Source organism: Xyrauchen texanus, chromosome 3 (genome assembly GCF_025860055.1).
Source record: "Xyrauchen texanus isolate HMW12.3.18 chromosome 3, RBS_HiC_50CHRs, whole genome shotgun sequence".
Classification (NCBI taxonomy): domain Eukaryota; kingdom Metazoa; phylum Chordata; class Actinopteri; order Cypriniformes; family Catostomidae; genus Xyrauchen; species Xyrauchen texanus.
In genome coordinates, this window is record NC_068278.1 from 27,417,513 (window position 1) to 27,489,601 (window position 72,089).

Below are 72,089 nucleotides of genomic sequence, written 5' to 3' on the forward strand. Positions count from 1 at the left end.
TTTGTTTGGAAAAGGTTAATAAAACATTAAATTACTACATATTGCTTTGTTTTCTTTCCTAAAATGGAAATAAATGAATTTTGACAAGAAAAGAAGTATAAAGCATATATTGTCAATTTTCAGCACTTTTAAAATCTGCGATTAATCGTGATTAACTACAATAAATGATCAGATTAATCAAGATTTAAAAATTATCAACTGGCAGCACTTATTTATAGAAAACTTTATTACAGGTATGTTATTAAATCTTGTAATAATTGTATAGCTTTTTTTTTACAGAGTGGTGGTGGTGTAGTGGTCTAAGCACATAACTGGTAATCTGGTAATCAGAAGGTCGCTGGTTCGAGCCCCACAGCCACCACCATTGTGTCCTTGAGCAAGGCACTTAACTCCAGGTTGTTCCGGGGGGATTGTCCCTGTAATAATTGCACTGTAAGTTGCTTTGGATAAAAGCGTCTGCCAAATGCATAAATGTAAATGTATAGCTAAGAATATTTCTGATGCTTTTGTGTCATACTTTTTAGTTTGCTGGCTTTCTGTCACCATTTACTGCGCATTTGCTGAAATTGTGTTATCAGTGGGAAATGTATTGACAAGCAGCTCCACAAATAGTTAGATATTAAAGGTGCACTCAGAAACTTTAGTTTTTGTTTCATCTTGGACTTAAATAATACCTAGCGGCTTGGATGCAGCATAATTTAAAAAGTTTCAGATGCCATTGTAGAAATGTAGTAGTCACTGTCAGCCATGATTACTTTATCAATGATTGAAAGTGTCAAATATCAGGATGGTTACTGAGATTAAGCGAGTATTTGGCTGGTCATGTGATTCTAACATGGCAGCCCCCATGTGTGGACCCTTTTCATGTAGAATAAAACAGCTTTCATAAGAATATGGATATGACTGGATCCTTCATTCTAATGTGAGTGGTCTTGATTTCTAACATATTTTGCTAAATTACAATTCACATCTTTTGGAGTTAAACTTTTTAATGAGGGACAAATTACTGAGTGCACTTTTAATGACATATCCTGTATTATGTTCTCATTTAATTGGTCGTAAGCACTAAACACTGTAATGTTAAGTGAGACCGATTAGGAAAATGTCTAAATCGTTTAGATAACTTTTGAACAAGCTGAACTTGTGGGCTGTAATGAATGGCGACACTGTAGCTTTAAGGACGGGGCGGGCTGCGCAGGGATGACGCAGAAATAATAATGAGGGGATGCTTCAAAATTCCTTCTAAACTGCAGCGTGTGTGGTGAGTGACCAGCCGCGCACTTCACACATCCTAACAAGAGTCATTACACAGGGAACCGGAGAGTTTAGACAGAAACCCAGAGAAGACTTCAAACAGGGGATTTACCGGAGCACACACGACACAACTCAGTCATTAAAAGAAATTGTGGGATTTTAACATATACTAAGTTAAATTAAGGATACGTCTTAATTTACATGACCATTTAACGTGGGGGAACAAAAATAACTCAAAAAGTTTAGGACTCAGTGCAAAAAAACCAAAACAATCAACAGTTACTGCGTTTATTGATTTAAGAACATTTTAAACATGTCATGTTTCATGTCACTCTGCCTGTGCATTTGGGGAGCACTCGTGATTCCTGGCAGCACAAGTGCACTGAATGAGAACATCGACGTGCTGGTCCTGTTGCCTCTCAATAACACATACCTCTTTTCATATGCGAGAGTTTTTCCAGCCATTAAGTACGCGATAGATACCCTTGGCAAAGAAGATGAGTTTGCGGGATTGACATTCACTGTGACCTATAATAACTCGGCGTGCGGGATGGATGCTCTGTACGCGCTGGTGGACATGCAGAGAGAGGAGCGTCCCGACCTGGTCCTCGGTCCGGTGTGCGAGTACGCTGCCGCGTCGGTGGCGCGAGTGGCGTCGCATTGGAACATCCCATTAATCTCAGCAGGTGCTCTGGCCACCGGCTTCAGCACTAAAAGCGGCGAGTACTCGCATCTCACGAGGACCGCTCCAATTTACCTGAAAATGGCGGAGACGATCCAGACGATGTTCGGACATTTCGGCTGGAGAACGGCACATTTGATTTACGACGATGATAAAGAGGAGAGAAACTGTTACTTTACCTCGGAGGGCGTTTATACCGTCCTAAAAGAGTACCACATCTCCACAGATTTCCTTGTGTTCAACTCTCAGGAAGAGAGTGTGGACGCCGACGAGATCGTAAAGTCCGTCTATGGGAGTGAAGGTATATTAATTTTCTAATGTATTGTGATTCAGCAGATGCGTTTTAGGACACTAATTACAGGGAGCAATCTGAGTTTCGGTGCCTTGCTTGAGGTGATGGCTTGCACTAGTGGAATTGAGAGTATTCCACTGCTGAGTTCGAGCCTTTCATTCACCAGACTATATATATTTTTACAATTACACAAATAAATATGTTGAGTTAAAAATGTGCTTCATATGGTAACATGTCAATTATCTGGTCAAAAATAGTATTAGGCTACACATGAGTGAATCCGCCTGAATGATTTAGGTAACACCAACAATTTTTGTTTAAGGGTTTGTTCCGGTGGAAATAGCTCCTTACAGGAATAATCCGGGTTCAAACATGTTAAACTCAATCGACGGCGTTTGTAGTATAGCCTAATCTTGATTATAACAAAAACTAATTTCAACGAGTAGCCTACCTCCTTTTCTTAAAAAAATAAATAAAAATAGGTTACAGTGAGACACTTACAATGGAAGTGAATGGGGCCAATTTTTGGAGGGTTTAAAGGCATTTACATAAATGTCTGTTTAAAGTCATGTATTATTTGAGCTGTAAAATTGCTTAAAATCATAATTTTTATCGTCATTTTAGGGTTTGTTGACATTACATCGTCATGCCAATGAAGTTGTAAAATTGGCTATATCTTTACACAGAAAAGGTTAGTAAGTGATTTTATCACACTAAAATCATGTTGATACACATATCGTTTACATCTTGTGGCTATACCTTTAAAACTTTGAGTGCGTTAATGTTGACGGATTGGCCCTATTCACTTCCATTGTTAGTGCCTTACTGGAACCCAGATTTTTGCTTTTTTAAAAGGAAAAAGGTGCCAGCCAAAAATATTTTTGGCTATCAATATTATGCCTCAAATGCTGTCGATAGAGCTTAACCGAGATCTCATGTAAACAATGGAGAATATATCAATATTTCTCACACCCGGAATATTTCTTTTAAGGTAGCAATTGCAGGTTACCACTTTTTATATTGTAGATCACAGCAAGTTACTGTAATTCATGTTTATAAGCTACAAAATAGCTCAGGTTGCATGCTTCCTAATAAAGTCACAACAAGCAATAAAGTCACTTGGAGAAGGTGCGCAATGGCGTAACCCGTCCATGGTCCATAACAACGTTCTGCCCCTAGATTTTTTCTTGATTTGATTTATTTTTTATACTTTTTGTTGCCATTTTATTGTAGAGAATATTTGCTTTTTAAAAAAAGCTTTAAAAGTAAAATAAATAGATAAAGATTTTTATTTATGAAAATTCAATGTAGTCAGATTTTTTGTTTTGTTTTCTGCCAACTTTACAGGTCAAGAGCATGGATTTGCAAAGAAAATGTTAACGTTTTGTAGATTCAAAGAATCGACTTTGAAAAGATGGAAGACCTCTCCAAACCAAATGTCATGTCTCTGGATATGGCGTTTGACACCAAATGATAATAGATAAAAGGGAACACATACCCTATTCAAGAACATGCTGCCAGGGATGGTGTAACAAAGAAGAGCAATATAGAAAATATACGAAAAATGCAACATGCTGATATTTTCATAGCTCCTCTCCGTATCAGCGTGGGCTACAGTACAGTAGACATTGCAGCTGGTTTTTAAAGGTAGGTAAGAGGTCAGATGCGCTCCATAAGAAAACATGTGGAAAAAATTATCAGAATTTGACAGACGGTCACCACTGAGCAAGAGCTGTTGAAATTTTTGGGGAGCAGTTGTGGGACTTAGCGCTTCTCTAGACATCCTCGAGCACTTTTTAACAGCTTCTCTCGTGGCGAGTAAAATCATGTGCTGTCTGCCTGGCTGAATCTCAATAAGAGAGAGGAGCTCCCTGGAGCTCACTGCTACTATTGGTGTTGGACACATTATGGCACTAAAAGATATGCCTGCTGTCAAAACTATTAACTGTCTGCTGTTTAAGTCTGGTTTCAAACATCATATCCGTCTAAATGCTGTTTCACAGAAAGTCTGACTTTGCACCTCCTTACTTATCCTGTTTCATAAACAGTGCATTTCTCACATTCCTACCAAGGATGTTGTCGATTTTCGAAAATATACATATATCCCTCAATACAGAGGACCTTTACAAGGCCTAGCCCCCTGTATCATTTTTCTAAGTCAGTTCCATGCATTGAAATTAACATCTTAGGTTTCTTGAGCTAAAGCATATTGCATGAACTCTGGTCATTAAAGGAATGTTCCACCAATTCTGAAAATGTCAAATTGGCAGACTGAAACAGGGTAGGAGGTTAATGCTGTCTTGGGGCTGTTTTGACACTAACAGTGTCGGGGTTAAAACTTTCAAGGCATTTTATAATTATTTTCCTTTTTCTACCAATATACAACAGCTTATTATCCTTCAGTTAAGAGCTCCTTGAAATCCTCAGAACACCTAAATAGTTAAAATATGGAATACATAAGATAATACTAACAATTTGTCCTTCACAGGTCATGTAGATATTTGAACATGGAATCTCAGTGATGGGATGCATTTTTTGGCCACCACCCAAACACTCAAGGCAAAATTTGACCTCTGTGTTAAAGGAAGAGTTTACTCAAAAATTCAAATTCTTTGAAAATGTATTTACCCTCATGTTTAATTTTTTTCTGTGGAACACAAAAGGAGAGCTCTTGCCATACAGTGACATTTCGAAGGCTGTCAAGTTCCAAAAACGACAATAAAGATGGCAGAAAAAGAAAGAAAGAAGAAAAACACCATAAAAGTATCATAAAAGTAGTTGTGTTTATTCAAAGTCTACTGCAGCCATTCAACAATTTAGTGTAGGATTTTACCCATTCATTTGTATGGTATACCCAAATGGTGCAACATGATCACACAGGAAGTCGGCATGTTGTTTCTGAATCTTGCAGTACCCTAGGATCAGCCACTGACTCACTGACAAGTGTCATCTCCTATCAGTAATTTTTTAATTGGCTCATCAGGGTGTTGTGTCAGCAGTGTGGACGATCCGAATGCGGATCCCTCATTGAAACCAGGAAGGAATCGTGTTTGCATAATCATTGACGAGTGCGATACAAGTTTTTAATTTTTCCCTCTAACATATCATTTTTACTCCACTGATGATTAGGTTTAGGCTTGGGATTTTGGTTGGGGGGGTTCAATTTTAAAAATATGCATTCCTTTTCACTATATTACAGCATGTATAGCTGAAAACAACTCTCTTCATAACTCGCTTTTGGTGCCCCTCCATGGACATTTCACCCGGAAAATGGAGCACGTACTGCTTTGGCCACTGGGGACAGTATTTTGAATTTTACTAAGCACAGGTCGATTTTAGCTAAAGAAAAGTCACCTACTGTCTGTCGGTCTGAAAGGTGACTGCTGTCATAAAACACGTTTGACTGTTACACTTTCTCCAATGGTAGAACCAAGGAGGTTATCTCCTTATTTATAAGACAATCTCTGCCGTTGTGTTCGGTTACACATGTGAGCGGTCCAAAGACATAGACACATTTTCATCATGAAAAAACGCAACAATCTTATTTTTGCGGAATGAGAAACGTAGACAAGCATCCATACTAAAAGACAAACATGGCTGAAATGTAATATTCTTTGATTAAGTTGCAAAGACAACAGTGACGTGAAAAAAAAATTATTTTACCATGGCAAGCCTTGGACCCATAGCATGTCTGTGTGTTGTGTGGCTTGGAGAATACAGCCATAGAGCAGCATCGTGTCAATATACACACTTTGTTATTTGAGGAGCTGGTGGTGTGTTTATTCTGTGTTATTGCTGTGCTTATCAAATCAAATCACTTTATTGTCACACTTTATTGTCACAAACTTATGAACAGTTTTCCATTTTTCTACCAGAATTTGTCTGCTTTTAAGGAGGTAAAAATAATTGTATTTTTTTTACATAAAATTAACTTTCTTGAACGCTTTTACAGATTGTGACGGGTGACCAGATAGTTGGCTCTGGCACTATGGTCATAAAAGTTTGCGTTTATATTACTATAAATTATAGACATAGACACTGTATAAATTACCATATATTTTGAATGCTAAATGGTGCGGCGTGTTCCATGAGGTATATTGCTGGCATTAGAATTAGTATTCCAGGCATGTAGGCACCTCATTGTTTTGTTTTCAGGGGCTAATGAAGGTGGTTGAAGTATCGTAGTAGCGAGTATTTATACAGTACAAATGTTGAAGATGCAGATGCATCTGGTTATCTTGGGTAAGTTTATTTGCATGTCATTTAAAATTCAAAAAATTAAGTTTACAATGATGTTCAATATTTCAGTGACTAGGAATGGGAATCATAAGGGGTTCCAATTCTGATTACACTTCCGAGACAACTCTGGTAAGTAAGCCATTTGTTGGCTGATTTTCCTGAAAAGTGTAAACACTGTGGCTCTGTGGCACAATCAAACAAAACATTTCTCTGTTTGTTTGAGCATCCCAACCAACCAAGCGCAGCATTATTGGCTCAACCAATGGAATGAACTTGGGGATGGGCTAATTGGTAGTCTGACAAATGGAAGTTTTCAGGAAAGCTGTTTAAAAACCATTATTTTTCCTTTAATGCTTTTGAGGAATCACGGTTGCATATTTTTGTAGCGGCATGTAACTTGCAAAAAACAAAACATGCAACAGAAATCCACTGCTGAATAGCAGCAGAAGAAACACTGGTAAAGTATTATTCAGTGTTCCGTCCACATCGCCGAAAGAATGCAGAATATCAAGAAAGTCATTAATGGAACCAAACATCATGAAAATTATTGTGTTCCAGTATGATTTTTTTAAACAATCAATGATATAAATCGATACAAATAAATTTTATTTTGCTGCTTTTTATAATAGCATTCTTCACTATCTACTCTCTCACACAGTTTCTCGTAATGACAAGCCAGAGCAGATTGCCAAATAGTTCTTGTTTGCCTGCAGTCATCTTTAGAATTGAGGTAGAGGATGCCAATGGGACATTCTGCAGCACCCATGATGCCTGATTTGACTCATAGAGCATTGCAATGCCCTTATTTTTGATGTTGTCAGTCTTCGTTATGCAGCTTTAAACCTGTTATGTGATGCAGTAGCACATCAATTGGCACAGCTCACAGCTTTGGCAAATGTAATAAAATACAGATATTTTGAAAGACTGATTAAAATCACGGTTTAGCACCTGTTTCAAGAGAGACAGTGGAGTGGCAATGTTTGTGCTCAGTATCAACTTCAAAAGCTGGGATTGTGTTGGGCAAGTTTAAATAGTGCAAGCCCATGCAAAACACTTAGTAAATCCAAATTGTGGCTGAGCCAATCCGCACAAGCATATATGATAGCATTTGGCATTAGTTTTAACAGATCAGACAGAAAAACTGCGTAACGCATGAAATTGTTTATAAGTAATGATTGTTTGTATGATATCCAATATACACAATTTTGCCCATGATGTGCACAAACTCTCACATTCACATTATTTTGATTGCATATAGGGATGTCAGGAGAATGGTCACATCCCCTCTCTGTTTGTCTTTATATGATAGTACATAATTATATTGTCTTTTACGTCCATGCTAAACATGTATGTAAACATCTGTTTTGTCAGAACTCCACATTGAGACTAAATGTCAGAAGATGGCACACTTTAATGAAGATGGCGTACAGTGTTGTAATGTTTTGACAGTGAATGACATGAGCACAAAACCACAAACTGGCTCGTTGGAAGCCTGCAGATATGTCCTCGGGGACACACACAAGTGATTTTACTAAGCCAGAGATATGTCATTATAGCCCTGCTTATTTTGCATTCTGTGCCATGCTGCCAAAACTGGACAGAAGGCAAAGACAGTAAACCCTTATACTCAGTAGCGATATAGCACTAGTTTGCACAGCGATATTATTTCCATGTGCATGTTCACACTATGCTTTTATATAGACCCCCAGGTGCCTTAAATGCGGCACAACGACGCTGTAAGTGTGCCATGTGTTGCCCCTTCACATTCCTCAGCTCATTTGTAACTAGTGTCAGTGGGAAAATCCAGATTTTTGAAATATTGCTGGCTGGAGCCATACCCCATGGAATCACTGGAGAGTCAACACAGGGCCTGTAGTGTGCTGTGCGCTCTGTAATTAAAGGCTGCTATAGTGCAGGAATACTGAGGTGAAGTTTGTCCCACTCAGCTGAGGATATTTCAAGCAGTACATTACACTGACTGGGCTGTGGGGAAAGTTCCAATCCTCTGAATCTTCCTATTTATGGGCCACTTTGTGACTTTTTTTAAAAACCTCTGTTTGCTGGCTTGTTTGTTTATTTATTTTTTACCTCCTCACTCCATGGGAAAATATTTCGTACCGCAGACTGTTTGACTGGGTCAAAGAGAAGTTATTCTATGGTTCTTGCGTGCTTACGCTTACATAATTTAATAAATGCCAGATTCAGTGTCTCATGTTCTGGTAAAGCTGGCCAATGTCATAAAGGTCATAACTAATCCTAAAAGAACCGCTCTGAGCACTTTCTCAGATTGAGAATATAATACCTTAATTGCCGTGTTTGATTCACGGCCTGTAAAACTCTTATGAGAATACAGTGCACAGAACGAGTCGTTGTTGGTGGAAACTTTGCTTGCAGAGGTCTCTCGCCTGCAACGGACCCTTTTTACATTTCAGGGTTTGGAACGCAGACGTAAACTATAGCATAGTAAACTACTATACAGGTACATGGGAAGACATAGCAAATATTATTTTTGCATTCCCATTTGCTCCAACAGCAAAAGAAAAATTCTACTTTTACGTTTACACAACTTTCAAAACAGGAACAAAATACAGATAGCTGGATTATGACAATCAAAAGAGACAGATGCCAAATGTACTGTCACTCCCTCAGCAGCTTTATTTGAAACCCCACTGCAACAGTGGTGACTAGTTTTTTTTAATTACTATTATTAATTAATGCCAAATATAGTGTTATAAATGTACATTAATTGGTGTAAAAATTTAAAACGTAAAGTTATTTAATAAAAGTTCATACAAGTTAAGCTCAATCGACAGCATAAAGGCATAAAGTTGATTACCACCAAAAATTAAGTTGACCCTCCTTTTCTTAAAAAAAAAAAAGCAAAAATTTGAGTTAATTTGAGGCACTTGCAATGGAAGTGTATGGGGCAAATTTTTGGAGGGTTCAGAGGCTGAAAAGTACTTGCATGAACTCTTTTGTTAAAACTCATGTATTGTTTGAGCTGTAAAGTTGTTTAAATTGTTGTTCTTACAGTCATTTTAGGGTTTTGTAAAATTGTAAATAACTTCACACAGAAAAGTTTAGTAAGTGATTTTATCACTCTAAAATCACGTTAACTCATGTTGTTTATGTTTTGTGGCTATACTTTTGAAACAGTATGTTAACATTTATGGATTGGCCCCATTCACTTCCATTGTAAGTGCCTCACTGGAACCCAGATTTTTTGCATTTTATTAAAGCAAAGGAGGGACAACTCGAGATATATTTTGTGGTAATCATAACTATGGCACATATGCTGTCGATTGAACTTAACTTGCATTGAACCCGGAATATTCCTTTAAGGCTGAAACGTGTCATCACAGTCTGTTCTATGTTCCCAATGTTCTATTATTGTGTTGTGTTTTGAATGACAAGCCACTCTGTTCCTTTTCGTTCCTTTTGCAGTGGTCATCATGTGTGCTAAGGCAGACACCGTGCGAGAGATCATGCTGGCTGCTCATCGACACAAATTAACCAGTGGCAGCCACATCTTCTTCAACATCGAGCTCTTTAACTCCTCTTCTTATGGTAAAGTGCAGTGCTCACACTTCTTCACTTGTGTTTTGCACTTATTACAAAGCTTATTTCCATTCCCAAGATGTGCCATAGTCAGGCCAGATTGTCCTACTGTGACACTGGAGCACAATGAGGCTATCTACACTGTGAACTGAAAAGAGGCCCAGCTCTTCTGCCTGATAGAGATTACATTGAAGAGATGCAGTCTCTGAAACATTTGGCTCAACACAATAGTGCCTGGATAATGTCTGGCATGCAGGTCATCAGGATGTTCCAGTGCATATCTAAAAACCCCATTGTTGCAGCCAAAGTAATACAGATATTTCAGGCCAAACATAAATGTATCATTATCTTGAGAAATGTACTTTCCTATAGCAATCTTGGGGTACAGTATGTTCCAGTTTCATTTTTAAAATCAAAAGTTCACCCCAAAATGAAATGAAATCATTTACTCACAGTCATGTCATTCTAAACCTGTATGTATCCTTTGTTCTGTGAAACACAAAAGGATAACATTTTCAGAATGTCAAGCTGCTTTTTTCTCTAGACTGAAAATGGATGGCAGCTGTCAAGCTCTTAAAAAAGACAAAGTACCATAAAATGAGTCTGCTTGGCTTAAATTCCATCTCTTCTGAAGCCATATTTTTGCCACATTATAGTGTGGAATATAGTGCACAAGCATTTCTGGGTAGTAACAGAATACATGTAATCTGTATTACGGAATCAGATTGCAAAAATCGAGTACTTGTAATTTGATAAGATTACATTTTCAAATATTTATTTTATCAAATTACAGTTACTTTTTTATGGATTGCATTATTACGTATTAATCAGGCAAAAGTAGCAATTTGTTCATAATTTATTGATCCCTCTTAGTCTTCTTTTTAAATAATTAAAACATTTTATTCTAAATTGCACCCACAAACCTTATACTAGCCTCCAGCAATAATTACAATGAAGATGGATTAGTTATGGTTTCATGAATTGCTTTTGTAACAACTTTTTAGAATTTTGTTTTCTTTTTTTGTGACGATTCACATATATTATCTTTTATCACACATGGATGGCGTTTGAAATGTCAAAATTTCTGGAGCAAGAATATTTTAGTCCCTTTTTAAATTTTACTCACAAACAGACAAGTGCAGAGTTAAAAACAAAAAAATTATTTAAATTCTCATATTTTGATCCATAATGTAAGTTTTCTTTAATGCATTTAAGCAGTATTGTCCAAATGGTACAAGTTTATTCTGCTTAAATGTATGTGACATCAAATAAACAAGAGTTAGATCAGAAGTAAATCAAAGCAATCAGATTGGATTAATTTTAAGTGTAATCCAATATATTACATTATAATATATAGAGAGATTTCAATTTAGAAGTAATCTACCCAGCACTGTGCACAAGTAATATTGACTACATTTATATAATTTTATGGTGCTTTTGTTGTCCTTGTTGGAGTTTGACAGTGCCTGGTTACAATCCGCATTCATTGTACAGCAAAAAGCAGCTCAGACGTTTTGTTTTACTCCTTTTATGATCCACAGAAGAAAGACCTACATGAGGGTAAGTGGTGACAGAATTTTCATTTATGGGTGAATTACTCTATTAAATTACAAGAATTGAGTTGTTTTTATTACAATAAAAACATCATTATTTTACAGGGGACGGATCCTGGAAGAGAGGAGATAAATATGACAATGAAGCCAAAGCTGCCTACAGCTTTCTCAATACTGTAACATTACTTAGGTCTAACAAGCCAGAGTTTGAGGAGTTCTCCTTGGAAATGAAAAAGTTACTACAGCTATCAGGCATCCCTGTTTGTGAAGACTGCAGTGCTGTACGTGAGTCTTTGAAACAAAATTACTGCATACATTTTTTGAAAGTCACTTTAAAAATCAAATGGCATGTATATTGGCCTGGTCCTTGCAAATTATAAATTCCTGGCAACATTTTCTTAATCTATTTCATAATTGATAAAGCACTAATTTCTCTATGGTTGTTGAAGTTTAGAAAAAACTAACCATAGAGATTAACCATAGCATTTTAAACTGTTAAAATGCATTTTAAATACCATCCCTTTTTATCCCAAACTGGAAACATATAGGCAAATTAGTCTGTCAATCAAATGCAACAAAGCAAATTTAATGCCTGCAATTTCATAAATTTTTAATATACAGAGAGCAGCTAATGAATTTAATCACCCAGTTTAAAGTCAGAATACAGTACAGTGCTTTTGAATGCTTGATTTGGCGATCCATACAAGCCCCACATGAAAACTTGTGGAGGCACCATATTTTGGTCAGGCTCTTTGTCCTCAGCATGTCAGCTTCCTTTGAAAAGCCATCAGAGCTTTTCTAGGGAAGGCAGCGGGAGCTGTCTCTCTGAAACAAACAATTGTGGACGAATCGTAGTGCCAAGGTTAATAACCTCAGTGGGGGCCCTGCCACTTTTGACTGGCTCAATGGCTGCATCAACAGTGGCCACAAAAATGCTTGAGCTGGACCTTTATGGGGGACCATCATAATATGGAATAAACTTATTCAGACAAAGCCCATTTTCATTGCAAATACAAATGTCAAGACTTCAGTGTGCCAAGCACAATTGTTTCATGGTACAAGTACACTTCTGATAGAAGCCTTACCTGACAGAATTACAGGCGGATGTGATATTTCACAAAGGCCATACCACTTATAATCTTTTCAATCCAATACCAAGTACTATCAAGGCAAATATTGCCAGTACTGTTTAAAAGGATAATTCCCCCAAAAATGGGTAATCATTTACTCACCCTCATGTCATCCAAGATGTGTATGACTTTCTTTCATTTGCTGAACACAAATGTAGATTTTTTAGAAGAACACGTCAGCTCTGTAGGTATGACTCCAGTTGTGAAATCTATATCTTCAGAAGCTATATAAGGTGTGGAAGAGAAACTAATCAATATTTATGTCTTTATGTTTTTTATAAATCTATAGTTATAGTTAAAAAGGATTTAAATATTTATCTGTTTTTTACCCAGGGTGATTGCATCACTTGCATATTATGGACCTACAGAGCTGAAATATTCTTCTAAAAATCTTGTTTCAGCAGAAGAAAGACAGTCATACATATCTGGGATGGCATGTGGGAGAGTAAATGATGAGAGAATATTTATTTTGGGGTGAAATATTCCTTTAAATTTATGAAATGGGTAATTTTAAATACTTTCATACATTCATAGACCTAAAATGAAAAATTATTAGACTTCTGTTTTGTTTAACCTTGCGAAAAATAACCATGGTTTTACTATGGTAACCACTGATCTTTATATATCATAGATCAGTGACGTTACCATAGTTTAACCATGCTATTTGTTGAAAAACCTTAGTAACCACAAAACTATCCATGGTTATTATAGTCATGGTTACTGCAATATTACTGTAGTAAAACTAATGTTACAATATGGTTACTACAGTGTTACTATAGTAAAACCATTGTAAATGTATCAAAACCATGTTTTCCACCATTGTTAATTTTCTTAAGGGTATAATTTATTAACAACAGATTTTTTAATTTCATTAAACTTACAAACAAACCAATTATTGTCAATAATAAATGCCACATTTAAATTTGTCCTTATTTAGTGTGAATTAACACTGCTTGTTTTTCTGTCATTACCTCAGCCAAGCTCTGCTCCCTCTGTTTGAACGAGTGCTGTCTGTGACTGCTTGAGTCTTTCAGCTGTTCTCGCATTGAGATGAGCTGAAGAACAAATAGGTCCCATCCTACGCAACCATTTGCTAATATAGCCTTCTTTTTTCCCACTTTGAAGCTTTTGATATGCATACATTTTTATGGTAGCTAATAGTAATATTACATGTTAAAATGTTTTATTTAAAATCGTTATTTTTATATGAGGAAAGATATTCTCAATATAACATCAGTATCGAAAGTATCGATACTTTAGGATCAGTCCGCCCATCCCTACAAACTTGGCCTTTTCTTTGTAATGTAATTGCCGCTTGTAGCCTCTTCTCAGTTCCTCGTCTGTCACTCACTTCGACGTTGTGTCGAGTGAAGCGGCACTAGGGGACTTTCTTGAAGGACTCGGTTACCCCTGAGCTTGAGAAAAGGCCAATGAGAATTTGGCAGACGGAATTTGCATGTCCCTCACCGGACATACGGGTATAAAGGGAGGGAATCATGCCTCTGTTCATTCAGATGAACCACCCGCCCCTCGGCACTCTCGTTGACTTCCGTCCGGGCTCAAGGTGAATGCGGCTTACCTCGCGGCCAGTCTGTTTACTCCTTCTGCATCGGAGAGCGTTCCGGCGTCTGACGCGGAGACTTGACTGGACTGCCACCCTCAGGGTTGGCACGCCCAGTCTGAGGCTGACGTCCAGATGGCCGACATGCTTGCCCGGGCCACCATCAGCGTGGGTTTGGACTGGAACCCTCCGTCATCCCCACAGCCCTCACGGCCAGAAAATTGGTTCCTCGGGTCGGGGCACCGCTCACAGCCACGCCCCCCCCCCGGTCCCTTTCTTCCCGGCGGTGCATGATGAGCTGACGAGGTCATGCAGGGCACCTTTCACTGCCCGCAACCGACCTCCTCGCTCATCCGCTCTCAATACCCTCGATGGCAGAGCGGCCCACGGGTACTTTTCTCAACTCCTCATCTCCCAGCTTGGCCTATTCGGTGACACCATTGACAACTTCGCCCAACAGTTCTCATATTATGCCCTGCCTCTGATCCAGCTCCGTCTGCTCACTGAGGGCGTCCCCCTGCGGCTCCTAAACGCCAAGCAGCTCCGCCTCAACCTGGGCCCAGCTCTCAGCCCAGCGCCGAGCTCCCTGCAAGAAGCACATGCCCCCATCTCCCGAACATCCTCGAGGACCCAGAAGGCTCCCAAGCGTTCCTGAGATGGATGACCCAGGGAGCGAGACGTTTGCTCCAGAGCTGGTAAGCTGACCACTCCGTCCCCCAGTGGAGGGTCGGGAGGAGAATTTTAACCTTATTTACTTTGCCACACCTCCTTTGGGCTGCGGTACCCACATTCTCAATAAAATAGCTTTTTCCTCATTCCCTGGGTCATCTGGCCCGCGAATGCCATTCTCACGGAAAACCTGGTGCCACACTCCGGCAGTCCCGGCCCCCCCGGACGTGGACCCCTCTGCTCCGAACCCACGGCTGCTGCCCCCCAGCTTGCCGGTTCTGACGAGTCTAGAGGCCGCCTACATGGGACCTCCTCCTCAGTCACTAACCCGCCCCCTGCCGGGTGCGCGATGCAAGGTAAATGCTTCGAGCCTTCTCTCCGCACCAAAGCCTCGGGATTCACTTTTGCCTCCCGATGAGACACTACCTGCTCCGCTCCACCACGAAGCCTCGCCAGGTACACCACTTAGTGTCCCTCGCACGGAGCTTGAATGTGTGGCTTTCACTTCCCAACCTGTCGTGCTGGCTGGACAGGACCATCCGACTCGGTGCACGGCAAAGACGCCAACACCCTGTGTGCGGAGATCGCGACTCTCTTACTCAAAGACGCCTGTCCCTCCAGCCGAGATGAAGAAGGGTTTCTACAGACCTTACTTCATCATACCCAAAAAAGGCGGTGGCTTACGACCGCTCTTGGACTTGCGAGTTTTCAACCGGGACTTGCACAAACTCCAGTTCAAAATCCTCATGCAAAAACACTTTCTAACATGTGTCCGGCATTAAGATTGAATTGCAGCAGTAGTCTCTATCTTGCCTCGACACCGACTTTTCCTATGGTTTGTGTTCGATGGCCAGGCGTACCAGTACAAGGTCCTCCACTTGGCATGTCCCTGTCCCCTCGCGTCTTCATAAAGGTCGCAGAAGCAGCCCTTGCCCCGCTGTGGGAAGTGGGCATTCGCATACTCAATTACGACTGGCTCATCCTAGCCCACTCTCGAGAGTTACAGTGCACCAACAGGGACCAGGTGCTCAGGCACCTCAGCCGTCTAGGGCTTCAGGTAAAAAAAAAAGGGAAAAGAGCAAGCTCGCCCCAGTTCAAAGCATCTCTTTTCTCGGCATGGAGTTAGACTCAGGTGTCCCAATGCGTTCTGGTCACCACAGATGCCTCCAAACAGGGTTGGGGCGCTGTGTGCGGCCCCTCCTGGATGGGGCTGCAGCTGGGTTGGCACATCAACTGCCTAGAGTTGCTGGCTGTAATCCTTGCCCTGCAGAGGTTTCTCCTGCTATTTCGGGGCAAGCATGTCTTGATTTGCTCAGACAGCACCGCTACGATAGCGTACATAAATCGCCAAGGCTCTCGTCACATGTCACAACTCGCCCGCCATCTCCTCTTTTGGAGCCAGCAACGACTCAGGTCATTGCACGCCACTCATATCCCGGGCAAACTCAACACAGCAGCGGACGCGCTGTCGCGACCAGGCACACTCAGCAGAGAATGGAGGCTCCACCCCTACATGGTCCAGCTGATCTGGGAGCAGTTCAGCAAAGCACAGGTTGACCTGTTTGGTTCCCAAGAGACCTCTCACTGCCCACTCTGGTACTCCCTAGTGGAGGCTCCTCTCAGGACAGACACGCTGGCATACAGCTGGCCCCGGGGGCTGCGAAAGTACGCATTTCCCCCAGTGAGCCTACTGGCACGGGTGCTGTGTAAGGTCAGGGAGGACGAGGAACAAGTCACTCTGGTGGCCCCTATTGGCCCACTCGGACTTGGTTCTCAAATCTCACGCTCCTCGAGAGAGTCCCTCCCTGGCTTATTCCCTGACAGTCCCCCCCCCGGCTTATTCCTGGATGTTCTTCCTCCCTAGCCCTCTAGCCCTGAATTCAGAAGAGGAATTCCCTGACCAGACACACTACGGGTACTAAAGATTACTCTGCACTGGAATAAGCGCTCCACAGGATGGGCCTTTGTGGATTAATCCCCCTATGTGTATTTTCTGCGGTACGGTCCCCCTACTGGCAGACCCATGTCTCCCTTGGGCAGTCCCCGCTGCCCCTGGTCGCCGCTTTTACTCAATGCGAGAAACATAGCGAGAGAAAAGGCGCGGCTGGTGCAGCCTGCTCCCATTCTTGGCACGTCGCTTTGTTACCCCCCTCCGGGATGTCGGGAACCTATCAAGTTTATGATGATTTTTATGGGGCGTCGGGGAAGGGTACGTGCAGTCTGTCGCGGCCTGATTCTTTGTCAAGCAACTGCCTGCCCTCGACACGACGCCGAAGTGAGTGACAGACGGGGAACGTCTAGGTTCCTGATGGAGGGAACGAGACGTTGTGTCCCTCCAGCCACAATGCTGAACTGAGCCACTGCAATGGCCGAACCTTATTCTCGGCTCCTCATTGCAAAACCTGAATGAACAGAGGCATGATTCCCTCCCTTTATAACCATATGTCCAGTGAGGGACATGCAAATTCTGTCTGCCAAATTCTCGTTGGCCTTTTCTCAAGTTCAGAGGTAACCGAGGCCTTCAAGAAAGTCCCTTAGTGTCGCTTCACTCGACACAACGTCTCGTTCCCTCCATCAGGGAATGGAGGTTACAACAGTAACCTAGACGTTTTCATGCTGAATTAATGAGCTGGATGAAAAATGCTCACTTTATTCATTAAGGAAGGTGATACATTTTTGGAATTGGCATAGAGTGAGTGGCGTTCTTATGAGCATTCACACAGATTTTAGCTATTCATACTTGCTGCCAACAAATGCAGCCATATTCATATGCAAAGAGCCCCCAATATATGTAAAACTGCTGGATAAATTATAATTTCCACTGTTAAATACTAGAATGTCAAGTAGACCTTTAAAAGGACATTTTAAAATGTATTTGTTTTAGATCCAAAGACTTTAAAATATTACTGTGTGTCTGAACAAATGCAAGGTATTTTTATACACTGATGTCTAGTAGGTGGGTGTGTTTGAATACCACACAGTCATTAGACACACGTTTTATGGTTTAATGAATAACAGTACAAGTGTTTGATTAGATTACTCCAAAGTTTCTTCCATAAGTTGAAAACCCTTTGCAAAATGCCTTTAAAAATATTTTCGAGATGATCCTCAAAATAAGCAACATTCTTTAGCATCATTAGCTGTTTTCCTTATCTCTTCAAAAAAAGCACACCCTAAATTGGGTCAGACTGACATGTTATTTAATCTTCATTAGTAATAGTTGTCATCTGTTGGCCCTCAGGTTTATCTCTTACTTATTTTATTCTAATTTAGTCTCACCCCTTGCTGTGCATCACTGTGGGTGATCAAGTTCCAGCATGATATAAACATGATATAAATTATTCTCAAGAAATTCTATTCACGCAGATTTAGCATTTGTAAAATACCTACAGTTGAAGTCAGAAGTTTACATACACTTAGATTGAAGTCATTACATCTAATTTTTAACCACTCCACAGATTTCATATAAACAAACTATAGTTTCGGCAAGTTGTTTAGGACATCTACTTTGTGCTTGACATGAGTAATTTTTCCAACAATTGTTTACAGACAGATTGTTTCACTTTTAATTGACTATATCACAATTCCAGCGGGTCAGAACTTTACATACACTAATTTAACTGTGCCTTTAAGCAGCTTTATGTTAGCTAATTAAGCTTCTGATAGGCTAATTGAAGGTGTACATATGGATATATTGAAGCAACATCTCAAGACATCAGCCAGGAAGTTAAAGCTCGGTCACAAATTGGTCTTCCAAATGGATAATGACCCAAAGCATATCTCCAAAGCTGTTGCAAAATGGCTTAAGGACAATAAAGTAAAAGTCAAGCCCTGACCTCAATCCGATGAAAAAAGCATTTGCGAGCAAGGAGGCCTACAAACCTGACTCAGTTACACCAGTTCTGTCTGGAGGAATGCGCCAACATTCCAGCAACTTATTGTGAGAAGCTAGTGGAAGGCTACATAAAATGTTTGACCCAAGTTAAACAATTTAAAGATAATGCTACCAAATACTAACAAAGTGTTTGTAAACTTCTGACCCATTGAGAATGTGATTAAATAAATAAAAGATGAAATAAATCATTCTCTCTACTATAATTCTGACATTTCACATTCTTAATATAAAGTAGTGATCCTAAATTACCTAAGACAGGGAATACTTTCTATGATTAAATGTCAGAAATTGTGAAAAACTGAGTGAAATGTAGTTGGGTAAGATGAATGTAAACTTCTGACTTCAACTGAATCTGTTCATGTGTGTATAATCCAGTAACACAATCTAATCATGTGATTTAGCAATTTATGGTTTCTTACATTACTTCCTTATGGCATATTTCAGCTAATGAGATTTTAATATTTTGCAACTGACTCTAAGGTGTATAATTCTTTGTCTGGACTTGGAAAGAACTGCTTCAAAGTTCAAACAACTAATTGACTGAGAGGCAGTCATTAGGGAATATCAAACTCAATGCACTAGAACGTAAACGTAAGGCCACCCATGATTGCTTTTTTCCTTATCAACCACCATTATCTAGAACAAGATATGCAGTCAACTGCTTTGCTGACCATTAAGGAGACCTAAACCTCCTTACAGTATCTGAACAAACTGTGGCCAATTGGCTGAAGTGATACAAACAAAGGAAGTCACAAAATTATTACAGACAGTTCGTTCTGCTTCAGTCATCTCTGTTTGATCAACAATGGAGAGTGTCACTGAGTTCAGAACAGACATTGTCGCACACAAGATTATGATTTTTGTATCTCACAAGAATCTTTGATTTGTTATCTCATTGCTCTACTAAATAAACTTTAATTCTATTTATGCAAGGTTTAGAGAAAGCTTGTTCACAGTGTAAGATTTAGAAAGACAGCATAGCATCTTACAGTAAATGTTCTGATCTTTCTATCATTGCAGCATTCCTGGTAGTGACAGTGAGACTGTGTGTAGGTAATTCTTCACCAGGGTGAGGAAACTTACATGCGGTTGCTCATTTTAGTGCCATAGCCTGAAGTTAATCAGCCCAAATAAACAGGAACATGCTTATTGGTAAAAACAGTACATCCAGTGAGCTCTGAGGATGAGTACATTCACACTAATGATGCATGTTTAATTACCATAGTCAGGCCAATATTGAATTTGTGCCAGTATATGGAGTTCTCCCTGAGTTCTCTTTCCACCAATCAATGTGGAGGGATATAACAGACAAAATAAAATAAATACATAATGATATTATAAAATATATAAATATAAATAATCGTGATAAATCACATACATTATCATTGGTAATCACCAAGTGCTGAAATTTGACTCTACTGTATAAATACTTCTTTTACTGTCAAAATGTATATATTTTTTTCTTAGGAAACAAAACAAAACAAAATGTAAAAATAATGGTTTACCACAATTTTTCAGACTTCCACAGTATAAAAATTGAAATGCACTAAAATAGCACCAATGCAAGTAACATAGAACATTTCCCAAAATTTAGCTGGGAGGATGACTAATTGAAAGAAGTAGTCCTTATAGCTTGCGTATTGTAATACGCATTTAATCTCTTAAACCCTCATCCTCCAAAATATTAATCGGCTGGCAGACTGTGGTTATCCACAATGGATTTCTAATTCATATGATTTGCATCAGGGTGCCGCTTTTAACTCCACATGAAAAGTGGTGCAGACAGTGGCCATGTCTGGAATTGAATACTACCTACAGTATACTACTCTTACAGCTTCTTTCATATCTAGGTATGGCTCAAATAGTAAGAGTAGTGTGGTAGTATGCCATTCTGAAGTCTTTTTCTGCTTCTTGTACTGACACTGACCACATAATGATACTTCATCCAAATTGTTCAGTAATAATTAGCTGATGCTTCCAAAGCTTAGCAACAATGGGTACAAAGTTGAAATTATATGAACTTTGAGCGGTACTCCAACAAGTTGCGCTGTGGTCCCTCATCAGTGCCATATATCGTGTTTGGCTTGTTGGTGATAGTTAAGATTTGGCATGCTTCTGTGGTATAATTCCAACTTACTAAAGGATGAAAAGTACTTTATTTTTATTACAAAGTACTTTTCATTTTTTTCAAAATTATCATTTTCAACGATAATTTATAAACCTTTAAAGACTGACCTACCATGAGGTCCATGGTTGTTAATTTGCTGAAGCCATCAGTCCACTTTATTTCAGCTTCATTGTTTTAAAATCATGTTTAATAGCTGAATTTCTATGATAAACTACTCTACCCAAAGTCCAACAGAGACAGATCCACCAATCAGAAAACCGCAGACAAAAATGCCAAACAAGTCCAGCAGCGATCGCCCACTCTCATGACGCACTGTCAATGACGCAATCAAGTCGATCTCCCTACACCCTCAAGCTACATATACTGTATATTTGTATATATCTGAATATTTTGCAGTAAACTTAATATATAACCTATAAATATATTGTTTCTATACTTATAATTAACAACCTAAATTCAATAGATTTATATATTTCCATTGCTTTTTATTCGATTATGTCACTTGCAATGCTTCATGGGATTGTAGTTCTCGCTCTCGTGAAAGACGGTAACTACACAGTATATATACACTGTATATCATTATATTATAATAAAAAATATAGTAAAATGAAATATATCACAGAATGTCAATAAATTGAATTTACAACCAAATGCCAACATAAATAAATAAGACACAAATAAGTTTGTGTAATGAAAATTTAAGAAAAAAAAATCAAATTAAAACCTATGAAAATTATGAAATGTGCCATGGAATATGATATAGCTGATTAAATTAATTAATATATTAATTAGTTATTTATTAAATATGTCTTGAAATGTGGCAGTCAATAAATAAATCTACAATGAAAAGTGAGTGTAAATAACAATGTATTTATTAATGTTAAATGTATTTATGTGAAATATGCCTTGAAATGTAATGTAGCATGAAACACACATGAACGTTAAAAGCTAAAATGATTGACTGAATATTTCTCAGAGACCTGACTGCAATTTTGTCCATTTTATGTCTTACACAGTTCCTTCCATCCTTTTTTTAAAAATGATTATTACATAAGAAATCCCTTTTTCATTTAAATGGTCTATAAACTGTTATGGAGAACCACAAATCCCAATAAGGTTAACAGACCTTTTAGACAGCCTCTGAGACCTTGCCTTTAACCGCAGAGTTAAAGTAATAGAAATTGAATCAAAATGTATTTTATATCCCTTTCATATGACATTCTTGAACTGAGGTAGCATCAGTTTTACACAAACTGTTACCAATAGTGTCTGAACTTAAATATCAGTGAGCTTTGTTTCGCAATGAGAAAGCATGACATTTTTTGAATGTGGAATGTCCAGTCCGATACATTGTGTTGCTGAATTGCAAGCTGTGCACTGTATGAAAACACGGTGGGGTTTGTTATGCTCTGAATGCTTGGAGATTTCACCTCTGTTCATGCGTCCAAAAATGAATATGTATATAAACAGTCATATGACTATATCAGCTTTTCCTGCTGTTTCACTCTTATTAGGCAGTTGAGGGTGAATGTAAATATACAGTAATCTTGGCAGCTGGGTTATCCAATCTCCCATGGGCAGCTGACTGACTAAATCCAGGGTTTTACTATTGTTTGCCCTGGGCAATACAGCCCAGCCAGGAATGGACCATTAATCCGTAACATAACATGAGCATCTAATAGTACATGCTTTTCAGTATTCATGGCAGTTGTGGAGCCCTTATTATTTTTTAATTAGTTAACATTTTATTGAACAGCACAGTGCTGTTTATCTATCATGTTTATGAATCATCATCTTATTCACGTTTTATGTTAGAAGACACTGTTTAATTGTTTATTCATATGTTGTTCAATAAAAACATGTAGAGACACAAAGATGTATGAGACGTCAACTTTCATGCACCCTGAAGAAGCTTCTTGGCTCCTCTTGTGTCATCTTTATAATATTATATAAAGTAAATATTACATTGTGAACATAGAATTAAAAATATGAAATTATTGATGTAACCCTTAAAAATTACTTTTGTTGATGTAACCTGATTTTTCAGCTTGATTAAGTCATTTTGACTTGAATAAAACCATTCAATTAAGATGTTACTACAAGAAGTAAATTTTTTAGGGTACCTGACAAAACATTTTTGTAGATGCTCTGACATGACAATGACAAATTGTAAGGCTGCACTGATGCAGCATTTGATACTTGTTGTGTAGATGGATCAGAGCTGGAAGATTTTGGTTGGGCTTTTTTCAGCATTGCCTCTTTACACTGAATTTGGATCCAGCAATCTATTTATTGCAGTCTTAGTTCCACTGTGTAAAGACGCCTTTGGATTCCTTGCTAAGCAATTCTTCATCACGTGTCTGCACACTGAATTGAAAGTTAAATGCTAGAATTAATAGCCCCTTTTAATTTTTCCACTGAGTGGAGCTAATGATAGAGTGAGGCATTTTTACTTGTCTTTGAAAGATTTTGTGCCTCTCTGAAAAGCGAACATTATTCTGGTTGAGAAATCACTGCCTTCACCATGGGTTCATCAGAGCTTGCTCTTTGATACATTGCAGGTCAACATGTTTATGGAGGGTTTCCATGATGCTTTGCTTCTTTACGCAATTGCATTGCGTGAGGTGATAAGTAGCGGTCTCACGAAAAAGGATGGAACTGACATCACGCACAGCATGTGGAACAGGACGTTTGAAGGTAATTCAGAAAAATTACTATGGAATGGTCAAACTGGACTGTTAATAATTAGCATTTTGTAGAAAAAATTAAACAGCAACTGTAAAGTTGTCAAATGCAAATATTTACTGAGTGAAATGTGAGGTTTGACTTTGATTTTTTAAAATCAGGAGTCTTCAAAAGGTTAAGTACTGCAGGGGGTTGGCCAGCTATTGAGCTTATTCACAGTGGCGCCACCTTTGATTTTTGATGGGATTGAAAACAAGGCTTTGAGGGAAAGCCTTACTACCTCTTCAATGTCTTGCACTGTATAAAATTATCAAATAGCTCCTAGATCACATCTAATTTTTCACAAGTCATGTTGTCTGTAGTTTTGACTTCTGAAATTTCTTGGACATGTATAGATTTTTTTTACGTTTTGTCAGTGGAATGATCTAAAAACACTTTAAACAACAGTACAACCCATTGAAGAGACTGTATGCCTATCCTTTACAGGTTTGTTGTCATTCCCATCAAAGATGGCACTGCATGGTGTGAATACAGGTGCTGGTCATATAATTAGAATATCATCAAAAAGTTGATTTATTTCAGTAATTCCATTCAAAAAGTGAAACTTGGATAATGTACATTCATTCCACACAGACTGATATATTTCAAGTGTTCATTCCTTTTAATTTTGATGATTATAACTGACAACTAATGAAAAACCCCAAAATCAGTATCTCAGAATATTAGAATATTGTGAAAAGGTTCAATATTGAAGACACCGGGTGCCACACTCTAATCAGCTAATTAACTCAAAACACCTGCAAAGGCCTTTAAATGGTCTCTCAGTCTAGTTCTGTAGGCTACACAATCATGGCGAAGACTGCTGACTTGACAGCTGTCCAAAAGACGACCATTGACACCTTGCACAAGGAGGGCAAGACACAAAAGGTCATTGCTAAAGAGGCTGGCTGTTCACAGAGCTCTGTGTCCAAGCACATTAATAGAGAGGCCAAGGGAAGGAAAAGATGTGGTAGAAAAAAGTGTACAAGCAATAGGGATAACCGCACCTGGAGAGGATTGTGAAACAAAACCCATTAAAAAATGTGGGGGAGATTCACAAAGAGTGGACTGCAGCTGGAGTCAGTGCTTCAAGAACCACCACGCACAGACGTATGCTAGACATGGGTTTCAGCTGTCGCATTCGTTGTGTCAAGCCACTCTTGAACAAGACACAGTGTCAGAAGCGTCTCGCCTGGGCTAAAGACAAAAAGGACTGGACTGCTGCTGAGTGGTCCAAAGTTATGTTCTTTGATGAAAGTAAATTTCCTTTGGAAATCAAGGTCCCAGTGTCTGGAGGAAGAGAGGAGAGGCACAGAATCCACGTTGCTTGAAGTCCAGTGTAAAATTTCCACAGTCAGTGATGGTTTGGGGTGCCATGTCATCTGCTGGTGTTGGTCCACTGTGTTTTCTGAGGTCCAAGGTCAACACAGCCGTCTACCTGGAAGTTTTAGAGCACTTCATGCTTCCTGCTGCTGACCAACTTTATGGAGATGCAGATTTCATTTTCTAACAGGACTTGGCACCTGCACACAGTGTACCAGTACCTGGTACACAAATCTACCAGTACCTGGTTTAAGGACCATGGTATCCCTGTTCTTTATTGGCCAGCAAACTAGCCTGACCTTAACCCTATAGAAAATCTATGGGGTATTGTGAAGAGGAAGATGCGATACGCCAGACCCAACAATGCAGAAGAGCTGAAGGCCACTTTCAGAGCAACCTGGGCTCTCATAACACCCGAGCAGTGCCACAGACTGATCGACTCCATGCCACGCCGCATTGCTGCAGTAATTCAGGCAAAAGGAGCCCCAACTAAGTATTGAGTACTGTACATGCTCCTACTTTTCATGTTCATACTTTTCAGTTGGCCAACATTTCTAAAAATCCTTTTTTTGTATTGGTCTTAAGTAATATTCTAATTTTCGGAGATCCTGAATTTGGGATTTTCATTAGTTGTCCGTTTTAATCATCACAATTAAATGAAATAAACATTTGAAATATATCAGTCTGTGTGTAATGAATGAATATAATATCCAAATTTCACTTTTTGAATGGAATTACTGAAATAAATCAACTTTTTGATGATATTCTAATTATATGACCAGCACCTGTAATGTCTTTTGTTTCATTTACTGTATTTATTTTTACATTATGTGTTAAACATTATAATAGGCCAGGCTTAAAATGCAACACTCAATATTAAATACACTTTTATATATACTCCTTTTCTTTAGGGTTCATTGGCCTAAAAAGTTTGAAGATCTCTGTTTTAAATAGTTTAAGTCTCAGTGACGGAGAGGGTAATCAGGTAAAATCAAAATTATATTAATCAAGCCAGACCTTCTAATTAGCTTTTCTAAATGATGCACCAGCCAGATAGTGTCAGAATATGATGATTACATGAGAAAATAAACACTACAGTACAGTCCCTGACAAAAGTCTTGTCGCTTGTGTACAAATTGACCTGAAGTGCCGCTGAAATATATTTCAAATCAAGATTTTTTTTTACAAGAAATGGCTCATTTTAATCCCAACAGCTTTTGTAATAATGTTTCAGTGCAAAACGAAACTGTAAAAAAGTATTCTAAAATTCACAGCTTGGTAAAGCCCATTGAGTCAATTTTTGCAAAGACATAAGTGTTGTCGCCTTGTCATATGAGCTTCACCTGTGACTAATAATGGATCAGTTAGGTCTCAGGTGTGTATAAAAACAACCCCAGTACACTAGACCTTCACATCAACTGCAACTAGACCTCTGCAAACATGCCTAAGATACACCCTGAGACTAAAGTTTTGAATATCAAGAGGCTGAAGACCAGATCCACTGCTGATGTGGCAGACACCTTCAATGTGTCTCAGCGTCAAGTACAGAGGATCAAAAAAACATCTGAAGACACTGGAGACATTTTTGACAAGCCCAGGTCAGGCAGACCCCGCAAGACAACTGCTCGAGAGGACCGTTTGTTGGCTCGAAAATCCAAGGCCAGCCCATTTTCCACTGCAGCAGAGCTCCACGAGACCTGGTCACCTGAAGTCCCTGTGTCAACCAGAACAGTTTGTCGGATTCTGTCTCGAAATGGCCTCCATGGTCGAATCAGTGCCCAGAACCCAGCACTAATCAAAAGACAATTGAAAAACTGTGTGGCATTTGCCAAGGCCCACAGCCTGCTAAAAGGATGGACGCTGGAAAAGTGGAAGAAGGTGGATTTTTCAGATGAATCTTCTGTTGAATTACACCACTGTCGCCGCAAATATTGCAGGAGACCTACTGGAGCCCGCATGGATCCGAGATTCACCCAGAAAACAGTGAAGTTTGGTGGCGGAAAAATCATGGTCTGGGGTTACATCCAGTATGGGGGTGTGCGAGAGATCTGCAGGGTGGAAGGCAACATCAATAGTCTAAAATACCAAGAAATCGTATCGGTTACCTAACGTAACCTCTGTTCTCTCTAGATGAGGGAACGAGTATTGCGTAAGCTAGCTTACGCTACGGGAAAGATTAATCTTTTCTGAGATATTGAAGCCAAAAAATTATCCTTAATTTTGTATCCATTGTCAACGCAGTGCGGCAGCTGCAGACCTTGAGCGGGCTAGCTAGCGAGCTCATTGGTTGCTCTGCGGCAACTGCTGCAGCCTATAGATGAGCTTGGGCGAACTTGCATCCAATGAGAGGCGTCCGCGCGCTCACTGCATCAAAGCCCGCCAAAAAGGGCGTGACTAGAGTGCATATAAGTGTAGTTCGTAGGCTGGAACCCTGGTTTTCATTGACTGAAGCGAAAAGTCGCTCGTGGCGCGAAGCACGGCCGGCTACGCAATACTCGTTCCCTCATCTAGAGAGAACCGAGGTTACGTTAGGTAACCGATACGTTCTCTTAACGAGAGGTTCTCTCGTATTGCGTAAGCTAGCTTACGCTACGGGAACCCATTGTCAACGCCGTGCGCGCCAAGCATCCACTGTATGAGACCCAGGGAATTAAGGGGGAACTCGGGGGAGCCCTTATGAGTGGGGAAATAAGATTTGGCCGGCAAGAATGCGGGTCAGTGTTTGTGTAATATATAAGCACATAGTGGGAAGGGAACGACAGAGCGGCAGTGCCGGTCTGTGTGGAATGTGTCCCATCAGTGCAGCTCACCAGGGGAGCTGTAGCGTATTAAACCGCTAGTAGTTTTGCCTGCAGAGCGGGCACTTCCATATTGTAAAATCTGACAAATGTGGAGGGGAAGTCCATCCCGCTGCCACACATATGTCGTGAATGGGAATCCCGCTGGACCATGCCCACGAGGATGCCATGCCTCTAGTGGAGTGAGCCCTAATGCCCAACGGGCATGGCAGGTCTTTTGACGCGTATGCAGCAGCAATAGCGTCCACTATCCATCTAGATAGTGTCTGTTTCGAGGCGGCGAGACCTTTGGTGCGCCCTCCGAACGAAACGAAAAGCTGCTCAGAGCGTCTGAAAGCGGCGGAGCGCGCAGTATACAATCTCAGTGCTCTGACTGGGCAAAGGAGATTGGCGTCGCGTTCGCTATCGGATGCTGGTAGCGCCGATAGGGAAATGACCTGTGCTCTGAAAGGAGTACCGATCACCTTGGGAACATAGCCGTGTCTAGGTTTTAAAATGACCTTGGAGTCACTTGGTCCAAACTCAAGACACGCAGCGCTGACAGACAGCGCGTGAAGGTCTCCCACACGTTTGACTGATGACAGGGCAGTCAGAAAACGGTTTTGAGTGAAAGGTATTTCAAATCCATGGATTGAAGTGGTTCGAAAGGGGGCTTTCATAGTTTCGAGAACTATAGAAAGATCCCAGATAGGAACCGATGGGGGCGCGGGGGTTCATCCTTCTAGCTCCCCTAAGGAAGCGGATGACCAGCTCGTTTTTTCCCCATGACTGGCCGTGCAGGGGTTCAGCGAACGCCGCAACGGCTGCCACATACACTTTGAGCGTGGATGGGGATCTGCCCTTATCCAGCAGCTCTTGTAGAAATACGAGCAGCGACGACACCCCACATGTCCGCGGGTCCAGGTCTCTGTCGGTGCACCATTTTGAGAACACAGACCATTTTGACGCATAGAGTCTTCTTGTGGAAGGGGCTCTAGCGTGTATAATGGTATTTATTACTCCTTCTGGCAGAGCGACGGGTAGTCGTTGATCACCCACGCATGCAGCCCCAGCGCTCTGGGTGGGGATGCCAGATTGTGCCGCGAGCTTGAGAGAGGAGATCTGCTTTCACTGGGATGGGCCACGGCGCTGTCAGTGACAGCTGCGTAAGCTCCGGGAACCATGTCTGATTCTCCCAACGCGGGGCTATGAGGAGCACCGAGTGACGCGTTTCCTGATCCTCTGCATTACCTGTGGCAATAGCGAGACGGGGGAAGGCGTAAGCGGGCGCCTGGGCCAGTCCTGGGCCAGCGCGTCCTCGCTCGAGAAAAATATCGGGCAGTGAGAGTTCTCTTCTGACGCAAAGAGGTCTATCTCTGCTCTGCCGAATAGGTGCCATAACGTCTGGACTGTTTGAGCTTGCAGGAACCATTCCCCTGGGGGAATATTGTCTCTGGACAGTCTGTCCGGGCCGTCGTTCAGGTGGCCTGGCACGTGCGTCGCCCTCAGCGAGCGCAGGTGGCACTGGGACCAACTCAGTATGCGTTCCGTCAGATGGAAAAGGTTCCTGGATCTGACACCGCCCTGACGGTTTAGGTAGGATACCACAGATCTGTTGTCCGAACGGACCAGGACGTGGTGACCCTGAATGACCGGGAGAAAGCGCACAAGCGCGTACTCGACCGCTATCATTTCCAGACAATTTATGTGAAGGAGCTTTTCCTGAAATGACCATAGGCTGAAAACCGGAGAGCCCTCGCAGACCGCGCCCCAACCCGTGTTGGACGCGTCTGTCGAAATGACTTTTCGGCGAGATACAGCTCCCATTGTCACTCCTCGCTGATACCACTCGGCCACTGTCCAAGGCTGCAGAGCTGAAATACAGGTCTGAGTCACCTTGATGGGCTGGCGGCCTGTGGCCCAAGCCCGGCGAGACGCGCGGGGTGCTTAGCCAATGCTGAAGCGGGCGCATGTGCAGTAAACCCAGCTGAAGTGCTGCTGCGGCTGAGGCCATGTAACCTAACACTCTCTGGAATTTCTTCAGAGGCGTGAGGCTGTTCATCTGAAAAGATGCGGCTAGTCGCTGAACACGGCGCGCGCGCTGTGTAGATAGGCGAGCCGTCATTGCCACGGAGTCTAGTTCTATCCCAAGGAAGGAAATTGTCTGACTGGGCTGTAGTGAGCTCTTGGTCCAATTGACTGCAAGACCCAAACTGTTCAGATGGCTGAGGAGAACTGCTCTGTGAGACAGAAGCTCCATATGTGACTGAGCCATAATCAGCCAGTCGTCCAAATAGTTCAGAATTCGCAAACCCTGACTCCGCAGGGGTGCGAGCGCCGCATCCATGCACTTCGTGAAAGTACGGGGTGCTAAGGACAGGCCGAACGGAAGGACGGTGTATTGATAAACCTGGCCATCGAAGGCGAATCTCAAGAATGGCCTGTGACGGGGATTTATCTGAATCTGAAAGTATGCATCTTTCAGATCGAGAGAAATAAACCAGTCCCCCTGGCGCACATGCGCGAGGAGTTTCCTGATTGTAAGCATTTTGAACTGTCTTTTTGCAAGCACCTTGTTCAAAACCCTGAGATCTAATATGGGTCTGAGGCCGCCGTCTTACTTGGGAACAAGAAAATAACGGCTGTAAAGCCCCGACTCGCTCAGAGAGGGTGGTACTTTCTCTATGGCCCTTTTGCACAGAAGGCTTGCTATTTCTGAACGAAGCATGCACGCTGCTTCCGTGTTCACAGTGGTTTCGAGCCGCGCTCTGAAGCGAGGAGGGCGGCGATCGAACTGTAGCAAATAGCCCTGTTGTATTGTGCTTAACACCCACTTGGATATCCCTGGAATAGCTTCCCACGCTTTGAAGCGTAACGCTAGAGGGTGAATGGCCAATTCGCTCTGATTGCCGTGAAAACGGCGTTTGAGTGCAGGCAAGCGGGCAGTGTCACCGGCTTGTTGGCTGCTAAATTCACCACTGCAGTAGCCTGAGAGAAGGGGACTGACAGGGGGCGAAGCTTTGACGGTGGTCCGGCCGCGGCGGGACTGAGCCGTCGTTTGTTCAACAAAGCTAGGAGGACTTCGGTTGTTCAGGTTTCAGCGCAATCTTAGGCCGAGGCCCGCGGGGGGGCGGTGGTCTACGGCGGCTGTCTGAGCGCGATCTGGGGCGGCCGCCCTGTCGGCGCTGGGAAGTCTGGCTTTGTTGAGCTGGGCGCTGTGAAGATGCTCGTGCAGGAGGCTGGTTACGTGTGCGGCCTGCAGAGGAGCTAGCGCGGCGAGGCAGGAAGAGATTCATGGCTTGGGTGGCTTTCTGGACTTCCGAAAACGGTCAACAATGCCACTTACCGCGGAACCGAAGAGACCGGACGGAGAGAGCGGCGTTGAGGAAAGTGGAGCGCTCAGTTTCTCCCATGTCGGCTAGCGTTAGCCACAGGTGTCTCTCGGTTACAGTCAGCGAGGCCATGCACTTCCCTATAGCTTGGGCTGCAGCTTTGGTGGCGCGAAGGGCGAGGTCCGTCGCGCTCCTTAGATCTGTAACAGCCTCTGGGTGCCTGCCTCTCTCATCCCACTCCCGAAGAAGGTCCGCTTGGAGGATCTACAAGACGGCCATGGAATGCAGAGCAGATGCGGCTTGGCCGGCGGCGGAATAGGCGCGGCCAACACAGGCGGAAGTAGTTCTGCAGGCCTTAGACGGGAGCACTGGTTTAGACCACCATCTCGCGGAGGGTGGGCAAAGGTGTGCTGCTACCGAATCCTCGACCGGGGGGATGGAAGAGTAGCCCTTCTCGGCGGCGCCGTCCACTGAAGCGAGAGCGGTGGAGACGTGGGATCGAGTCCTGGCCGAGAGAGCGCGTTCCACGATTTAGAGAGCTCGGCGTGGAGTTCCGGCAGGAAGGGAGCGGCCGGACGCTGGCGCCGCTGGTGACGGCTTTGAAGAAAACAGCCGTCGAGTCTGTTGGGAGCCTGCTCAGGGGGCGGTGACCACTCGAGCCCGAGGCGGTCGACGGCCTGTGTGAGGAGGCGTATCAGTTCCCCTTCGACTCCGGCGCGGGTCCTGCTGGATTCCTGGGCCGTTGAGGAGGCTTGTGACCACTCCTCGCTGTCCGAAGCCATGATGGAACAGCAGCCTTTGTCCTCCGCCTCGCTCTCCGGCAACTGCGCGTCCCGGGGGGGCAGGGAGGGTGAACGCAATGCTCGAGGGAGGGGCTCCGGCGAGACAGTCGCTTCTAAAACCGGTTCCGGCAGCCTTTGGGAGCGCGCGCTTCTTCTGGCGCGGCGAAACAGAAGGCGGTGCGGCAGCTCCGGTTTTGCATACTTCGAGTCGAGCCCGCAGGGTCGACATCGGAAGCTCCTCGCAGAGGTCGCATCCGCTGTCAGCGAGGGCGAGCTCTGCATGCCCCAGTCCCAGGCAGAGAGCGCAGATGATGTGTCGGTCTCCGGCGCTGAGAGGAGCGCGGCATGAGCCGCAGGAAGTGCGAGGCATCTTTAAAAAGACGCTCGATACTCTTTTGTGAAGTTCGCTGAGGAACTTAGCTTGCTCTAAAAAGGATACGTCGCCGGATGGCGTAGCTTCGCAGGATGGCTGAAGGTGGCGAAGACGGCCGGCTTCTTCGGCGCTGTCCACGCTTGCTAGATGCCCCTCGAACGGCGACGCGGCTTCCAGTTCAGAGATGCGAAGAGCTTCGCTGAAGAGATGAAAATCAGGGTTCCAGCCTACTGAACTACGCTTATATGCACTCTAGTCATGCCCTTTTTGGCGGGCTTTGATGCAGTGAGCGCTCGGACGCCACTCATTGGATGCGAGTTCGCCCAAGCTCGTCTATAGGCTGCAGCAGTTGCCGCAGAGCAACCAATGAGGTCGCTAGCTAGCCCGCTCAAGGTCTGCAGCTGCCGCACTGCGTTGACAATGGATACAAAACTAAGGATAATTTTTTGGCTTCAATATCTCAGAAAAGATGAATCTTTCCCGTAGCGTAAGCTAGGTTACGCAATACGAGAGAACCTCTCGTAAGACAACTTAGCTACCTCTTATATTCCCAACCATAAAAGAGGCCAAATTCTGCAGCAGGATGGTGCTCCATCGCATACTTTCATCTCCACATCAAAGTTCCTCAAGGCAAAGAAGATCAAGATGCTCCAGGATTGGCCAGCCCAGTCACCAGACATGAACATCATTGAGCATATGTGGGGTAGGATGAAAGAGGAAGCATGGAAGACGAAACCAAAGGATATTGATGAACTCTGGGAGGCATACAAGACTGCTTTCTTTGCTATTCCTGATGACTTCATCAATAAATTGTATGAATCCTTGCCAAACCGCATGGATGCAGTCCTTCAAGCTCATGGAAGTCATACAAGATATTAAATTTGGATCTCACAGCACCACTACTTAATTTGCTGACATATTTTTGTATTTGCAGTAAATTTGTTCAATTTCTGTATAGGCGACAAAACTTTTGTCTTGCCAAAATTTGACCTTTCTGTCTTGTTTAAATGATAAATCTTTTTTCAGTGAAACTAATTTATTTCAGTGCATTAATCATCATTTGGGAGGGTTTTAGCTTTTCATATGAGCTATTTCTAACACCAATTGATTAATTAAAAGTCAGGTTAATAGCAGGTGTTTCTACAAAATAGATAAGCGACAAGACTTTTGTCAGGGACTGTACACTTGCTGATCCCTTGGGATAATTATTCTGATTTTGCATGTGTGCATCTAGGGTAGTAGTGTAGCACTAAATTAAACAACTTAATATGTTCACTGTATATTTATAAATGACTGTCTGGTTGCAGAAATGTCACATTCAAACAAAACCAAATGCATTAAAAGAGCTGCAGTTTTATGTATGGAACTTTAGGAATATCTGCACAATTTTAACATTTAATATTACTTGCAGTTAAGGGATTTGGAGCATTATAATAACAGTTTGCACACTTAGATTTTGAGTTATTACAGTTTAAATAAACAGGTCTTGGATCATTAGTGTAAGCTATAAGTTCTTAATACAAACTAAGCAAATAATGTAAAACTGTATTTTTAAAACTTACATAACGTAAATGTAACAAGCTCTATGACAGTGTTTTCAATTGTTAACTCCCTGATTGGAGTTTGTAGGCTTTTTAAAATTTTTGTCCTTCCAATAAAAGGACATCCTATTAAGGATATTTTACGCTTTGTTTTGTTATTTTGTTAATTATTAGGCAAACCGAGGAATTGTAACACTTTGACCAAGTTACATTTTATGCACATTTCACCACATTTGCTTCGTATTATTGTAGTTGTGAATAGAAAGTTATCCGGTGTTCTTGCCACTGTAATTAATTAAGCTTCCCTTACTAAATAAATGCTCAGACATGTCTGCAGGCCAGGCCGCTCTCAATGAGCACACTAAGACAACTAAATGTGAAATAACAATGTCTGGCCAGAATCAAGAACAGGGTCATGTTTTCCTGTTAAATGAAATAATATTTTAAAAATGTCAAGAATTCAGTAACACAGATGTACAGATGTAATTACCATTTCTGCAGGCTAAGCCAACAAAAACGGCAAGAAGCGGATGAGATTTCCTTTTGTATTGCCCAACCGGAATTTGTCAACTCTTGCTGGTGTTTTCCTTGGAATGTCTGACTCTTCAAACTAATTCATTTTCTCATTCCTTACATTCTGTTATTCAGGCATTGCTGGCCAGGTGTCTATGGATGCCAATGGTGACCGGAATGGGGATTTCTCTGTCATTAGGATGACAGACCCAGAGGCAGGCACGCATGAGGTAAGAGAACTCTGTTCCCATAGATCTGTCAACATTTCTGTTTTCTTAAGGAACTAGAGTAAATAAAGTCAGGACAATAATTGTACTATTTCCACTAAATACATTAAAATATAAAACTAATATGTAGAGGTTTGTTATATACACTTACTTAGCACTTTATTAGGAACACTGTGGTCCTAGTAAAGTGCCTGACGTGGTCTTCTGCTGTTGTAGACTATCCGCCTCAAAGTTCGATGTGTTGATGCTATTCTGCTCACTACAATTGTACATAGTGATTATCTGAGTTACTGTAGCTTTTCTGTGAGCTCAAACCAGTCTGGCCATTCTCTGTTGACCTCTCATCAACAAGGCATTACTGACCTCAGAACTGCCAGTCACTGGATGTTTTTGGTTTTTGGCACCATTCTTAGTAAACTCTAGAGACTGTTGCACTTGAAAATCCCTGGAGATCAGCAGTTACAGAAATACTCAAACCAGCCCTAACACTAACAATCATTGCACTGTCGAAATCATTGAGATCACATTTTTCCCATTCTGATGGTTTATGTGAACAGTAACTGAAACTCCTGACCCATATCTGCATGATTTTATGTATTGTACTGCTGCCACATGATTGGCTGATTAGATAATCGCATGATTATAAGTGTACAGGTGTCCCTAATAAAGTGGTACGTAAGGTTATATCCATGTAAAGTGAAATATAGGTAAACAAAAACATTTATAACATTTGCTGGTGTTAGCTGGTTTAAGATGTTCTCCCAGACAGGCCAAGCTCCTCTAAAACCAGCCAACCAGCTTGACAAGGCTGAAGACCAGCTAAAACCAGAAAACTAATTTAGGCTGATTTTAGCTGTTTTTTGTAATGGGCTATATCATAGGAATCTTGTATCATATAAATCAAGGAATAGCACATTAGTTGGTAATGCAGAATAATATCTGAATGAAGTATGCTAACTTTTCTAAACAGATGTTTGACAATCACCATAATACCTGCCCTTTTATGGTTTCAGACTGTCATGAACTACTTTGGGACTAATAGAAGTTTCCAGATCATGCCTGGCTTTAAGAGGGAATGGTTCTCTTTGCAAACAGCACCTCTACCCCCAAAACCATCTGACCCATCATGTAAATTACCTCTGCTGCATTAAGACTTATACTATACTGTCAGTTTTGTAATAGGCAAGAATTGTTTGCAAAGAATACCCTAAATAATGCCAGACTATAATATCTGAGAGCAATGCATATATTGCACTTTGATGCAAAATATGTGTATGTTTCAATTTGGCTACTCAACTAGCTGCAGATCAGCAAAATGGTTATTAGTTCTGAGAATAGCTAAAGCATAATTTGTTTGCAGATACTGTTTGATATTTTGTTACTAATACAAATTATATGCAGACATTTTAAGTGTGACTCAGGTGTCCAAAAGTGACTCCAACTATTTTTAGAGAACACTGTACATGGTTTAATTATAGTTAATTATTATGTATGAAATGTGTATATTATGTATACTGAAGATATTGTACAGTAAGTGTAAGTATAGATGTCCAACTTTTCTTACAAATGGTTTCATTTTCTTTCCTAAGCAGGTGGACTAGGTGTATCGGCAGTGACTGGGATAATAGTGGGGGGAATTCTGGGAACTGCTCTACTCTTGGCATTTTACTTTTTTAGGTAACCATTGAAAACAGTGACAGTTTTCTTTCTTTTTATTTTTCATGAAATAGGCCATTGGAATTTTGAAATGTTCCAGAAGAGCCCCCATTAGTCTGGCAATCCGGAAATTCATATTCGGCCACTACCAAAATATTAACTGTCTTCCAAAAACTCAGTTTTATTTCGTTAATAAACCTTACAAAATACTATGGTCTACATGAAAGTTACAACCCCAATTACCAAAAGTTGGGACAGTATGAAAAATGCTAATAAAAACAAAAGTGAGTGAATTATAATCGTAAATTAATATCACCCTTTGCTATATTGAAAGCTCTACAACTACAAATTATATGATGTTTCACCCTGTGATTTTCCCACATTCATCCATTGTGTAGGTCTTTAGCTGCACAATTGTTCATTGCCGTATGGTGTGCTTCATAATGCACCACACATTCTCAAATGGAGACAGGTCAGGACTGCAGTCAGGCCAATCTAGCACCCACAGTCTCTGCTTACACAGCCATGCACTTGAAATCCGGGCAGTATGTGCTTTGAAGTTGTCCTGCTGGAAAATGCAGAGACGTCCCTGGAAAAGACAGTGCTTGATGGTAGTATACAGGGCATCAGGAAAGTATTCACAGTGCTTCTTTTTACCACATTTTGTTGTGTTACAGCCTTATTCCAAAATTGAATAAATTCATTATTTTCCTAAAAATTCTACAAACAATACCCCATAATGACAACCTGAAAGAATGCTTATGTACATATGTTTTTTTTTTTTTTTTCATTTTTCATTTTTAATACATTTGCAAAGATTTCAAACAAACTTCTTTCACATTGTCATTATGGGGTATTGTTTGAGAATTTTTAGGAAAATATTGAATGCAAGTTAAGACTTTAACTTGCATTTTGGAATAAGGCTGTAACATAACAAAATGTGGAAAAAGTGAAGTGCTGTGAATACTTTCTAGATGCATTGTATGTTGCTCCAAAATGTGTACATATCTGTCTGCATTCATGGTGGTCTCACAGATATAGTGTGAGTTACCCACGCCATGGGCACTGACACACCCCTGGCCCATACAGACACTGGCTTTTTGAACTTGATGCTGATAACAGCTTGGATGGTCCTTTTCTTTTTTGTCCCGGTAAATAGTAAAGTCTTAACTTGCATCTGTGGATGCAGCAGCGAGTGGATTTGACTAACAAAGGTTTATCCCAAAACCATGTTCATGATGATATCAATTACAGATGAATAAGAATTTTTAAGACAGTGACATCTGAGGGATCTGAGATCACGTGCATTAAGAAGTGGTTTTCGTCTTGCACTTTATGCACCAAGATTTGACCAGATTCCTTGAATCTTTATATTGCTATATTGTGTACTGTAGAGGATGAAATGGCCATAATCCTTTGTCTTTGGGGGAACATTGTTCTCACAGTGCTGGATTATTTGCTGAAGCATCTGCTGGCAAAGAGACATGTCTTGAACGATCCTTGCTGTTGAACGTCTAGGCTGTTTTAGGAGGCTCCTTATACAGTATAAAGTACTATGACAGGATTGTCTCACCTGTTTAACGTCTCCTGTTTCACATCGCCTTGTCATTTGAACTCGGCAAATTGTTATTAGTCTTCAATTGCCCATCTCAACTTTTTTGGAGAGTGCTGCAATCATCTGATTTGAAATGACTGTACATTTAAATAAAATTATAATAAAATTCACAAGGTAAAACATCATATTATGTGCAGTTGTGGTGCTTTTAATATAGCAAAGGGCGAATATAATTTACAAATAACTTCTTTTTGTTTTTATTAGGATTTTTCTTACTGTCCCAACTTATTCAGAATTGGGGTTGAATTACTGCTTATACTTGACTTCTACATTTATTATTCTGTTCTTAATTTTTCCTCAGGAAGAATTACAGGATAACCATTGAGCGCAGAGCACTTCGAGAAGAGAGTGATATCGGGAAACACCGTCAGTTGCGAGAAGACTCGATCAGATCCAACTTCTCAGCAGCGTAGTCTGTTGATGGAAGCCATCTAATGAGGTGTTCGAATCTGGGGGAATGCGCATCTCAAATGAGTATATGGGCTCATCAAAAACCGTCCCAGGAACCCGGAAATATTTATATACATGCTGTAGAGTTTTTTTTTCTCCTTGTAGATGTCTTGCTCTTCAATTTGTAAACTCAGGAAAGTTTAATTATTGTAGGAGAAGAACTTGCAAGGCTTCTCGACTCTGTAAAGAAAAAGGTCTGTTTAATTTAGCTGCAGGCCTTGTTTTTGTTTAGTTTTTGTTTTGTTCTGTTTTCTTTTGAGGAAGTCTTTATGGAGGCCTGTTTGTTCTGTAGAAGTGTCAGCTGACTTGTTTGGGTCAGCTGCTGGGTCGGTGGAGAGCTATTCCTAATGAGATATTGAGGACTATAAGTCTTAAGAACTTAAGCTTACCAAATGTACACTTTCCCCAGTGAACAAGGAGGTCATTTTTCCTTCCTATAGAGAATGTCCAGTAGAACACACTGATGAGCATCAATTCTTTCTTCTTCTGAGTTTTGTGTAGATTTTGACAGAAGGCACTGATGAATACAAAACGGATGTAAACTTCAAAATGATGTTCCTTTCTGTCAACTGTATCTCAGCAAGCCTAGATGTATCACTGTGGCAGGGTGGAGGGCGGGGCCGGGTCGTGATTCTACACACACCATTGTCCCTTATCGGGCTAATCAAGCCTCCGAGAGGCACTGGCACCAGTGTAACGTTGTTCAATGGAAAGGAGGAGGCGAGAACCAGCTTGACAATATAAATTATATTTTAATTATAAACTGAAACAAAAGACACAAACACACACATGACAGACATGTCCGTAAACTGTCTCTCTCTCTCCACACTATCCTCCACAGTTGGCCTTTATCCCTCTCGGAGGCTTGACTAGCCTGATAAGGGACCGGGTGTGTAGAATCACGACCCGGCCCCGCCATCCTCCTTGCCACAATCACATTTGCCGGTGTGCTGAAACACTGAACTATTAAGTTTTTATTTATTCTTATACATTTTGATTTTAATAATAGATTTGATGTTTTAGTCCCACTAATGATAATAATCTAATATAATTTTAGCACATGCCATATACAGTATCATACACGCTGCTGGGTGCCTCATAACCAAATGTTGTCTAAATTTATGTTACTGCTTTAGATATCGTTAAAACAACAAAGTATGACAAAACTGACTGTTTTAAACCTAAACCAAACTGTGTCCACCCATATTTATTTTTTTTTATTATAGCTAGAACACATTTCACCTTTTCTTAGCTGCTGTCTTGCAGTTATAGCAGCAAAATATATTAATGTTTTCTACTATCATAATGCAGTTCAAGGCTTCACTGGAGGTCTCTTTTCTACCATTATCTTTGTTACAGAAGTTTCGTACAGCTAGCTCTTTACTGTTAGACATTCTTTGAATGCTATAAAGAGTGGATAAGATTCAAACACCAGATGATAAAATTGAAGTGCACTTTGTTGCATCCATAACCGAAACTGCAGAGACAATTTATTTGGTTTAAAGGTTGGAAATGTGTTAAAAGCATTAAAAGGCTTTATGCAGGAAGTTATATAATAGATATACAGTATAGACATGTCACATAATTATTTTATATATAAAAAAGCCGGTCTACCTATCAGTGAAAGATATTGAAAAGCTATGTTTATTCGCAGAATTTATATTGCACATGTACATTTTTGAAATTTTTGTCTTTAGATTGTCTTTGTCAGGACGTGGTTATCAATAATCTGTCAATGTAATATCATATAAAATATATTTTTAACATTGTGATGATTCAGTTTAAGATATGTAAAAGTGAGATGTCACATTTAAAACCATTTTTATGGTTTGTGCATTAAAACAATCTAGGGTTTTATTCAAGCTTGGTATGATGGCAATTGTATACTGATGTAAGTAAATGTATCAGCATAAGATATGATGTTATTTATTGATATTTTTTGTAGAGGATTCATTTCTCTTTTGATTTTAACATTGTTTCTTGTGTGAAATATACAGAATCCTTTTTTGAAAGAAAAGAGTATATCTGCCTTGTCCATGCAAATTTGACCTAATAAGTGTATTTACAAGGCTTTGCAAACACTCAGAAGAATTGTAACTTATTTAGATTAATACATATTGACCAATCAAAAAATCATGCTCTGTTTTTACCATTAAACAGAGTTGTTGTTACAATTTGTTTATAGTATGGTATCCATTTTGGGTTGAAAGCAGTGTATTGTAATAAGTCACTGTACATATTATTTTACTTCTAAAATATTTTATATATTATTTTACTACTAAATGACTTGTTATTTTTAACCAACAGTGTGGATATGTGTTCTGTGAACTAGTGTCTGTAAACAGTTAAGTGGGCCAGTGGACCATTGACTCGCCATGGTAAATGTCATAGCTGTGGTCTGAAATTCCTTATAGATCTCCAAGAGGGTATGTGCAAATGATCCCAGACTGCAGAGACACTACGTGAACACAGGTCATGTAGCTGATGTCTTTGCTGCTCATCACAACAAGTGCCATACACACACAAATGTCCATTACCTGAAAGTAGTAATCTGTATGAGTAGGGCAACATGTAACGATTAGGCTTTGAGGCCAAAACTTGCTTAAAGAATAGTTCACTCCAAAATGAGAATTCTGTCATCATTTACTCACTCTCATGTTGTTAAAACCCACAAGACTTTCTTCTTTGGAACACAAAATAAGATATTTAAAAGGATGTTCTGCTAGCTGAATCAAATATAATATCAGACTCAATTAAAAAAAGCACCCAAAAGTGTCATAAAGGTTGTCCATGTGATATTCCAAGTCTTCTGATGGAATGTGATCACTTAGTTGGTCTTCACCGACTCCTGTAATCAGAGCACAAATCTGGGGGTAACCCCTTCAGTTATCAAAACAATCAATTACAATAGAATACAGGATATTGTTTACTAAGTAAATGCACTTAAAGACACAAAGAAAGTTAAAAACATCATACGTGACCTCGTTATGCAATTAACCTATGTAACAGAGACTTGCTTGTCTGGTAAAGTTATTGTAGTGCTTTTTCCTTTTGCCCTTGTTCTGTCTTCTTCGGGTACACATCAGTGGAATGCATTGCCCATTTTTTTTGTATTGCAAAGGGTTTTTCAAATCTGATGTCTTTGAAAAAGTACTTTCAAGGGGAATCCATTATTAAATGCCTCAGCCATTAGAGCCGTCATGGATCATTGTTGAAATGCAGTACAATGTGTATGCTGTTTGGTGCATTACTGTTTGCAAAAATTTGTGAAATGATCTCAAAGAGTTGTGAAATCTTAAAAAAATATATATATATTTTGTTAATCATGGAATACCTCAGCAGGATATTTTGTCCATGTCACATTATGCATGTGAAACCATTACATTTAACATTTTAAAGAAAACTATTCAAAGTTTTTAATGATTTATAGAACGTTTTCTTTATAGAACTTATTATTTTGGGTTATTCTTTCAACCCAAATGCTGTGTTGGTCCTGTTGAAACATTGTATTGGGTTATTTTCTCAGTTTTGGGTAGTTTTTGTGTAACCCAGCCGCTTGGTAAGTCATTTTCACTGACAGTTGAAACTATACACCCCACCAACCCAGCTGCTGATGAGGGCTTTTTGGATCATTTTCAGGGGTGAGCGGTTCTCAGCGCAAACAATTTGGAGAATTTGTTCAGTTTGTGTCAGAGTTTTTATCTATTATCATTACTGTACACCAGAAAATGCTAAGATACCATTCCATAATCAGAACTGGACAGCTCATATGACGTCAACTGTTAGAGTTCATGCTAGCTTCGTGAGCTTTGGCTTTTCTAGCCTGTAATTCCCACTGGATGCTGAATTTTAGCAATATAAACATCTCCTTTTGGTGAAATTTGCAACTTTTAATCCCCAAAAAATCACCTGCATAATTAATTTGTTTATACCCTGTATCGTCCTGTCTACACCTGATGCGTCTCGGATACGAAGGCCATTTCACAACACTCAGGCCACAGGCTTCAACACAGCTCTAGGCAAGCATCTTGCGGAGCTTTGTCCACGAAAAGCATTGGTGTGCATGGTAAACAAAGCAAACCTTATGAGTTTTAAGCAGAAAAAAGATCAGTGGAAAAAATAAGGTACTTAATAATGAATAAATAAATTATGAGCCATCGAATCAAAGTCTGAGTTTTTCTTTATACTTTAAAACCATAACCAGTGAGTTAAACATTTTTGTTAAAAATCTCAAACTGGTGCAAACTTCGACCTGTTATTGCACAGAAACATTTACTTTTATATACTCTAACTATGTTTCCAGTATTCTGATGACTATTAGATTGCTAACATTATGGGTTGATATCTTTCTTTAACTTTTTTCTTTTCTTTCTTATTGTAGGTTGGAACAAATATGGTGGAGTACCTACAGTAGGTATCAAGATATCAAGGCCTTATTCCCCCACATTTACATTTATGCATTTGGCAGATGCTTTTATCCAAAGCGACTTACAGTGCACTTATTACATGGACAATCCCCCCGGAGCAACCTAGAGTTAAGTGCCTTGCTCAAGGACACAATGGTGGTGGCTACGCCACATACCACACTCAGCAAAACATGCCTGTACATAGATCATTTTTATACTTATTTTATTTTAATTTAATTTATTTTATACATATTATTATTTCCTTACATAAATAATTCTCTAGTAATAGACACTAGAATTATAAGTAACATTTAAAGGGATAGTTCATCCAAAAATGAAAATACTCTCATCATTTACTCAATCTCATGCCATCTCAGATGTATCTGATTGACTTTCTTCTGCAGAACACAAACTGCAGGTGTGTCTGTGTTCGCTTCTGTTTTATGTTGTTGAGTTTCTCATTAAACTTTGTTTATGGACGCCCCCTGTCTCACGAACCACCTCCCGGACCCGGAAGGCTCCCAAGCACTCCTGAGACGGGCAACCCAGGGAGAGAGACGTCTGCTGCGGAGCTGGTGTTCAGACCACTCCATCCCCTGGTGGAGGGGTAGGTGGAGAATCTTTTATTTCCTTTTCTTTGTTTGCCGTATCCCAATGGGCTGCGGTACCCACATTCTCACAAAAAGAGCAGTTTCCTCACTCCCTGGAGATCTTCCTCACGGCAATCAGACACCGAGCATTGGCAGTCGGGCCCCCATGAACGCAGACCTCCCGCCTTCACATGCCCAACTGTACCACACTCGCACCTCAGGCCGACAGGTGGTGACGAGTCTAGAGGTCATTGCTACAGAACCTCCTCCTCAGTCGCCTACCCACCCCAGGCCGAGTACGCGGATTAAGGTAAGTGCTTCGAGCCTTTCCTCAGCACAACCACCTCGGGAAGAGAAAAGCTCCCCGACATGATGTCACCTGCTCCCCCCCTGCTGCGAGGCCTCACCTCCAAGTACGGCACACGTGATCCTCCCCTTAGTGCCCCTCACAGTTAGACTTGGTCTCAATGACAGCGTGCCTCACATACGAGCATGCACAGTCGGTGCTCAACTGCCTGAGTACGAAACACTGAAACAATTTCAGAGGCTCTTGGGGCATATGGCATCCTCAGCAACGGTCGCAATGCTCGGGTTGATGCATACGAGACCTCTTCAGCACTGGCTTCAGACTCGAGTCCCGAGATGTGCATGGTGCCACGGCACATACCGTGTGACCCTCACCCCTTCCTGCCATTGCTTATTCAGCCCTTGGACAGACCTCTGGAACCTCCACGTCTGGCCCTTGGATGGGATTCGGAAGACCTAAGTGGTCTACCACCAGCCATCATAGACACGATCACTCAAGCCAGAGCTCCCTCTACCAGGCAGCTTTATGCCTTGAAAAGGTGCTTGTTTGCAAATTGGTGCTCTACCCGATCTGAAGACCCACAGAAGTGCGCAGTCAGGTCAGTGCTCTCAATCCTGCAGGAGAGGCTGGAGGGACGGCTGTCCCCCTCTACCTTGAAGGTTTATGTAGCCGCCATAGCAGCTCACCATGACGCAGCGCACGACCTGATCATCAGGTTCCTTAGAGGCAGCCAGATGCTGTACCCTCCTTGGCCATGCCTGTTCCCCTCATGGGATCTCTCTGTGGTCCTCTCGGGCCACAAGGTTCAGTCGAACTAAAGGCCCTCTCCTTGAAGATGGCCCTCCTGATCACGCTCACTTCCATCAAGAGGGTTGGGGACCTGCAAGCGTTCTCTGTCAGCGACACTTGGAGTCTGGTCCAGCAGATTCTCACGTCATCCTGAGACCCCAACCGGGCTGCATGCCCAAGGTTCCTACGACCCATTTCAGGGATCAGGTAGTGAACCTGCAAGTGCTGTCCCAGGAGGCGGCAGACCCAGCCTTAACGTTGCTGTGTCCGGTGTGTGCTTTGCGCATCAATTTAGATTGCACGCTGAGCTTTAGACACTCTGAGCAGCTCTTTGTCTGCTTTGGTGGACAGCGGAAAGGGAACGCTGTCTTCAAACAGAGACTTGCCCACTGTATCGTGGATGGCACTGTGTTGGCCTACAAGACCCAGGCTGTGCCTGTCCCTTGCAGGTTCGAGCACACTCTACGAGGAGTGTGGCATCATCATGGGCACTGGCCAATGTGCTCTACTCCCCCAGTCAAGTCCACAAGTCACGGACCCTGGATGTCCTTCATCCATAGCCCTCAGACTCCGAATTCAGTGGAGGAGTTCGCAGCCAGACCCACCGCAGGCACCAACTTGCCTGTACTGGAACAGGTGCTCCACAGGTTCTGATTATTCCGATAATCTTCCATGATGTATTTTCCATGGTACAGTCCTCCTGTCGGCGGACCCGCATCTCCCTTGAGCAGAGTTCCCTCTGTCCCCCGGTATAAAAGTGCACGGTATTACCAGCCGAGGGAAAGGGCGCTAGGTGCAAGCGTTTCACCCGCTTGCTAGGTGCAAGCATTTCGCTAGGTGCAAGCTGTCAATTTGTCAGCGTGTTACCGAGTTCTACCGGCTTGGACCTGAGAAAACATGGGACGAGACTGACTCTACCCTGAGATTGTAGAATCTCGCAAAGGTATTAGGTGTTGCCCAACCCGCTGCTCTGCATATGTCTGCCAGGTAGATGCCTCTAGCCAGTGCCCATGAGGATGCAACACTCCTTGTTGAGTGTGCTCGGACACGCAAGGGGGGCACGGCCTGGGTGCGATAGGCCAATGAAATGGCGTCCACCACCCAATGGGAGAGCCTCTGTTTGGAGACAGCGTTCCCTTTCCGCTGTCCACCGAAGCAGACAAAGAGCTGCTCAGAGCGTCTAAAGCAGCGTTTCTCAACGGGGGCGGTACCGCCCCCTAGGGGGCGTTTGGACAGTGTTGGGGGGGCGGTGTGAACGAGGCAGCAGAGAGGGGGGGCGCTCATGCACAAATGGGGGGCGTTACTCAGAGGTACTCAACAGGCGGCCTGCGCAAAAATATTTTCAGCTCTTCTCCTTAGCCTATGTCTTCGTCTTGCTCGGATTACTGCTGCCACTTCACCAGGAGGATATGCCAGGAGAGCCGCTTCCTAAGTTACACATGCTTTTAAGAGGCGGAGAATTTTCAGCGCAAAATAGAGGCGCGCTTTCACCGGCTTTTTCTGTACATAACGCGGAATACATAATTAGGCGCATAATTAGTGCTCAGGGCTCACACTAATGACCGTAATTAATTAAAAAAAAGTGTCTGTTTTTGACGTCGTTTTTTCTTCGGTTCAGTTCAGGTGGCCGAGCTGTTGTCGTCTTTGTTCGTCATTTGAAATCAAATGACTGTTTGTAGGCTATTCAAATTTGAAGCCTAGTATATATTGCCTAATTGAGTGCGCAAACGACCGCTGCTTTGTCATTGGCCATTTAGGTTAGTTACGTTATTGTTCACGTGATTGGTTCATCTTAAAAAAAATTGTGTGTGAGCCTGAATTTGTTTGAATTTCTAAATACATTTGCAATACCTTTCAAACAATCCATGTGTTTTTGCATTTTTTTCAAAACACAATATTACTCAACTTGAGGCTTTTACATGTAGTTTAAATACAATAAGAAACTTCTGTTTCAGTTTTTTTTTTTTACCAAAAACTCAGGCTTCAGGTATCAGTGTTGCAATTGTTTGGCTGTAATAGTATTTCTGAAGTGTTTTTGTTTTTTTTTAGGGGGGGGGGGCGTTAAGAGGATCATGAAGAGGTCAGGGGGGGCGTTTGTTCAAAAAAGGTTGAGAACCACTGGTCTAAAGCTTTGCATGTGGTCCAAGTAGGTACGCAAAGCACGTACCGGACACAGCAACGAAGGGGCTGGGTCTGCCTCCTCCCGGGGCAGCGCTTGCAGGTTCACTACCTGGTCTCTGAAGGGCGTGGTAGGAACCTTGGGCACGTAGCCCGGCCGTGGTCTAAGGATCAAATGTGTGTCTGCTGGATCAAACTCCAGACAAGTGTCGCTGACAGAGAACGCTTGCAGGTCCGCGACCCTCTTGATGGAGGTGAGCGCGATCAGCAGGGCCGTTTTTAAGGAGAGGGCCCTGAGTCAAACTGATTATAGCGGCTCGAAGGGGGGTCTCTGAAGGCCCAAGAGGACCACTGAGAGATCCCAGGAGGGGAACAGGCTTGGTCGGGAGAGATTTAACCTCCGGGCACCTCCTAGGAACCTGATAATCAAGTCATGCTTACCCAAAGACTTGCCATCTACTGCGTCGTGGTGGGCTGCGACAGCAGCTACATACACCTTCAGGGTGGACGGGGACAGCCTCCCCTCCAACCTCTCCTGCACTGACATGACTGCGCACCTTTGTGGGTCTTCGCCCCGAGAAGAACACCAATTTAGGGCGTAAAGTTGCCTGGTAGAAGGGGCTCTGGCTTGATTGACCATGTCTACGACAGCAGGTGGTAGATCAGCTAGATCTTCCGCGTCCCGTCTCTGAGAAAGAAGGTCTTTCCTCAGGGGAATTTGCCAGGGAGGGGCTGTCGCGAGGAGTATGAGGTCCGAGAACCAAGCCTGGGTGGGCCAATAGGGAGCCACTAGAGTGACTTGTTCCTCGTCCTCCCTGAACTTGCACAGCACCTGTGCAGGAAGGCTCACTGGGGGAAATGCGTACTTGTGCAGCTCAGTGGGCCAGCTGTGTGCAAGTGCGTCTGCCCCGAGGGGAGCCTCTGTTCGGGCATACCAGAGCAGACAATGGGAGGTCTCTTGGGAGGCGAACAGGTCTACCTGAGCCTTGACGAACCGTTCCCAAATCAGCTGGACTGACTGGGGGGAAGCCTCCACTCTCCACTGGGCAAGCGTTGTCATGATAGCGCGTCCGCCACCACATTGAGGTTGCCAGGGATGGGAGTGGCGCGCAGCGACTTGAGTTGCTGCTGGCTCCAAAGGAGGAGAAGATGGGTGAGTTGTGAAATGTGACGGGAGCATACGCCGCCTTGGAAATTTATGTACACTACCATGGTGGTGCTGTCTGATCTGATCAAGACGTGTTTGCCCTGAACCAGTGGGAGAAAGCTCCGCAGCGGTCTCATATGCATAAACACCAGTGATTCTCGGAGCGGGGCAAGGGCTGACATGAGGGGACATGCCGAAGGGGAGGACCTTTTACTGATATGCCTGGCCGTCGAACGCGAACCGTAGAAAGGGTCGATGTCGAGGCAATATTGAGACGTGGAAGTACGCGTGGAAGTACTGCTGCGAACCAATCTAGATGCCGGATGCAAGTTAAGATGTGTCTTTGCGTAAGCATTTTGAACGGGAGTTTGTGGGAGTTTGTGTATTCTTCAACACAACGTCAAAGTGAGCGACAGACGGGGAACTATAGTTATGTGTAGAGCTGCATGATTAGATCATAAAAAGATTGTGATCTTGATTCAAACACCCACACGATCTCTTTCCTATATGAAACGATTTGCCTGTCTATTAAACTTTTGACAAAAATCATACCGGAACATTCAAATCTGCGTTGGTCTTCTGCCGCTGAGCCAGAGAGAGCAGTTATCATGTTTAGGTATGAAACAGCTTCATAAACAGTCTTTTCTAGTCCTAGACTTACAGCCAAAGTGCGTGTTCATGTCTGTATTTAGAGCAATTTCTCTGCTTTATTCAAATGTGGATGAATGTATACACATAGGTATGTGTATACAGCCAGAGCTGTGTGAGAACACTACCATGCTGCTTTTGTGGTGGTGGGTTGGAGTGTTAGATAAACAAATTAAGAAGATTTTCTTTTTTGTCAATTCAGTTGTTTCATTTCTATAGGTTGTCTAATATTCTAAAAGCTCTTTATTCTACAGATTCTACAAGCTAGTCAGTGTATTCAGTTGGTTGCTTCAGAGGCATAAGGTATTGTAAGTATTACATACAACAATGCAACAATAATAAAACAATGTGTTGACATAAAAAAGGAAATTTACTTTAAGTAGAGTCCTGGTTGTTCCAAAATTCTTTTATTTGAGAATTATGAAGGCCACTGTGCTCTTGAGAACCTTCAATGCAGCTGAAAGTTTTTGTAGCCTTCCCCAGATCTGTACCTTGACACAATCCTGTCTCTGATCTTTGCAGGCAATTCCTTTGACCTCATGGCTTGGTTTTTGCTCTGATATGCATTTTCAGCTGTGAGACCTAATATAGACAGGTGTATCAAAGTGTAAAAACATCCAGAGAAATGGGATCCAGAGAAATGGGATTCACCAGAGCTAAATTTCAAGTGCCACAGCAAAGGGTCTGAATACTTTTGTCAATGTGATGTTTCCGTTTCTTCTTTTTTTCAATTTACAAAGTTATCACAAATATGGTTTTTGCTTTGTCATTATGGGGTATGGAGTGTAGATTGCTGTGAAAAAAATATATGTATACTGTACATATATGCCAGTACTGTATACATTTATATGTGTGTGTGTGTGTGTGTGCGTGCATACATAAATATATACATAAATAAATGTATTTATTTAATAGTATGTAATAATAAATGTATAATGCTATATATTATATGTAAAACACTGTGGAAGTTCTAAAAATTAAGAAATGCTTTACAAAAACATTTACATAACATTTCATATTTACATAACCTATCATAACAGAGTACCAAACTTTAGCACTCAACGGAATGCTCTCCCTTATGGCACTGTTGCATGTGATGTTGGATAAATATTATTATCCAGGCGGGATGTTGTGAGGGATGCTTTCATTAAATTTACTCAGTGGCCAGATTAGTATCTGTGTAGTTACAAACAATACAGCTCTCTGAAACAGCCTCTATCAACACTGAGTGATGTGGCCCATTGCTCTTCTAGTCCTCTCAGACTGCTTATGACCTGTGTGGCCTTAATATGTCCTCTTGGAGACGTCAGAGCTTCCTTATCAGCTGCGATTCTTTGTCCCAGAGCCCCCCTGTTTGAAATTCATACACATTTAAGTCTTGGAGCAATTTCAGTCTTCCTTCCTCCTTGATGCAGCATTTCCTTCTTCATCAGTCTTGTTCTGCTCTGATCAATTTCGCTTTCCTGCTACTCTGTGCATGGAAAGCGGTGTTCTTGATGTTCAAGCAGAGGAACAAGTAATTTCACTTTTTCAAAGGCAAAACGTTTCACACCAAACTTTTTTCTCAGTTATTTCTCAGTCTTCTTGAACGTTTTGTATGATCTTGTTAGCAAATAAATCCTCTTTGTTAAATCTATTAATCCTCTGCCAACCCTCAGTAAATCCTGTTTCTATGGATATGTGGTTGGACAACTGGAAACAGTTGGTCTAAAATAATCAGAGTTTATGCACAAGGATGTTCAACTCATTTATATTGTAAATCACAGAGTTTACTGATTTATTTTAAACTTCAATCAGTCACGCGGTTCTCTATCTTGCACTGAGATTTGTGTCCCTCTAACAGGCACAGTACACTAATTTGCAGAGTACAATCTGTTTTCCAGGTTCTGATAAAGGTATTGTAATATTTTGTGAATCCAAGGCTAACTCTAATCAGTAGAACGTGAAGTGTCAATGGTTTAACAAGTCATGTCTGATTTAATTGTTCTTGGCCATATTAAGATGATGAAATATGCAGATCACAACATTACAGTTTTTGTCTAGTTCGGATAGAACTGGCCTGTTCACTTGAAGCACTGGTGACAGGATGGATGACCATAGTGCTTGTTGTCATGTTGTACGGTGTTTACAGTGAATGGAACCAATATTATGGAGAAATGTTCCCTCACCTGATTTCATCAAGCCCACTTCATAGGTGTATTTCAGTGTCACGTGGATGTGACATGCAGCGCAATCTACAGTGCGTGTTCAAGCCATATTTCATTTTAGATGACTGTACGCAGTTTCACACGAGTCCGCTCTATTAATTGTAATTTCTTGAAACTTCTACCTGCTCTGATTCAAACCAACACGGTTCTTCCTGGCCCGTTTCTAACTTAGGACCAATCATTGGCCCCTGGGGTGGTCAATCAAATTCTAGGGGTGGCCACACCAGCCAACCCATCTGGACACCCCCCTGAATAGCTGGTCACCATTTGGTGTGTTTTGGGCTTTTTAACTAGCTTTGCCTGCTTATGTTTTCCTCTTTTGTAAGTCAGTTTAGATAAAAGCATCTGCTAAATGAATAAATGTCAACTTTTATCAACCAGCTTTAATAGAGAGAATTTGACCAAATTTTGTCAGTGACAAGCATGACTATGCTGGCCCACCAGCTAGACCAGCATCGAACCAGCATAAACCAGCCTTGACCAGTATAGACATTCTACAGTTGGTCTTTGAAGAAGCTTGACACTAACTGCAAAACATCAGATATTATGTAATGCAAGAAAAACATACAGTATAAATAAATAGTGGTTGGTGTACTGTTTCCATAGCAATAGAGACAGTTGAACAGGCCAGCAATCCTTCTCAGTCTTTTTTTATTTTGTTATCAGAATAACTAGTTGATTTTATGGAATGGAGTGAAAAGTGCAATCTCAGCCTATTAAGGCCTCTTTCGAATCCAGCAGATTTTATTTAAATTCTTTCTATGTTTACAAAACAGTGTTGACAATGCAAGAACATGGTTTAATCCATGTTTGAATAACTGGATCTAGTAAAAACAGTGTAATTTCGGCAAAAAACAGTTGATGGGATTTTTACTACCTTTAATAACTAAAGTGTTCTCTTAATTAAGTAAAAAGAAATGTGTCTGTGTGTGATGTCCCAATTGGGTCTATCATGTTATGAAAAGTGAGCTTTTCCTTCTCTATTCTGTGAAGATGCAGGTGAAAAAAATGTTTGAGGGCTTGCTGCAAGTATATTGAAGTACTATTAAAAGCATACAAGTAAAAATACCAAATTCCAAATAAAGTGATCTACCACTGATATTTTTTTACTAGTAAGAATAACAATTACAGAGCTCTTTAATGAAATCTTTACTAGTAAGAATGATATTGCTGTGCACTCCAGAGCAATGCAATTGCATTGTTTTTACTTGTAAAAATTTACTTTTACTGGTAAAACCTCCAAATAAAGAGATCTACAATTGTTTTGTTTGTTACTAGTAAGAATTACAATAACAGACCTCTTTAATGAAATTGTTACTAGTAAGAATTAAATTGCAGGGCACTCCAATTGAATTACAGAGCTCTGCAATTGCATTATTACAAGTCAAATAAATTAAAAAGTACCTTTTTAATATGCAAATGAGCAGTAACACTACTGGTTGCTGTTTTCAGTGTCACGAAATTATACATGAGTGAAAGAAATAGACTGAAACTGTGAAATAATACTTCTTGTGTCAAAAAAATGCCAATTAAAAAAAAAAAAATAATTACTTTTGAAAGAAAATATAACCCATCAAGATTGGAACACATGCACATTTGACTTGTTTTATTGCCACCATTTCAGAAAACTTGAAATTGAATGTCTAGGTTACTGTTGTAACCTTCATACATACAGGGGGATATACATACAGGGGGATAATCCACACAAGGACCCATCCTGCGAAGCACCTATTCCAGTACAGAGTAATTTTAGTAGCCATAGTGTGTCTGGTCGGGGAATTCCTCCACCAGGGGGCTAGGGAGCAGTCATCCAGGGAGCTGAGTTAGTGGAATCTCCTGGGCCAGGGGCTGCGCAAGTACGCATTTCAGGGAGGACAAGGAACAAGTCACTCTGGTGGCCCCCTACTGGCCCACACGGACTTGGTTCTCGGATCTCACACTTGCCGGCTGGGGGGCAGCAGTCGTGGGTCCAGAGGCAAGAGGTCCGCGTCCGGGGTGCCGGGACTGCTGAAGTGTGGCACCAGGTTGCCATGAGAATGGCATTTGCTCTATTATTGAAAATGTGGATACCGCAGCTCGAAGGGGGTGTGCCAAAGAAAATCCCTTGAAATAAAGTTTCTCCTTCTGGCCCTCCACCGGTGGACGGAGTGGTCTGTTTACCAGCTCCGAAGCAAACGTCTCGTTCCCTGGGTCATCCGTCTCAGGAACGCTTGGGAACTCGATGCTGTGGCTGAGAGCTGGGCCCAGGTTGGGTTCCAGTCCAACCCCACGCTTACGGCGGCCCAGGCAAGCATGTCGGCTATCTGGGCGTCCCGACCCGAAGATGGCTGTCCAGTTGAGTCTTCCTCGTCAGACACCGGAACGCTCTCCGATGAAGCGGCGAACTCACCATCCAGCTCGGGGGGGCTCTAGGGTGTGGCTGCGAGCGGCGCCCAGACCCAAGTAACCAATTGTCTAGCTGTGAAGTCTGTGGGGAGGACGGAGGGTTCCAGTCCAACCCCACGCTGACGGTGGCCCTGGCAAGCATGTAGGCCATCTGGGCGTCAGCCTCAGTCTGGGCGTGCCGACCTGAAGGTGGCAGTCCAGTCAAGTCTTCCGCGTCAGACACCGGAATGCTCTCCGATGCAGCGGCGAACTCATCATCCAGCTCGGGGGGCTCGAGGGAGTAAGCAGACTGGCCATGAGGCGAGCCACTCTCACCTTGAGCCTGGACGGAAGTAAACAAGCGTGCCGGGGGCGGGTGATTCGTGTGGATTTACCCGGCAAAATCAAGCCCGCTGCCATCCCCAAATCCCTTCCATCGCCAGCCGGGTCATTCTCAATCCCGTGGGAAGAAGGAACGATGCGGGGGGCGGCTGGAGTGGCGTTCCTCTTTAAGAAGGAAAGCCGCGACCATAATGTTGCCATGGTGAGGTTCTTGCAGTGAGAACACGAACCATCCACAAATGCTGCCTCGGTGTGATCGCTGCCCAGACACACGAGGCAGCGTCTGTGACCGTCAGGAGCTTAGAGATATCGGCTGCATCCAGCAACTACACATGGGCGGAAGGGAACTACACGTGCAGAGAAGGAGAAAGCTGTTGATATGCGCCGTAGATCCAACAGCATACGCTCTACAGATATGTGTGGAACAGTAAGTGACTGCAGCTCACTGATCACACAACCGCTCGGCTCAGAAGAAAAAATCTGAATGGACAGATGCATAATTCCCTCCTTTTATATGTCAGGGGGAGGGACATGCAAATTCTGTCTGCCAATTTCTCATTGGCCTTTTCTCAAGTTCAGAGATATGCGAGGCTCTCAAGACAGACCCCTAGTGTTGCTTCATTCGACACAACGTCAAAGTGAGCGACAGACAGGGAACTGCAGCCCATTACCTGCTACATTTGAACTCCTTTCTTAACCCTTAAAATCCACGATCCCGGTTCCGGGATTTAAAATTACGTCAGTAATAATGTACTTCCAATTTTAAATGTATGCGGAGGAGTTATGAGCTCATATCTGGTACCATTTGAAAGCTTAGAATGTCTACTTTCTTGAGATATGCATCACTTTGGCATTTGTTTTACACTAAGTAACTTATTTACAATAAATTACATAGTTCCACCCATCAAAAGTCATGTCATAATTATGTGCGTTTTTGAATACATATGTCTCATATCAGCTCAAATATGATGCACATGTACAAACCATGTATCAAATGAAAGCTCTCATTGCCAGTAAGAAGTTCCAATAAGTCTTTTTATTGAGGTATAATCACATATCTAATACACTTCGAATGAATCATGAAGTATACAATCATACAAGTGAAATTATTGAATATTTGCCGTGCTACTCGCACTAGACAGCACAGTTAACCACAAATGCTACATAATCCTTTACCTTAGGTTATTCTCTGCAAAATGAGCCATTTTTCAGTGTTTTCTCTGGTTGTGTGCCCAAGTAATCCCTCGATATGTCACACGAGTGCAGAAACACGACAAAGTAATGTTATATGATATTCAACAATCCAGGAAAATATGTAAACATCCGATCCGGATAAAGCATATATTGCCGTAAAGCTTAGACCCTCCGCTTTCCGGCAATGTCTCTCAAGATCAAATAGACCAATCAGGGGCTGTGATATTGCATCCAGACTGTGAAGTGATCACTGGGTAGGTTACGTGCCCAAAACACACAGACGCGTCTCACCAGACACCAGAGTGCATATTTACCACTTTCAACAGTGTTTTATGTAATGACAAAGGGTTTTCTGTAATATTACACTGGGATTTTGCATTTATAGCACTGTATATGGGTATGGGGAGACTTTAGATTTGGGTAGGTGGAAAGTACACCAAAAAAGGTAATATTCCTCCCTTCAAATAAATTGAAATAGATATTAAATAAAACATGATACAGACAAAATTCCTTTTTCAGGTATTTGCTGACATCTAGTGGAAACAGCCAAAACTGTCTGCTTGCTGCTAGGGTTTACAGGGCTTGAGTTATACACTTTCAAAAATGAATTTATATAAAAAAAATCAAAAAGCGCCTCTTTTTTTAGGAGGGTTATTACTGTTCAGACAACATATATATATATATATTTTTTTTTTTTAGCAGTGTTTTATGCAACTTCAAAGGGTTTCCTGTAAAATGACACCAAAACTGTGTATTTAGGCCAAAGTATGTGGGAATGGGAAGCTTTTTAATTTGGGTAGGCCAAATCCAGGCGGAAATCCCCAAAAATGGCAAGGTTCTTAAGAGGTTAACAAAACAGTTTACCAAAAAGTGCAAAAATCACGTTAAATTGCAAAGTGCAAGTACTGTTGTTGAGAATACACAATGCTCGTAGAAATGGCTGATTGTTGTAGTCTCGGTGTTCAGATGAATGAAGGAAAGAATAGTTAGCATTTGGACCATTACGTTTTCTGCTCTGTTTATGTAATTATAGGTATAGAAAATAATTGCCTTTAATTAAATTATTTAAAAAAAATACACTGATATTTAAAAAATATTTACATATTTAATTATAATTTTTGTTTTCATATGAGATTCTTTTTAGAATGTATAAAGAATCATTAGCTCTTCTTACAAACATCAATGTTTCATCAATGCACAGCAGTCTATGTCTGAACATGGTTATGGTTTTGTAAAAATGTGCAGACTGCAATACGATGGTTACCTTTATTAACCACTTAATTCTAAGTTTATTTAATTCAGTTTTTTTCCAGCCAGGGCCTCACTTGACAAAGAATGAAATTATAAACACTGAAGCTCCAATTACACAACCAAATGAAATATTTTCACTTGAATTTGGCCTGTGTCCAAAAGATCTGGATGCATGTCAAACCACGATGGTTTTCAGCTGTGTTTTCTTCTTTCATTCCCTCTAGGTACTCCCTGAACACATTTCAGTAACTAGAGAGACTTTGAGAAATACAGGCCACACGAGACGTGTTTGTAGTTTTAAGAATTAGCCCTCTAAGGTTATGGGCAAGAAACAGGAGCATATAGTCAACAGGCTCAAAAAAGATCCTGACTCCAAGTAGACATTGCAGATGGGTGGGTACATTGCAGCTACCTAAGGTAATCATAGGAATGGCTCAACAGTGTGTGTGTGTGTGTGTGTGTGTGTGTGTGTGTGTGTGTGTGTGTGTGTGTGTGTGTATATATATATATATATATATATATATATATATATATATATATATCTTCTGTGCATCCTGGTGCCATCACTTCCCCAGGTAAACAGCGTATGTACATGGCCGTCCACGTGCTGTAAAAGATTCGGCCCTTGACAAATCCGCTCAGCTCTTTACTCCTGCCCATTTCCAATTTTGTGCGTCTATGATGTTTTTCAATTGTTTTTTTGAACCCACCCAGGTTTCACAAAGATTCAACATTCTGAAGAAGTTTAGGTTGCAAAGAGGACTTCATGTGAAAGAGGACACATGATTCCAGATTGTTCTTCACCCAGCAAAGTTTCAGTGAATGATAAACAGTAAGTCAGTGATTTTGCATTTTGCTCTGGTGTGCCAAGGGCCCTGTGTATGTAAACTGTGTATATTCACTATTTCTATACAGTTACAAATGTTGCCTACTATGCTTAAAGGGTTATTTCAAGCTCGATTACACTTCCTATAGCACTATATAGTGCTCTGCACATGTCAAACACTAGAAAAAACGCTTGAAATCATGAATCGTGCCTAGAGACTGGAATGACAAGATATACAGTGAAAAGGAGTTACATTTTGGTCTGTTCTCACCCAAAACCAACTGAATCACTTCAGAAGAAATGTATTAAAACACTGGAGTCTGATGGATTATGTTAATGCTGACTTTATCTGCTTTTTGGAGCTTCAAAGGCCTGATCACCAGCCATTTCCATTGTGTGGACCTACAAAAGAGATATTCTTCTAAAAATCTTGATCAGACGATAGTACGTAATACACATCTGGGATGGCATGAGGGTGAGTGACCTATTGCAACAAATTTACTTGCTTGGAGAAGAAATTAAAAAGAGAGTAAGTGATTTGGGGTTTGGGTCACACACAGGATGGTTTTGGGCTGGCCTTCAACGTAATCCCCATGCAGACATCACCTCTATCATATTCCAAGCCTTCTGAAAGTATACAATTGCTTTGCATGATGAACAGACTAAAATGTCAATTATTTACTCTCAAATCAAATTAAATCAAATTATTAATCAACACATGTAAATGGGGCACAATACAAATATGGCGACAAGTCAGTAATAGCATTAAACCTCATTGGTTTTTGTGTTATAATGTTCTGACATTTGGTCAGAACATTATAACTGGTCACGCAAGAACAAATGAGGTTTGAAGAACACTTAGATACCTTGGTTAAGTTACCTTAACTTAAATATCTTTAGTTTATGAACAGCTCTGTGAACCATGTTGCTGGGCAACAGGTTTAGACAAAGGGCAAGTAATTAGGGCTGTACTGTGTCTGTTATCATTGTCTTATATCTCATACTGCTACTTATCTCCAGTACAATTTTTCCAAGAAGCCACATACTCAGTTCTCTCAATTTGTCAAAAAATAAGAAGCAAGGTCTCAATGAATTTGTCAACATTATTTATGCATTTCAAGCATATGAATAAAAAATTAGAATTATTATTGGTTTGAACTCATGTAGTGAGTGAGCTGCTTTGGACATGTTTTCATGTGTAAAACACTAAAATTCAGATGGCTTATTTTCCTAAGGATAGGACTTCAGACGAGGAAAAGAAAACATGAGAATTATATTCATGGCAATATAATTCGATTTATGCACAAACGTTCCATAGAGAGTCATGCAATTCGTGTCTCGGTACTCCGGTCAGGCTGTTTTTGAGCTATGAAATATTCTTTTAAAACCTGATCTTAATTCTAAGCAACTAGCATGCCACGCCATCAGACATCTCGTGGGTACAGCAACTCCGGTGTCAAACTCCATTTGCTTCCTTTCTCCCCTAAAATACTTGAGAGTGAAGCCTGGGGGAAAATCCAAGCTTTAACATCTAAAGCAAATAACATCTGACTTTAAAACTGCATTATGGGATGAAAATCCACAAAAGCACTCAGACTCTAAGAATGTGTCTGATCCACCCTGTTTTATTGCCAGGCTGTACTTTTTGGAAGATGGAAGTTCTGAAGTTCTGGAAGGTTTACCTGACATATTCCCACGATGGCAGTGGTTTGGAATTTATTAAATCTGCATGGGAATCACCTGTGAGTGGTCAAGATGTTTCAGTTTAATAACATCCATACTCTTCTTTGTCACCAATTATTAATATTTATGGCAAGGGTAAATGGAAGGCCAACACTGGCCAAACCTTAATTGCATGCAATCTCATGTAAATGAAATAGCGTCTTTGCCACTTTTGTGCTCGGTCATGTCTAGGAGCTCGTGATTTATTTATTTTCAGATTTATCTGTGCACTTTAATTCAGAACTTTAGTTAGGACATTTCAGACTGCACACCTTTTCCTATAGTACTCAAAAACACTACTTTCTCACTGAGGTATTTCAGTGCAAGATGTCCTCAAATGATTATTACATTGACTGTGTGGTGTTTTCCTGTTTCATGGATTATGCCCAAAGACAATGGAACTAGGGGGGTTGTCTATGGAGGTTATGGCCCTGCCTATGCTAAACCTCACCAATTCTTAACAATTTAAAGATTAAATACTGTTACAGTGCTTTTTTATTTAATTTCTTGGAATAAATTATTGACTGCATTTGTGTCTGCTTGTTACATTAACAAGCAGACACAAATGCAGTCAATAATTTATTCCAAGAAATTAAATAAAAAAGCACTGTAACTGTATTTCAAGTTATCTGAAGTCACACAAAAGTGTAAGGAAGGTTTTCATTTCTAAAAATCGTCCTCTCCGTGGAGGCAGTCAAATCTTATTCAGAAATACACATTCAAACATTTGCACGTTGTAATCAGTCACAGAACGCGTGAGAGCCAATGGCACTTGACATCACTGGTGTTAAAGCTGTCGTAATGCTTGTTGAGGCATTTCAATGTTTAAAAGAGAGAGCAGATTTGAGTGTTATGGATGATCATTTCATGAAGACTTAATTTTAGATCTGTTCATCACACAAAACCATCAAACACAGCTTGTGAAGATCTGGAAGGGGTCTTATAAAGACTTTGTTATGCCTTAAACACTGAGGCAAATTGTTTTTAATAATTATAATTTTCTTTTAAGTTCTCTGATATACTTATAATTTTTTTATGTGACTTGCTTTTTTAAATCCACATTTTCAATGTGTATTCACAATTTAAACATCATAAATCATCTGTTTGGGTTTTGGCACATGTTTCTCATAATAATTATTATAGGGGACAAAACATCTGTGACCATCATGAGATGAACAATTCTTCCTAGACCTTTTTGTGGTAGTTTAAAAAAACTATTGTTCACACACACGTTTCGTCATTGTACTTTCATTATAAGTAGATAATTGGTGGTGAGAGAGCAGCGTACTAATATAGGCCATAGTAAGTACAGCATGCCAAGATTATTTTTTTTATGCTCTGATCAGTGCAAAAACAAATCTAATCCAAAATAATTTGTACAGCTTGCAGAAAAATGTACCCATGTGATCTTAGACCCCACAGTCAGAGTCATCATAATATTTGTAAACACAAACTTTTGCAACTTCTTTGTGGTAAACTATAACCCAGCATTCAGTATACACAGGAAAGAAGGGACAACAATTGGGAAATGTATGAATTCAGTGAAAATGGTGGCATAGTGGTTGAAGATCTGGGCTGGTAACCCTAAGATTCAAAGCCTGGGAGGGGCAGTCTGTAAACAAAAAGGAGTTGCTATGTTCTCCTTTCAAGATGGTGACCTTTAGCAAGACACTTAACCCTGGCTTTCTCTGATAGGAACTGTCCTTTAAGTAAATGTCTTGCAAGTTGCTTAGGATATAAAGTGTCTGCTGATTGACATGTACATAACTGAAGTGTTGACAGACATGTTTTATTGATCTGAGCAGCAAGTAACAATATCTTTCAGTTGGAAGGTTCAGAATGGCCTATCTTTAAAGAGAGTGTGCAAAAAAAAACCTGCACTGACACGACCAAATTTTTCTACTAGAATGTGATGTCTGTGGTTGTACAAGCAGCCAATAGGAGATAAGGCTAAACAGCTAAATTAAAAAAGTCATAAGGGCAAGCCACAGAATCATCACATGAACATCATCAAATGAATGAACTCAGCCTGAACGTATTATTACAGCTACCGTTTGACATTATAGCTGTAATAATAGCCACCTACAGTAAATATGTATCTGTGAGGAAAGAATAATAAAAATGGGGATGGTGGTGGCGTAGTGGCTAAAGCACAGGGCTGTTAATCAGAAGGTCGTTGGTTCGATCCCCACATCCACCGCCATTGTGTCCTTGAGCAAGGCTCTTAACTCCAGGTTGCTCCGGGGGAATGTCCCTGTAATAATTGCACTGTAAGTTGCTTTGGATAAAAGTGTCTGCCAAATGCAGAAATGTAATGAAATGTAAATGTAAAAAGAGCTTGAAGAAATGAGCATGTAGATTTAATTTAAGACAGCACAGCCAGAATTTCTATACAAAGTGAAGTAGTTCTGACTTGAATCCTAAAGAGGGATTAGACTGATAACTAAAAGAATGAGGTGAAGAAGGGGCACCGTAAATCTCTTCTTAAAATTGTACGTATTTGGCAAAAGTTTTCACTACGAATATGCAGGGTGAATTCAATAAAAAGTTGTGCCCTCTTTGTGTGTGGTATATCAATGCAAAAACTTGCATCTTATTCATTAACCACCTGCAGTAAATGAGCTGAAATAGTGCTGTGCAGTATCTAAATTAAGTTATTGTCAATTTTCTTAGCGCAAACACACATCCTTTCTAATGTTTAGTCTTATCATTGTGCCTGATTTACAAAAGTTGACGTTATTTGCCTGGTGAAATTAATGTAGGGTAAACAGAGTCCTCGAGACTCATCACAACCGGCTGGCCGGGGGTGTAGTTTATGCAGTGCAGCCAGACACACAGAGGTGGGGGTTCATGTTCACGAGGTCCTGGCTGTGAGGGCTTGGTGTCCGGTCGCCTAGGTAACGGCGGCAGTGGGCACTGACTGTGTGACCCAAGGAGAGAGGAAACTGATCTTTTCTTGACAATGTGGATAATGCAGCCCGTCTGGGGTGTGGCGAACACAAAACAAAAAGGGAACAAAAGATTCTTCTCCCGGCCCTCCACCTGGGGACGGAGTGGTCTGGTCACCAGCCCCCGAGTTCCAGCAGACATCTTCCTCCTTGGGTCATCCAGCTCAGGGGCGCTTAGGAGCTTTCTTGGGGGTCTTAGCGCCAGGCCGTGAGAAGGGGGAGTCAGCTTCCTGCGGGGGGATATATGCTGGGGCGAACCCACCTCAGCTTTTGTCACCGCAGGGGGACGCCCTCGATGAGCAGACAGGGAACGCACTCTTGTGCCGTGCTGGGGCAAGATTTGCTGTATTGCCTCCATTTCTTCACTGCCGAGAACTGCTGGGTGAAGTCCTTGATGGTGTCGCCGAAAAGGCTGGACCACAAGAGTGGACATCGTCTGCCCGAGTGCCCGCGCCATGACTTTTGTTGCCCGGAGGGCGAGGCCAGTCGCAGAGTGCAGTTCCTGCAACACTAACCTTGTGCAGTTCTTTCAGTGCTTTGGCCTGGTGGACTTGCAGGAGGGCCATGGCATGCAGGGCGGAGGCAGTCTGACCAGCGTTGCTGTAGTCGTTGCAAATCGTCTTCCGCATCAACCGGCTGAAGTGCCTTTCCCCTGGAAGAAAGAAAGCCGTGACCGCATCGTTGCCATGGTCATGTTCTCGCAATGAGAACATGAACCATCCACAAATGTTTCCTCAAAGTGATTACGGCCAACACACATGAGGCAGCAATTGTGGCCATCAGAGGTGGAGAGGTAACGAGAAACTACTCAGGGACGGAAGGGCATCTTTAAAAAGATGTCCACGTCAATGTGTTTGCTCTAATAGAGGAAAATATACTCAGAATATATACACTTTTAGCGCTGTCGAAGCGCCCAGGGCATACTCTGCACTGATCGTGCAGACAGAGAGAAAGCCGCTGGAATGCGGCGTATATTCAACAGCAAACGCTTCTCATTGAGAGGGTTGAATGGACCGGCAGTGGATTTCAGCTTGCTGACACACAACCGCTCGTTTCCAACGAAACAATCTGAATGAGTGCATGCATTCCTGCTCCTTTTATACTGTATTTATACTGCAAATTCCACTCGCCAATTCTCATTGGCTTTTTCTCAAAGATCTGAGGTGTTTTTGGGCTCCCAAGAGTTAACCCTAGTGTCACTACATCGACACAACATAGAGTGAGTGACAGAAGCTGAATGTTGAGTATATTTCATTGTTGTCACAGGACCTCACTATGTTGCATGTTTAATTTCTGCAAGTGGCATCCAGATATCATCTTGAAAATATGGTTAATTTGCATTTAGAATCCAAATTTGTGTCAAAATGTATTAGTCTTTGTCAGTCCAATCAAATAATGGGTAAAGAAAATTAAAATACAAAAATGTGTTAAAAACATTATAAATGCCATTAAAACGTTCAAAAACAACCCTGCTTGGTATCTACAATGTCTCAGCTAGTGGCTTTTGTGTATTCAAGGTAAAGGCAAATTTTTCATGTTGGAAAGTGGACGAGATATTTTAGTTGACCACAAACTGATATCTGTACATGCAGGATACAGAACATATACTGTATGTACCACAGTTTCTTGGTCAAGCAATGCACAGAGCTAGGACACTCGAGGGTGTAGGAAACCAAAATAATCACACGGGAAGTCGGCATGTTGTTTCCAAAAGTTCCAGTACCCTAGGATCGGCCACATTATTCCGACTCACTGACAATCGCCATCTATCACACATTTTTGCTCAAGTGTGTTTTCCTTCCCTTGTGACATGACTAAAAGTGCATATCATCAGCAGCATGGGAGACAAAGGTTTGCATTCCTCATTGAAACCAGTAAGTAATCCCGTTTGCATATTTAAAACATTATAAATGCCATTCTAAATATTCACAAACAACCCTGCTTGGTAGCTACAAAGTCTTAGCTAGTGGATTTCGGGTCTTCTAGGTAAAGGCAGAATTGTACTTGTTGGAAAGTGGATGAGATATTTTAGTTGACCAGAAACTGATATCTGTTTGCCTTCACATAATTCTGCCAATTGTGCCTTGCCTTTATAAATATGTATTCCAAAAGTAGTCTTGTATTCTGAATTTCTGTATCAGAAAACATTACTGAATACATTTAAGAGAGTTTTTAGTATTCTACCCAACACTAATTACAAATTATAACAACCACTTCCCCAAACACTGCTCATCTGTAACAACAATTTTTTTTCTGATGGACTTTAAATAATTATCATAACCTAGAGCATATGTTTAAAACATATTTTTATTTAGTATAATGAAAAATAATTAAAATGTATCAAAAGAGCAATATCTGATAACATACAAGTTACAACGTGTTCAGCACAACTAATGTTTGCTTTTGTGTCTTAAACAAAGTGTCTTAAATAGAAAAGGAGTTTGAATCAACGTAAGTTCTTAAATAATGTTAAATACATATTCCCATTCCATATGGCAAGAAGCCATCTCATGAGGCTTTAGTTTTCGTAAAAGTTTGCTGGTTCATTTTATATTTTCCTGGATTAGTTTACTTCAGGGATTCATTTCTCCTGTAATAAGCCTCTCTCTGTCTCAGATAGATTTGCCCTAAAGATCACACAATAGTCACAGCTTGCGTGAGTCTTTGTACAAATGTTATTGTGAACTATCATAAGACTTTCTTTTTCCACAAATATGTCAATGCTAAAGGGAGGTGCCATTCCATGAGATCCCTGGATGTTTCCAAATTCAAGACAACTGTTAATGTTCAGAATCAGAAATGAGTTGCAGTCAGGACAGCCCGTCATTTTTATTGTCTGAGCTGGATTCACAAGAGCCCATTGAATGATGGTTTCAGATGCAATGTGGTTCCAATTCACACAGCCTGGATTTGGTCATGTCAGAGAACGGCCTTTATCACACACAGTATTCAAAGCCCTTGCATGCCATGCATGCCCTTCCAAATCTGGTCCAACAACTTCTCTGAGGAATGTTAGTAATTTTGATACCTTTAATCATCCTTGTTACAATTTAATCATGTCTTTACTCAATGGGCTGATTTTAACAGGGAGATGAATTTGGGCAATCACAAAACTGGGGCTTTTAAAGCTTTGCAAACACCTTTAAAAATATCCTCATTCTTCAGCAGGAATACAAAACCAAACTTTTTTGAACAAATATAAGTTGTTTCTCTAATAAGAACAAAATAATTTGTCATAGAATGGAGAGAAATAGTAAGTTAAAAATAATTGGTTTATGGAGAGAAGTGAGTACTGTCATGGTATATTATCATAATTTTTAAAAGTAGGATACAGGAAGTAATTGCGTATGCATATTCAATCCTTGCCCCTCATTTCAGTGCAATAGCAGTGGATAGTGTCTGAGCTTTTAAGCTTCAAAAAGAATGCAAAAGAATCATAAAAGTAGTCCATATGACTCCTGTGAAGACTGATCATACTGTAAATTGAGGAACAGGAGGTCAAAAATTCTGCTGCTGAAATCAGTCTGTGCTTACTGAAATTCGAATCACAGCCTCTGGTGGCAAAAGCTGGAAGTGTTGTTGAGGAGAAATGTCCACAGGGTGAGGTCAAAAGCAAACTTTGTCTTTCTTTTTTTTTGTACAGTTAACAGGAATGCATATTTTATTAACCGGAGCAAAAATTTTATTTTATAACAAATATGCAACCTCTAAATCAGGGGTGGGCAACTATTTTGGTAAAGGGGCCACATCGGGCTTTAAGTAGTGCCTAGGGGGCCGCATTGTATTCCTTTTGAGATACATGTTCTGCATTGATTTGGTTTTTATAGCATTTAAGCCCAGAAATAGTTTCATACTACATTTTCTGAAGTGTATATGTGACTAATGGGACTATTCTGCAATTGCCTTAAGTATTATATTGCTCTACAAAGGTAAATACTTTTCTATCAGGCATTAAAAAACTGAATAAAGGCTGAGCTTATTATAAATTATATATTTTACCATCTCTACTTCCCTGTTAATTTATTATTAAATTTAACACTCTACTTCAGAAGTCTGTTTTAATAAAAAATAATCGAAAATTATAGAACTTTTAATGTTTGTCGCAAAGCGGACACGTTTACTTATTTTATTCTCAAAACATTACCCGTTTACATGCTAAAAGTGTCATGATGCGGGTCTCGTCAATGGTTGGACTTTCCATTGAGTGCACAATTGAATAAAACAGGCAGCATGATTTTGATAAATGATTACTGCAAGAGGGGACATTTCTAAATTGCACAAATAAAAAATATAAATCCGTCACTCACTTGCTTTTGCTCGTGTGTCAATTACCCCTCCACGTGTCAATGATGCCGATATCTACTTTTATATATAATTTCATCACTGAGAAAGTCTACCTGCAAAGTTTGTAGCATCAAACATCACTAGCAGCCTCAAGAATGGACACAGAGTGTTGTATAACACTTTTCCTTGAGCAGAATATTGCACTAGAGATTGCTAAATTGGTTCAAAGGGGAAAGAGAGAGCCAAAAAGTGCACACTCGCATGCACGATTGCCAGATTGCACAAAATATGTATAACATTAGGCAGAATATTTCATTTACATTTATGCATTTGGCAGATGCTTTTATCCAAAGCAACTTACAGTGTATTTATTACAGGGACAATCCCCCCTGGAGCAACCTGGAGTTAAGTGCCTTTCTCAAGGACACAATGGTGGTGGCTGTGGGGATCGAACCAGCAACCTTCAGTTATGTGATTTAGCCCACTACGCCACCACCACTCCATTTTCCAATTTGGGGGTGTTGCATACCTTATCCTGCAACCCTGAGAATGTGAAAGGCTTTTAGAGGTGCGTTAGGTCCAAATGCAAGATAACTGAAATATCCAATGAGAAAAAAAAGAAGCTTTTAGGATAATGAGTCGTAGGCCACTTTAAACCATCAGAACCAATGTTTGGCCAAGCAATTTTCTACAGTGAAAGATGACATTTTGACTTGAAAAATGAAGGCCTTTGAATAATAGTAGAATCAATAATAAATAATAACAGAATGCAAATGCACTTAACAATATTAATATTGGATATATTTTTGGCCACATAGAAATTTACATTTTGCAGTTAAGCATTAATTTTTAGCCAGGGAAGTGGAAATAAATTTACTCACATTACAACAATAAAATCTATAAAGAGTTAATTAACATCTAATTTACGTATGTAGGGCAAGGTTTAATAATTCTGACAGTATGACTTCTTAAAGGAATATTCCAGATTCAATACAAGTTAAGCTCAATCAACAGCATTTGTGGCATAACATGTATTATCTCAAAAATGTATTTCGACTCAATTCGACTTCGAATCTGGGTTACAGTGAGGCACTTACAATGAAAGTGAATGGGAAGAGAAATAAAATTATAAGATTCAAACCCAAACCTAATCATCAGTGGAGTAAAAACTTAATGTGAATGCAACCTCTGAATCACACTCACCACTGATTATTCAAACCAAATTGGTTCGCTACACCCTCAAGTGTCCTGGCTCTGTGCATTGCTTGACTAAGTAACTAAGGTATATAGAGTATATGGTAAATGGTAAATGGTCTGCACTTATATAGCACCTTTTTAATCTTAACGGTATTCAAAGCACTTTACACACATTCACACACACATTCATACACCAATGGCGGCAGAGCTGCCATGCAAGGTGCTAGCCTGCAACTGGGAGCAACTTGGGGTTCAGTGTCTTGCCCAAGGACACTTCAGCATGTGGAGTCGTGTGGGCTGGGAATCGAACCACAAACCCTGCGATTTGTGGACGACCCGCTCTACCTGTTACGATCCCTGGTTGTCTGCCCCGTGTTTCTCGTGTCGCCGTCACAGACTCCAATTACCATGATTCCCGACTCTCATCGCTGTGTCATTATTCTCACCTGATTGTCGTTTTGTCTCTGTGTATTTAAACCCCGCTGTTCCTGCATTCCCATGTCGATCGTTCTGTAACGTTAAGCAGGAGGAGGCAGACGAGGAGTGAGGATCTAAACGCAGGTTACGAGTATATGTATTTTATTCTGCATGTACCCAACTTCCACGCGTTATGTAGTCCATCCACGTCATATATAGTATTATTTTTCTTTAGCTACTGACTTTGGTCAATTTGCACAAGTTGCATGATAAATATAAACCATCTTCATTCTCTCCCTGAATAGGCCTAATTCTAACATTCTGTACTGGACAGATACCAAAATACTGTAAAGTATGAGAGGGCTTTCTTTTTTTTATTTTTTCCTTTTCTCGTCCTTTCTCTTCAATTTGGAATGCCCAATTCCTAATGCCCAATTCCCAATACACTCTAAGTCCTCGTGGTGGCATAGTGACTCGACCACAATCCGGGTGACGAATCTCAGTAACCTCTGCATCTCAAACCGCCAATCCGCGCATCTTATCACATGGCTTGTTGAGTGTGTTACTGCAGAGACTTAGCGCGTGTGGTGACCCACACTATTCTCCGCAGAATCCATGCACAACTCACACGCCCCACCGAGAGTGAGAACCACACATTATAGTGACCACGAGGAAGTTACCCCATGTGACTCTACCCTCCCTAGCAACCAGGACAATTTTGTTTCTTAGGAGACCTGGCTGTAGTCACTCAGCACGCCATGGATTCGAACTTGCGACTCCAGGGGTGGTAGTCAGCATCAATACTAACTGAGCTACCCAGGCTCCGACAGGGCTTTCTTAGAGTTTGCTTAAAGTTTAAACACAATCTATTTAGATTTGTATTATTTATTGGAGTTGTATTGGAATTAAAACATTTAACCCTTATGTATATGTTCATGGAGGTGCACTAATTTGGACCATGTTTGCTAATATGTTTTCATTCTCAGTCCAGCTAGATGGCTCAGTTAAAACAGAATTCCAGAAAAACATTAATAGGTGTATTTGTATCTTATTTCCAAGGGGATGTGTGGCCCAGATTTTTCCCGCCTCTTCAAAATGGTCTGCACGCAAAAGTCAAATCTCCTTATATCTAAAAGGATCATGAGAGTAGTAAAATGAGAGGTCAGACACCCAGCCTGATATCTGAGAGTCTGCCCATTGGCTCCCAAGATCAGTCGCCCATTAACTGGCACACAGTTCCCTTTAGGCAAAATATGTCAGTTCAGATTTCAGTTTTTCCATTTGACAGCACTTTAATCTTTCGTTTAAAGCATACTGCCACATTTTTTAAAAGGACTGGTTGGAAACACATTGATTTGCACTTTTAATAAAAATACTGTATAAAATATGCAGAGGTTTTCCTAATTTTATTTAAATTCAGCAAGTGTTTTTTGAACATTGTTACATTAGTGTATTTGTTTGATTATTTCATTAGACTTCAGTTAATCGTGAGCTGTTTGTATGTTATGCACACATGTTGTAACATTCAATTCATATTTTACTGTTGTATAACCAGAGGTGGGTAGAGTAGCCAAAATCTGTACTCAAGTAAAAGTACATTCAAAAACATAATTACTCAAGTAGAAGTAAAAGTACTAACATAAATAATTACTTGAGTAAGAGTAAGAAAGTATCCAATTAAAAGAGTACTCAAGTAGTGAGTAACACGTTACTTTCAAAATTACATAATGGACATTAACTCCCCTATATTCCATTACATAATACACATTGAACTCATGTACTACAGAATTATGCTTATTATTAATGGAAATTCTGTCATCATTCACCATCATGTTGTTCCAAACCTGTATTAATTTTGAAAGTGAATGGTGAGCGAGACTGTCAGTCCCTAACATTCTGTCTAACATATTTTATGTTCCACATAATACAAAGCCTCACACTGGCTTCGAACAACATGAGGGTAGAGAAATGATTACAGTATATTAAATTATGGCTGAGCTATTACTTTAAAGTGATAGTTTATCCAAAAATGATAATCTCTCATCATTTACTCACCCTCATGCCATCCCAGAAGTGTATGACTTCCTTTCTTCTGCAGAATACAAATTCAGATTTTTAAAAGATTATTTTAGCTCTGTAGGCCAAAATATTGATGCTCCAAAAAGCACATAAAGGCAGTATAAAAGTAATCCATAAAACTCCAGCGGTTTAATCCATGTCTTCAGAAGTCATATGATAGGTGTGAGTGAGAAACAGATCAATATTTGTCATTTTTTACTTGACAGCAGGTGGTGATATTCAGAGAAGAATGTGAATCACCAAAAACACAAGAAGAATGTGAAAGTGATCTGTTTCTCGTCCAAACCTGTCACATCACTTCTGAAGGTACTGATTTAACCACTGGAGTCTTATGGATTATTTTTATGCTGACTCATGTTTGTTTGTTTGTTTGTTTAGCTTTAAAATGTTTCCCACCATTCACTTGCGTTGTATGGACCTACAGAACTAAAAAATTATTCTAAAAATCTTAATTTAAGTTCAGCTGAAGAAAGAAAGTCATACACATCTGGGGTTGCATGAGGGTGAGTAAATAATGAGAACTGTAATTTTTGGGCAAACTATCCCTTTAAGGGCTCTTGTCAGATCTGGATGAATTTGTCAATAAGAAGAAAGGTTTGAAAACATTTCTAGTAATTATTACAGTGAAAACATGAAAATGTCCCACAAGGACATTTGATATATTGCTGAAATATAATGCCTTCTTTTGCTATTTCATAGCTTTTAAAGTCCTGTGTGGATTCTTATTTCAGTGTAGTTACAGTTTCAGTGTCGTAAGTATTTAGATAATTAGTTCTGTACAGCAGTACAGCTGCTCTCTAAATGCAGAGTACACAACCTACGTAGGGCACAAACCCAGATCATGGAACACTCGCTGTGTCTGAAACCGCCCCCTATCCACTATATAGTGCACTATTTCAAGTTTTCACTATTTTGTAGGAGTGTCTGAATTCTGAGTGAGCCACTAGTTCCCTACTTTTGTTCACGCATTCTTACCCACAATGCACTTTAATTTCAAGTGTAGATTTGATGTACATTCAACAATGGTTAATTTCCCACAATCGACCACGGAGAAGATGTACAAGCTGGGAGTTTACTGCTTCCTTCACTCCTGCAATGTTTTATTTCATGCTGAATGTAATACATATCAGCATTGACAAATCATTACTGGATTAACATAACATATCGAGAGACAAAACATACAGATACATTTTAAAATGTACTCTTTCTTTGAACAAATGTGTTTACTCTTTATATTAACGCACAGTATATATTAACAAATAAGGCCCAAGTATTTAAAATACTTTCTGCACCAGCCCCAGAGCTCCAACACTCACGTCCGAATTCACTCATTTCGTTCACTTACTGCTGAGATATAGTCCACTAACTGCCATTCACTATATAGGAAATAGTGAAGAGTGAGCGATAGCGGACACAGCCACTCTCGTCACGACAATTGCCTCATGCACATCACACGCACACATCACTGTGTATGTGCAGAAATGCTGTCTGTTCGAGCTTCAGTTGTTGATCAAGCAAATGGCAGTAATTTACATTTAACTTGGAAGTTTACATGGATTTATACAGTTAATCTGCTGCGAGGGCAAGTAAATGTATAAATACTGCACATGACATGTGAGACAAAGCACACTGTTATATTGGTGCACTGATTTAAAAATAGACACTTAAAAACTGATGTCATAAGAGCCCAGTTACAGAATCACCCTGAAAATGACCATCTCATTACACAGAAAAGCCCGCATTAGAATTAGAGCCAAAATTTACCTCAGTGTGCTGCCTGAAGTTGGAGCTGTGACTTTAATCTTGAATTATCCACTTGTCTTGGTGTTAAAAGAAGGCATTGCATGACGAAACTATTCTTTTTTTCACTGTGTGGAGCGAAGAAAGTGCTTAACTTTGAAGAGTTTGATGCTGCTGCACTGATGACTTGAGTGACAGTCTGTGATACCGACTCAATGCGCGCAGCTGTGACCTTCCGCTCTCGTAAAAGTCCCATTCAATAATCTCTCAATAATTTACACATTAATTCAAATTAAACCCAGTAATATAACGACAGTAATGCCACACATTGTAAAGAAGGAAAAGTAAAACATTTTTAATTAGAAATGTACTTGATTGAGAGTAAAAAGTACCCACTTTTAAACCTACTCTAAATAAACATTTTCCTCAAAATGTTACTCAAGTAAATGTAATGGAGTAAATATAACATGTGACTACCAACCTCTGTGTATAACTGCATGTAACACCTCAGAAGGTTACTGTCTCATATTCACGTGAGCTTCTGTTTTCCCATAAAATAGTGTCAAAATGACCTTTCAATGGAAAGGAATGCAAAATTTCCTTTGACTGACAGAAATAGGCATTACTTTCTGCTCTGAAGCTAAACTATGCCAACCTCAAATTCTCTTTTGATTGCGTACAGATGCCAGGCTCTCCGGCCTGGCAGCCGTCCTGCTTCAACATGACCAGAATCAAAGGATCAAAGATCAAAGATGAAAGGGTATGTTAGAAGCTCGCCATTGTAACAAAAGTCCTCCTGGTGCCCCTTAAAACCATCATATCTGGTGCAATCAATTAAAATGTACAATATCTCCCTCTTGGTTCTTGTCAAGTCAGTGTGAGCACAGTCCAGCAGACCTGTGATTTATAAAGCCACATAATCAGGCAATTCTGTGGAGCTGTCAAGGATGCTTACTGATAAAGTCTCAGTATCATGGCCTGAAGGCCACATCTCAATGGAACTAAAGAGAAAATGTTGAGAACTCATTTGTAAATGATCAGTTTGTCCCCTGCTGGGCAGCATATTACGTGTTTTAAATCAAGATTGTAGTGAGAATATCCAAATGGAGTGAGAAGTAGACTTATGTGTAGGAAATGTGCTATTACAGTATCTGATATCATTAGCACAGATTAATGTTAAAGACCATCTAGGGACTGATTATTTTCTGTAATACAATGCCCAAATCTGCAGCTCTAATT

General features: G+C 40.9%; 1 protein-coding gene across 2 annotated transcripts; it reads left to right on the forward strand.

Annotated features, from left to right (window-relative positions):
* The first annotated feature begins 1,268 nt into the window (after nt 1-1,268).
* Nucleotides 1,269-40,989, forward strand: npr3 (natriuretic peptide receptor 3). 2 transcript variants are annotated; one of them, XM_052098322.1, is made up of 8 exons: nt 1,269-2,237; nt 9,912-10,034; nt 11,684-11,859; nt 23,523-23,658; nt 34,462-34,556; nt 35,567-35,681; nt 36,143-36,230; nt 38,126-40,989. In XM_052098322.1, the coding sequence occupies exons 1-8, from the start codon at nt 1,568-1,570 to the stop codon at nt 38,235-38,237; spliced, it is 1,515 nt and encodes a 504-aa protein (XP_051954282.1). In that variant the 5' UTR covers nt 1,269-1,567; the 3' UTR covers nt 38,238-40,989. The 2 variants fall into 2 exon arrangements, with proteins under 2 accessions (XP_051954282.1, XP_051954288.1); XM_052098328.1 differs by having other exon boundaries at nt 36,146-36,230; nt 38,126-40,988.
* The last annotated feature ends 31,100 nt before the right edge of the window (nt 40,990-72,089 follow it).

Coding starts and splice junctions, on each gene's coding strand:
- npr3 (XM_052098322.1), top strand. CDS start 1,568: ATGTCATGTTTCATGTCACTCTGCCTGTGCATTTGGGGAGCACTCGTG. Junction 23,659..34,461: donor GTGGAACAGGACGTTTGAAG/GTAATTCAGAAA, acceptor TCTGTTATTCAG/GCATTGCTGGCCAGGTGTCT. Junction 35,682..36,142: donor AAAACCATCTGACCCATCAT/GTAAATTACCTC, acceptor TTCTTTCCTAAG/CAGGTGGACTAGGTGTATCG.